This window comes from Gadus chalcogrammus, chromosome 21, assembly GCF_026213295.1.
Source record: "Gadus chalcogrammus isolate NIFS_2021 chromosome 21, NIFS_Gcha_1.0, whole genome shotgun sequence".
NCBI lineage: Eukaryota > Metazoa > Chordata > Actinopteri > Gadiformes > Gadidae > Gadus > Gadus chalcogrammus.
Window position 1 is genome coordinate 10,226,773 of NC_079432.1, and position 71,579 is coordinate 10,298,351.

Here is a 71,579-nt window from a genome sequence, read left to right on the forward strand (position 1 = left end):
CTCAGAGCCCCGCATGATAGAGAAATACAATCTCCAGCTACTAACTCTGTTCTTCCATGATCAGAGGAGGTCGGTTTGTAACATTCGTCATTGATTGAAGTATCTGTGAGAGAGAACAATCAGTTATGTAATGTTTAGAGGACTATACACCTTTTGATTTGAATAAATAACTTTAAGACCATGTAACACAAACACCCACTGATAACTTCACTCGTTTTTATTATCTTGGCTATTTTAAGTTGTCCTTACCTCTGCATGACGGAGAAGGAACCATATCTACTGTCTGTCTGTCGGTCTGTCTGTCTGATAGCTCAAACTACTGCTCACTGTGGAGAGCAAGGCTTCTTATAGCGAGTGTTCCTTCACTTCCTCAAACCTCCAACACTTTACTCTGCTCTTTTTCACATGAAAGATTATCTAGTATAGACATGGACTGTTGAAACAGATCATAAAGTACATTCTGAAGATAAACTCATTGGGCATGTCATAACATTTCCTATTTGCTTGTAATGACATGTCATCCGTGATAGGACAATACGATGGTTATCCTTTCCTAGCACTAAGTAGCATAGGAAGTAGCCCACATGTGAAACACTTTGCCTCTGATCTCAAACCATTGAGTTGTATCTTCTATTATTTTAATATCAGTTCAATTTCATGACCAAATGATAGCATAAAGCAAAATGGTGAGGAGAAGGCCTATTGTATTATGTTCATTGTGTTTGAAATGTCGAAGAGAAAATATAAGTTTCTATTGGTCATCTCAAATAGTCCCACAAAAAACTGTTGATGCAGAAAGCATCTGTATTAAACATAAGTAGGACTGAATATGTTTTGTCTGGAATAAAGGGGAAACACACACGGAAGTATTAAAAATTAAAAGAAGAGTAAAAAAAATTGCAGTAAAATAACAAAACAAATAAGATATAAAAAATACATTAAACAAAGAAACCATAAAAAATAGGTATAAATAAGATATAGTTATATTTAAAACTAAGCTAAAACATGGGAGTACCTTATTAGAGCAATTCAAAAAGATACAGAGAAGATCCACTTAAAAGAAATCATAGTCCACATCAAGTAGGTTGGTTATTATTGTTTTCTATTGGTCCAGTGGAATTGATGTCTCTAGTCTCAGGTTTTATTGTTATCTATTCCTGGATTCTGTAGCACACAATTTAAATCTGTTACTTCTAGTTCTGTATTTTCTAGGTGCATCCAGTCCTAGCCAGCTAGTGACTAAGCCCCTTCTCCACCGACAGTACCAGCTCAACTCGCCTCGACTCGGCCCGCCTTTTACTGCTTGAGTAGAGAACCGTCTTTTGTTGAGGATTGCACTCATTGGATTGATGAGACCTAGAAGTCTCAAACAGAGGAATGGAGGAACGAAGGAAAATGGAGGAATGTTGATTGTAATAATCTTAAACAGATATGGTTTCGTCTCATGCTGTTTCCCCCTCCCTGCCAGAGACCGGTCTCTGACCCCCACTGTTAGTGAGAGAGATCCCCCTCAGACCAACAGGTCTGGGGCCCACTCTGTCCAGGTATCACATCTCGACAATTGTTCAACCTAGAGCGTGTGTAGGCGGTTTGTGATTGGCTTTATTGAATAACGGTAACCCAATAGGAATCAGTGGGTACACCTTTTTGTATTTGGGTAATGATTGGCGTAACGGCTAGCCCCGCCCTTGTCATGTGATTTGATATACTGTTTGTGATGAATTGGGAAAAAGAATCGGAGAATAGTAATAGGAGAGCACAATGGGTTAACAAGCAAAAAGAGAGAAGTTAGGTATCCATGAAGGGTTCTGTGTTTTTTTCGGGTTATCCTGTGTGAGCAGGATACTGGATATTGATTAATAATTTTCAACCAACAATGAAATAAGTGTCCATCCATCTATTTGACGTATTTGGAAGTGTTATATGTGGAGGCACTCAAATCAAATTTAACCCAGGCATTTTCTTACAGATATCTTTAATATAATTCTCACCAAGTAACACTTTCTATAATTCCAAAAGACTACATAATGCCAAAACAGAAGATGGTGTCATGTAGAAGCAGCTCAACAAAAGAATGAAGCATGAGGTAAAACCTCAGATTCAAATCTCGCTTTACATACATTTACACACGGTAGACGTAGCATAACATAACATAACATAACATTATGCAGTCCTTTTGATAAGGTCTCACTGTAGCCATGGATGTTTATTAAGAACAGTTCTAGGCCTACTTTTACACAGTACCCATCAGTTTAGTCTGTGGCGCCCTCTAAAGGCTGTCTAAATGCTAGCCTTTTCATAAGATATTTGGTAGTAAACTACTTCATGATACCAGACGGGAAATTTGTTTAATTTATGTTTAACTTTAATAAACATTTGAAATTATTTATTACCGGTAATTAATTGTGATTTACTTGACAAAAAGCATTCATCAATTATTGATAAAAAAAAGATGCGTCTAGACCTGAAGGTAAATATTGATCGTTGACAACAATAACAGTTTTCTATATTTTTATAGATTCATAATTTCTACTGCTGTTTGCTGCTGCTGGCTTTGCTTCATCACATCCTAATCTGACGACCTTTGGTCATTTTGCCCATCAGGGGTAACGCTGTACCCAGCCTTGACTCCCAACTCTAACCCCTGGGATGGTGGTTCTGTAGCAGCTCAGTTGCAACACAGGAAGAGTTTAGGTTAAGAGTTTCATTCGAGGGCGGCAGCAGCTCAGCAGGTGGAGCAGGTCCTATGGAGACTGGAAGGTTGCTGGTTGGAGCCCCTGCTCCTCCAGGCTCAGTGATGAGGTCTCCCTGAGCAGGACCCCTGACCCAACCCTAACTGCTCCACCACAAGCTGGCTGTTCCCTTGATGGTTGACATGAATGTGTGAATGGCTGAATGTGGTCCACTAATTATTGTCCCCTTGAGCAGCAGTAGGTTAGGAAAGCACCAAATATTTCCATTACAATTTTATATTTTGTGTCCTGAGGAGGAAATGAACACCCACCCATTTACCATCCATTTACCGTTTCAGATTCGATGGAAACCTACTTTAAGAAATCTTAGGGAAAATATGAAAATAACAATTTCTATAGATAACTAATAGGACGCTAGAATACAAGATAGTCTGTGATTATGGAGTCCTAATGACTAGGTTCTGGGCAAAAGGGTCTGGGTTTGACCCCCTATGTCAAACTGCAAGAAGCGTATATCCCTACCTGCTCCTTAATAATGTATCTGAATTCACTCCTCCTCACTTTGGATAAAGGCAGCTGCTAGTATGACTAAACAGTAATATGGTTGAAGCTATGTGGTGTTTAGAAATGATGCAGCAGATCCGGCCTCTCAACACAGCCGTCTGTAGAGGCGCTGCTGTGGTCCGTGGTTCCAGGCTGCACCATGGAACCAACCCTCTCTGTCACGGCATTAGAAGTATACATTTGTGTGCCTAAAAGACTCCTAAAAATACTTTTATACTATTATGAACACACATTCATATGGCCACTATGAACACTACCACGAACACAAACACACATATAAAATATTATATTTTGTGTCATGAGGATGAAATAAACACCCAGGCTCATGTTCCAGCAGTGTCACACTTTACTCAGAGTCACTATTTACTCACTTTTGATTCTAATTGAACTATAATAACTAGAGCTTCTTAACGATGAAGTAATATATGTCTAATAGGTAATACATCTGTGAAACAGATAAGGAGTGTGATGGTTTCATAGCGCTGACTGTGGTTGTAGTTACAACGCATAACTTGATGATTCACATGACCCAAGACCTCAGAGCTACATGGAAACATCGAGACACAATTTTGAAACATAAGCCCACAAGATAGAAATGATGACGGGCCAGTCTGTAGGTGTAAACACCTTCATCTTCCTTTCTCACCTCTTAACCCCCAGAGAACACGTCTCCGTAACATGTAGTCTTCTATGTTTCCTTTCTTACTGAACAGCAGGTAATATTGGAACAGCCCCGTGATATAAATCATCATGCGGAGCTTCGCATTGTGTTGCTTTATTGCTGGGGAACATGCCGAACTTGCGCACAAAACATCACATCCGGTTGGCGCTTATAGTAACGTAATGATGTAAGCAGTACGTGCAAGCTTATGTGAAACATTAACACTTATTCAGTCTACTGGCGTGATCTGAATATTACAAGCCCCATCACATGATAGAGAGAAACTTTCTCCTGGTCTGAAATATGTTTCAACCCTTTTCCCCGATACTCTGAGGAGAGAATGAATTTGTTACTTTTATTTTTGTTTTGAAGTATATCTGTGAGAGAGAACATTAAGTTACGTAGTGGTTAGCAGACTTTTTACTTTTTGAGTTGAATAACTATCATTATCTATCATCATCATCATCATTGCTACATGCCACCTAGGTTAGCTGCTACAATCCACCAAGGAGACTTTTACTAGGCTCCTCCTAACAGAAGGACGCAGGGTGGTGTGTTCTGGTGGTACGTTCAGTACCATTTCACTGAACTGAAGAGGGACATCAGTGCGCCTTTACTCTGTTAACACTTAGACTCTTAGATTATAACAATCCAAGTGTTCGTCAATTTACTTATCAAGTCTTAAAAACAAGATGGCGTTGACAGGTGAACTACTGACGAGATACGTACCCCTGTAACCTTTTTATAATTTCCAAAGAGCATTAATTTTGTCTTGGACAAGTTTAAGGATAATTTATTATCATCAAACCATATTTTTAATTTAATAATTTCCTTCATAATGTCATCCTGCAGTTGCTTTAAATCATTAGGCCTACCTGAGCAAAAAATATTCGTATCATCAGCGAAAAGGACTTATTTCAGTATCTTAGACACTTAAAGGAGACATATTATGGCGTTTTCACAACAAGTTAACATAGTATTAGAGTTCCAGAAAACATGTTTTTGAAGCTGTTGGCTGGAAATAGCTTTTAGGAAAGAAAACTTGCATACCGCTATTCCCCTCCGTTTGAGGCCCTTCAGAATGCGCTGTTTCTGGTGTCTGTAGCTTTAATGCAAATGAGCTGCTGACTATTTTCCAATGAGCTGTCAGACTGAACCACAGCATGGAGGAGAAGGGATTGTTGAGGTTTGAGCACTCCTGGAGCTCTATATCTATGTAATATGATATAATACAATAATATTATATCGAGTATTTATATAACATTATATCTAATATCAAGGCCAAAAGCTATGTGCGCCTCGGATGATATTATGAATCATAAATAACGTCTCTGGCACTTTCACAACAAGTAAAGACTCGCAGTGGGGGATATCTCAGGCATGGTTGAGAAGAATTGGGGGAAAGGAACTTTGGCCTTGACTCTCTGATGTCATGAACCGCGACATGGAGGCGAAAGGGATTGTACTCCGGGAGCGGAGCTGCCGGACAACCGAAGCATCGGCGGCAGTCCGGCCGCTGTCGAAGCCATCTGGCTGCCGCCGAAGGGCAGCTCCGGCGGTGTACTCCGGGAGCTGAACTGCCGCCGAAGCTTTCCAGCTGCTCCGGCGGGTGTCCTCTGGGAGCTGTAAAGTCCGGCGGGGGTAGCTCGGCGGCAGTCCGGCGGCTCAGTTCCGGGAGTACAATCCCTTTCTCCTCCATGTCTCCTCCTCCGGACTGCAGGAAGCTCTGGCGGCAGTCCGGCAGAGGAAGGGATTGTACTCCCGGAGCTGAGCTGCCGCAGAGTTCCCCCCACCGGAGCTGCTCGTCCGCTGGTCCACAAAATCTTAGCTATGCTCTGATTGGAGGGGAGTGGGGAAGTGGGGGGTAATATTCAACCGTGCCCCCTTCCTACGTAGGAGAGGGCGCCGAAACTGACTTGCTCGTTTGGTAACTGTAGGCGGGGTACTTTCAGAGATGCATATCTCACTCAAAAAATCATGTACAGACTATTTTCAAAGTTTGCATGCGTGTGGGAGCACCAAAGACCCAAAACAGCACGCCAAATCCCAGGAAAAGTGTTGTTTTCATAATATGTCCCCTTTAACATGTATCATTGATATATGGAATAAATACTTTAGGCCCCCAAACTGACCCCTGGGGGACACCACAGGCAATTTCCAAACATAAAGAAGAGCAATCCCCAAACCACTCCCCAGATGCCATACCTTTCCAGTTTATGAATTAATATATCATGATTAATAGTATCAAAAGCTTTTGTTAAATCAATAAATAATTTGATGGCATATTGTTTGTTAGCTATGGCATTTTTGATTTCCTCTATTGATTCTATTAATGCCAGTGTTGTTGATCCGTCTGAACGAAAACCATATGAGTAGTAAATAAGACCCCCCCCCCCATATGAGCGAGTTGAGAGGACTTCCGTTTCCGGTCTAGAACCGGAAATTGTGGGGCCTCTGTGAGTGGGAAACAGTGTGAGTGTGTGTGAGTGAGTGTGTGTGTGTGTGTGTGTGTGTGTGTGTGTGTGTGTGTGTGTGTAGTCAGGTGTATGGGTATGTGTAGTCATGAGTGTGTGTGTATGTGTATGTTAGTGTGTATGTGTGTGTGTCTGTGTATGCTTGTTTGTGTATGTAGTGTGTGTGTGTGTGTGTGTGTGTGTGTGTATGTGTATGTGTATGCAGTGTGTGTGTGCAGAGTGTTAAAAAACCCATTTTAACCCACTATTGTATGATAGTGGGCCGAAGTTGTCATGTAGTTGTGTCTTAATGGAACGGCTCCGTCAAGTGTATGTCACTCATTAGCTCCGGTGGGGGCGCTCCTTTGTGTGTGTGGTCCTAGAATAAGGGGTGTGTTCCAGACGTGTAATTTGCAGCATTTCGTGGGGTTCCCTCCGAGTGTGTGTTGTCCTGGAATGAGTGGAAGTGATTCAGCTGTGTCATTTGCAGCATTTCGGAGGGGGTCCCACTGTTTATGGATTTTGGTTTATGGTTTATGGTCGAGCTGTCCAGAGGGTCTATCCTGAGGGAGGTAATCCTAAGAGTGGTGTATTGTTTTAGGCGCATGGCGTGGAACTCCAGTGCCTGCTGTGAGTTGTTGTCAAGAGGGGGGGTGGGTGGGGGGTGTGTGGGCATGCCTAGATGGGAAGGAATGAGCGTTAGAATCTGTGAACGTTAAAGCGTTAAAAAGGCAGTTTTATCTAACACATTTTCCATGAATCCTCTTAAAAACAGTTATTTTATAACGAGTTTTAAAACATACAAGGCCGATTACTATTTTGATAGTAGGCATTATGCATTAACGTTAAAGGCTTTCTCTCACATGTATTTCACCATTTATGAATAAAGTGTTAAATGTGTTTTCAGCAACTGTCCAGAGGGTCTATCCTGAGAGAGCTTAATCCTGAGAGTTGTATAGTGTTTCAGCTGTGTGATGCGGAACACATGTGCCAGCAGTGAGTTGTTGCTTGCAAGACGGGTGTGTGGGCATGCCTAGATGGGAGGGAATGAGCGTTAGAGTCTGTAAATGTTAAAGGGTCAGAAGGCGGCGTTTTATCTAACAAATTTTTCATGAATCCTCTTGAAAACAGTTATTTTATAATGAGAGTATTATTTTGATGTGAAACACTGTAGTTATCCGTATAGTATCACATGTCAAATTAGTTTGTGGGAAAAGTGGGGTGCTGTATACGAGATATGTTCATTCATATATATGTATATTAAAGTATGTAGTCCCGTTTTAAATATAATGGCATTATGCATTAATGCTAAGGTTTTGTCTTACACTGTGGATATATAAACGTCTTATATAAACGTTTGTCAAATGACCTTGTGGATATGGATTGGTATATACGAGAGATGATAATTATCATCTGTATTATTATTATGCCTTTAAATATATCGGCCCATACTGTGTTTTTGTGTGTGTGTGTGTGTGTGTGTGTGTGTGTGTGTGTGTGTGTGTGTGTGTGTGTGTGTGTGTGTGTGTGTGTGTGTGTGTGTGTGTGTGTGTGTGTGTGTGTGTGTGTGTGTGTGTGCCTGTCGTGTGGTCTGTCGTGTGGTCTGTCTGTCTGTCTGTCCTACTGAATGACTGACAGTGAGTAGGTGTGCTTTGCACTTTCTGTAAGGCTTGGTCTTCATGAAGTGTAAACCAACCAACTGAGAATTTGAGAACAAGGAAATAAACAAATACATGAATCAAATATAAAGAAACATCTTGATTCCACCTATTTCCTGTATGGGGACACATCATCAACATATGTCCGTTGATACGGATGGAAAACAAAACTGGCAATGATGGAAAAATGTACCAAATGGGGAACGACTTCACGTGACAAATGAAGAAAGAAGGAACAGAAATTGTTTGCCTTGCAATTATTATCTTACACATGTGGAAACCACCAAAACCCAGTTCTTAAAATTCACATTATTGCATTTGCATGGGCTTTCATCAGTGAGCCATGAGCTAAATCACCATTTTGTTCCCTTATTCAGCAAAAGATAGTAACTTAACTGACATTTATTAATTTAAATGGAGGGCACTCTGGGTTAGATGTTGGTTTGACAACCTGCCTGGAGTTTTGGTTTGGGTGTGGAGATTCACCATGCTCTCAATCATGGTGAGGTTCAATATGGACCATTCTTTCTAGATGGATATGACCCGAGTACACACTAGGGGTGTAATGATACATGTATTCGTATTGAACTGAATCGGTATGGACGTCACGGTTCGGTGCATGGATTTACACGGTATAAAATTAAATAAAAACTGGCGTGCGAATTAATTAATGTAATGCCAAACTAATGTTAGATTTGCGATCTTCAGGGACAACTGTAAGTCGCTTTGGATAAAAGCGTCTGCTAAATGCCCTAAATGTAAATGTAAATGTAAAAAAAAAAAACTGAGACACCTGAAGGGTGCCGGTGTGGGTACCAGATCGACTCGTGGTCCTAGATGCACAATAATGACGCACTTCCTGTAAACTCTGTCTCTTAAATGCGCATGCGTGTTTCAATCATTCCCATGTTATTCCCAAGTATTAACGATCTCCTTTTGTTTTCTAATCTATGAATAATAATCTAATGTACAAAGATTGATCAGATAATATTTGTGGCTTTAGCTTGATGGCTAACGTGAGCTAATAAACGTTAGAAGGGGGGGGGGGCTTTCATCAATATAGGATTAGTTTTGTAGGGGATAATTACTTTAACATGTGAAAACAAAAATATATGTGTAACCAAGCGTTTTTTTGTTGCCTATACTTTGGTAATATATAAGAGAAGAATTGGTAACTCCATCCACTGAACGGGGCGATCCACTTTATTTCCAGCGCTCCCAACACAAACAGCGACCCACCGCAGACACTTCCGTTCTCCTCCTTCAGAATAAGAGTCCCGAACAGGAACTGGATTACATATGCATTCATCAGTGCTTTTAGACGTGTTTCCAATGGCTTTGTTTGGGCGAAAGAACGGGCTGCGTTCAATGAATTCAAAACCAAAACGGATTGAGCCTTCTTTTTATGTCCATGATTGAGCCCCGTTTATAAACAACCCTTCCGGGTTTTGTCCGTTGTCTTGTGTCGATACGTCAAGTGTCGATACGTCATCTGTAAGCCTAGGACCCCGAGTCGATCTGGCAGCCGAGTCAATCTGGTACCCACACCGGTAAATTCGAGCTACACACACCGTTGATTGGTCGAGAATAGCACTTCCGTGAGACAGGGGGATAATCAACACATTAACCACAAGGTATTTCTGGAGAAAGCTTTGTTTATTGAAGATGTCCCACAAAAGTTTGTGCGACATTTTTTCGACCTACATTGTTGATCTATGTTCATTGTCATTGTGCACGTTCAGCAGGCTACACTGTGTCGGGCTGCTATGAGGTCACAATGCTAACGTAGCTGCCGCGGCTATCGAGATCCGGTTTAACCGGTTTAACCGGTTTAAAGTTCCCTAATCGTGCGTGACATGAAATTGGTGCCCTGGTCAGTGAGAATCTCCTTCGGAATTCCCATCCGCGATATAATAATAATAATACATTTAATTACAGAGCATATAGTCATCATACATTTTTTAAAAAAAAACAAGACATTGTGGAAAAAATAAATAAATAAATAAATAAATAAATAAATAAACAAACATAAGCAATAAGAAATAAATAAAACAAAAACAAGACAAAACAAAAAACAAAAAAACAAAAAAAACAAACAATCAAAACAGTGATCAGTTAGACGTTGTGTGCGAGTTCAATGAATACACACGATATGACATGAAACAACCCCTGTGCAACACTCTTCGCGGAGATGTTGCGCAACAGAATTGCTTCCGGGTACAAGGTGGCGTAGTCGATCAGGACTAACACAAATCGATACCCATGTGCGGAACGTTCTAATGGCCCGATAATGTCCATGCCGATGCGATCGAAAGGGGCTTCCACCAGGGGAAGGGGCCGTAAGGGAGCCCTGGGGACGGATTCACTAATTGGCACTCGGGGCAGGATGCGCACCACCTGCGCAACTCCACCCGAATCCCCGGCCAATAGAACCGGGCCAATTTCGGTTAAGTATTTTTTCGTACCCTAAATGGCCCACCATTGGGTTATAATGCGCCGCCTGGAAAACCATTTCCCGGCGGCCTGGGTACCAGCAACTGGGTGACAACCTCCTCACTCTGGGTGTCACGACTCACCCGATAAAGCCTATCCCTAACCACTATAAAGTGTGGGTAAGTCAGCGCTGCGTCTGGCCGGACCTTACTCCCATCAATAGCTCGCACCTGGTCGTAGGCTGAGCTCAGTGTGGCGTCACGAGACTGCTCGAGGGGGAAATCTCCACCGGTCGGAACCTCTGCGCTGGGACCTCGGGTTGGGGATCCCCCGTCTCCCCCGATCCCTGAGCAGCGTCGGCCGCCCCCGCCTCGGCGCAGAACACGGCACACGACTTACATGTCCCTACCGGTCGTGTCCGCACCCCCATAGTCCCCCTAACAGCCTGTGGAAACCCCGCCCAATCCAACCCAAGAATCAGGAGATGCGTGAGGCTCGAACTAACCACCGCCTTAAAGGGGTAGTTCGGAATTTTGGACATAGGGCCTGATTCCCAAGTGAGCATTGGTATTCTATATCACTGGAGACAGTTTTCAACACATTTCATACAGTCCTTCTAGTTGCAGAGTTTGCTCGTGCTAGGCTAGCCCAAGTCAACGGGCAATGCTAGCCTGCTATTAAAAACAGTCTTACCCACTCCAAAGTACACCCGAGGTAAATCAATTATAATGACAGACTATAAATCTAAATGTCTGTTTATAGAATAATGTTAGAAATAAAACCAACCTTGCATTGCATTGCATTTTGAGGGAATTGCGGGGTCTCAGCAGCAGTGTTTATATTCCTGTACGTAGGCTACGGCAGTGGCGGACTGATACCTAGGTTACCTGCCGCTGTCATTGCTACAAACGCAGAGTACAGTGAACGAAGGAATTCTATAAGCGTATTCAATTAACAAGATATGCCCACGTTTGGAGGCGTTAGCGATGCATCTGCTTTTGAAGACGATTATGAGGAATTTGTTGTATCCAACGAACCGTACCTGTACGAGCCGGTGTTTTGATGTCCAAGCCAGCAGCAACAAGCCACAGTTGAGTCCTTTCTGGATCTCGCACTGGAAATTGGTGGAAACTTTGTGGTGCCCATCTGTACCGTTTATTTCTACAATTTCTAAAAGCACACTGAACCATCATGTTGCCTAGTCGTTCAATTGCGCTTCTGTCCCACGCTTCTCTGTTTACGTTCTTCAGTCGTGATTCGGTTACAAACCTAACCAGCGCATAGTAAAATTCCGCTTCTGAGAAAGTAGTCACTCGATGATTCATGCGATGCAAGGTTAGTTTTATTTCTAACATTATTCTATCAACACAGACATTTAAATCTATAGTCTGGCGTTATAATTGATTTACCTCGGGTGTACTGTGGAGTGGGTAAGACTGTTTTTAATAGCAGGCTAGCATTGCCCGTTGACTTGCGCTAGCCTAGCACGAGCAAACTCTGCAACTAGAAGGACTGTATGAAATGTGTTGAAAACTGTCTCCAGTGAAGCTCACTTGGGAATCAGGCCCTATGTCCAAAATTCCGAACTACCCCTTTAACACTATGCTTTTTCCCCCCACAACGAATTTCGATAGGGACCAAAGAATACTCGTGTATACACATCCCTGTGTATACACCTCACCAAAACGCTCGACGCCTCCACCAATGCCTCGGATCGCACCAGACACTGGTGGATCATGGTCTGCATGCAGCCTGAGTCCAACAGCGCCTGGTGCGTACCCCGCTGTATCCTCACCGGGATACGGTATGCCTCTCCGGGACCGTGGGGAGGAGACGGGCACCGGTGACGCGGACGACCTGGCCCACCTCCATTAGAGGGCCAATCTCCCCAGCCGATCCAGTGTTTTCCCAACCGTCCTCTACCTCCCCCTGCAGGCCAGATGTTGCACGTCTCCCCCCCCCAGACCCACATTTCTACATGACCCAGTGAGTTTGAGATTAAATGTATTTGTTTAACCAAATTGCTCACAATTATTTCTAAAAAATAGATCATATAAAACTTATTAGCCCCTTTTTAATTACTGTACATTTAGACAGTCTAATAATACTACGTTTAGCACATTAATCAAAAGTTGTAAAATCATTTAATGAAAATTAAAAGTTTTAGGATAGGAGACAGTAGATACCAATTGGTAATTGAGCACATTTGGAACATTGTTGTCATATTAATAACCTAACCCTTTTGGAATTGGTCTGTTGCCTGTTGAGGTTGTGCCTGTACAGTAACAGGCACATGTAAAACTCCTTCCCCTGGTCAACCCTCACTTGATCCCATATGCCATGGGTGAGGACTGCCTGTCTGAAATAGAATTAGTTTGACATTTGAAAACAGTTCAAAGGCCGAAACAACGTTTTTAAATGAGACGGTCTGGCCTACGGAGCATTTCAAGTTTGCATAACAAGCCATTAACAACACCCTTTACCTTGCGGAAATCACTCTTCCTCACTTTGGTTAAAAGCAGCTGTTAAAATGACTAAAGAGTAATATCGTTGAAGCCTACATACATAAGCATAACAGAATATGGTGTTTTGTAAACAGGAACATTTTAAATGCAAGAGCTTTAAAATAGTTGTATTATATTATTAACCTCACCAATGAGGTTGGCTACAAACTTTTGTGTTCATTGGTCCGTTGATTGTTTTTCATACAATCAGTTTGGTCTCTGGCGAGGACAACATATCAACTCATTTGAAAGCATGTTTAATATTCATTATTTCCGTTAAGTATAAATGTCATGTCATGTATACAGCCAAACCGGTTGTTAAGGACTACCGAGTGTAGACCTACTGCTTGTTGTGTAGGCCTAAATGCTTGTTTAAGGACCAGGGGAATCAACATTTGTTCAGTCGGTTAAAATGCATCTGAATACAACAACAACCAGCTATAGCTCCGACCGCTTCCACCTGCTTCCTCACATGTTGTCCAGACGTTTGTCATTTTGACAGTTGGTGGACGGTGACAAAATGGACGGACATGTCTGCAGTGTCCCCAGCACATCTGGGAGGGGCCCTCAGGTTTACATAGGTAGCCGCATCGCTAAGTTCACCAGGATCCACTTGGTCCTGTAAGAACCAAAACATATATTTTTAATTAAATCTGAATCTCAATGAAATGTCCCTTGCATTATACGTATACAACGTATTTCCTCATTTGTTTAATAAATGTTGGTAAAACTGTGTACCAATAGAGAATTAAACAGACATAAACAGACTATAGTAGGCTATTACCCACACAAGAAAACACAGTCGCTCAAACACTGTCCTCAAAGCTTCTCCCGCTGCTTTCTGCTCCCTCTTTGAGCCATACTTTACGAAAGTTATCTGGTGTTGACTGGTGTGACACAGACTTGTACCCATACAATTTATTCACCAATTTACACATTTCATGATATGGAAAATTATATTTTATTAGAGGAGCCAAGCCAGCAACATTTCATGGAGATTCAGATTGAAATGTAAACCTTTTAAATGTTGCTCTGTTGACTCCCCCCCAACCTTCTCTGTGTCTCAGGTCCATGTGTGACCTGTGAGGTGGGCGTGACTGAGTCTATAATGTTTACCTGTGCTGAGCCTACTGCCCTCTGCCCACCACGCTGGACCACAGAGGGGCCCCTGGGAGCCCAGTCCAGGTCCATCTCCACAGTGTGCTGCTGCTACACATTCACATGAGAGAAGATGAACCCCTTTAATCCCACAGGGGAAGAACTAGAGACAAAAACCTTTAAATAAGAATTATAAAACTGAAAAATACACTGAAAGTATATCTTATACACACAATAACATTAGGGTAATTAATGTGTGTTGCTGGTACACATTAACATAAGAAAAGATAAAGTGTACTTCATTAATCCAAGGTGGGAAATAAGGGAGACTCAGCAGAAAGTACAGAAATTAGAATTAAAAACTCAACAATAAAAACTATGAAAAAATAGACAGAGGGTATATCTTTTATATATATATGTATATATATATATATATATATATATATATATATATATATATATATATATATATAAACATTTATATTAAAATATAAATGTTTATATATATATATATATATATATATATATATATATATATATATATATATATATATATAAACATTTATATTTGAATTTGGATACGATGAACTATAATTGCATTAATTTAAAAAAATTGAATAATTAATTCAAAGAAACCAGACATTAAGATGTGCATGTGAGATGTATTAAATGTGACAATTACACGACGGAATAAATGATGAGTGAATGATTATATATTGCGTGTGTGTGTGTGTGTGTGTGTGTGTGTGTGTGTGTGTGTGTGTGTGTGTGTGTGTGTGTGTGTGTGTGTGTGTGTGTGTGTGTGTGTGTGTGTGTGTGTGTGTGTGTGTGTGTGTGAGATGAATGGGTGAAGGAGTCTCACCTGGTCACTGGCCCCTGGGCCGAGGCGTTCTCTGGCTGGCGGGGCGTCGCTGGCAGAGTTCAGACCCTGCACCAACACAGTCATCAGTTACTGCTGCTCACATCCCTCTAGCAGCCACCGCCCTCCAAAGGGACTGACACTCTACAACTATCACTGCAACGCATCAACATTAGAGCAGCTACAGGAAACTGTGCTATGGCACCTACAGCTTAAAAATAGACTAGACAGAGTTCAGAGTAGCCAATCAGATGGAGATCATTCTTAAGTGGTAGTTTAAAGAGTAATATATCACATTTCAAAGGGTTTTCTAAATCCCTAAACAACAACTCAACTAAGTGCATTGTAGACTTCTAGATCTGCTCGATAATCACAAATCAGCAGTAGTCTCTTCCTTTTATATTGCTAAGCCTCATTAAACACCCCACCCTCCTTTACTGCAACATTTTAAATGTTATTATTACTAATATGTATTTAAAATGGTAGCAGCCTCTGCTAACATTGACCTGCTTAGTGTGGATCGTTGTAATATTCTCCACTTGTTGAGCAACACAGTAAATAGAGAACAAGTCAACCTGGCCACGAACACAACCCGTTACTGTAATTCATCCTCTTTGGTCTTTAACTCACAATGCACTCGTCAGTTGCCGCCTTGTTACCTGGTGGAGAGAAAGCCACAGTCAGTTTCTCCATGGCGATAAAAACAGGTGTGTAGATGGAGACGTGACCACAAGTCAAGTTTATTAAAGGCTATTAGTAAAGGCCTTAACTCAGTTACAGTCCTAAAGGCCTTCACAGACCCACACTATATAAGACATCCCCTCACCCCAAGGACTAGACTTTAAGCCTTCTGGAGGACAAGGAAAACGGCACAACACAGAAATAGGTGCTGCTGTTTTGTTTAATGTTGTTCACTAAATAAAAACTCTTTGTGGCAGGCAACCCGTCTCTGGCACAGCGCCCCTGGAGGCCAAGGGGGCAGGTTGTGGAGGTGGTGTACCACAGATTCTCAACAGATGGCGCCAGTAAGAACATTGGTGCCAATCATTGAAATGCGGAGCACCTGAGGAGCGCGTGGGGAAGCATGCTTTAAAAAGCATGCTTCCACACTCATTCAGGGCTCTCCTGGTTCGCGTGTGCGGAGAGACCAGTCTCGTGAGGGACGTGATTCCACCCGGAGGAAGAAGACTGTGAATTCCTCCAAAGCTGAGTTTTGTTTGCTTTGATAGATAAATAATTAATGTTTGAATAAAAGTGCCATTTTGGCTTTAAGTAAGCTCCAGTTCGTGTGCTGATTGGAAGGAGGCTGCTCACTCACCAAGCCGGGTTGCCACATCTTCAAGACAAATTTAGCCTTGAGTTAGTCTCTCTCTCTCTCTCTCTCTCTCTCTCTCTCTCTCTCTCTCTCTCTCTCTCTCTCTCTCTCTCTCTCTCTCTCTCTCTCTCTCTCTCTCTCTCTCTCTCTCTCTCTCTCTCTCTCTCTCTCTCTCTCTCTCTCTCTCCACACCTCTGGTTCTCTCTCTCTCTCTCCACACCTCTGGTTCTCCACCAGCCAATGAGGCGGAGCAGAACCACCAGGGTCAGGACGGAGAAGCCCAGCAGCACCAGGACCCGCAGCAGGACCCCCGCTGTAGGAGCTGCAAGAGATCACACCGACCTCCATGAGCTGATGGTACAACGCCTTGAGTGGTTACAGAGGGTGATGGAGGCCATATACCATTATAACAACCAACATGGGGTTGAGTCTGAAACCATAGAGAATTAAACAGGCTTTATACATAAATATTAGGATGAAAGAGGGTTGGATGGTCTACCTAAGGTGTACATATCTGGCCATGGTCTGCTATTCAAAATGACTAAAGGTTAAAACCGACACACTATAGAAACGATTTGATGATAGAATACAGAATATTATCCTAGTTTTAGAGGTTGACTCAAGCCAAAAGGTTCTGGGTTTGAACCCCAGTTTGTCGAACAGATTTTCAGTTCTGAACACATTTTAACTTTTGAGAAAATGTGTTCAGAACTGAAAATGTGTATGTTCATGTCCTTTAGAAAAGATGCAGATTCGATATCTCACAGCCATTTCATTTGCAGACGTGTTGCTGTGGCCATCGGTTCACATGCGGCCAGATATTCATCTCTGTCACAGCGTATGGGGAAGTATTTTGTGTGCTGATGAGTTTGTGAAAACGTTGTGTTAGATTATCAGATCATTAACACACATCCTATGGCCACTATGAGTCCATAGATGTAAATATATACAGCTCACTTTGGTTTCTAATTGAACTATAGCCTAATAACTAAAAACCTCCTTACTATAGGAAAAAAAAAATAACAGCAAAATAATAGCCTACCTCAAGACAAATATCAGCACTAACTGGCAGTGACCCAATTGACTGACCTCCACTACCAAGTCCTCAGAGTTACATGATGGATAAAGACACCATTTTGAAACATGGCTCCAGAGAGATAGGAGATGAAACACCTTTCACTGTGGTTGAGGTTGGTTGGGATGTGCTTGTGGTTTTCGCTAATGCAAATTGTGCATATGATTGGCAAATAAAACATGAGCCCAGATCCGTCTTGTTCCCAGGCTACATCCCACCCAAACTAGTTTGCAGGCATGCTGCAATGGTTGTGGTTAATGAAGCAGCCCTACGTCACTGGCCAGCTCTGTGTTCCGGTGAACCTGAAGTAGGAAGTGTGATGGTTTCATTGGGTTGGCTTTGGTGGTGGTTGGACCGTTATAACACATATGTTGATGATTTCCGTGACCTAAATCCACAGATTAAGAAAGAACACCATTTTGAAACACAACACAAGATAGAGATGAAATACCGTTGGGTGTATGTGGTGGTGGTGTTGATGGGGGCCTTGATGTTGTGCTGCTGCTGGCTGCTCCTTGTGGATTAAAAATCAATGACGGAACAAAGAGAAACATGGAACAAGTCGTCAGCTACTTGTTGAGGTGTTTGACTCTCAGATAAATTGGTTGTGGGTTATTGAGGAAAAACAATTTTGATCCTTTGTGGTATGGTCGCCTCGTGCTAGGTATGACTCGGAGAGTGGTAAATGTTCAACACTTGGTTTATTCTAACAGAGACACGAGGTAAACGGGCTTGTGTTCTGGAGGTGGTTCATGAAGCATCTCCTGAACACAGGTAAATAAACCGTTATATTGGGAGTGGGCGGAGCAGTAAATAGGCCACGCCTACATGTTCTAACTGACCCAGGTATACCTTTGGTCTGTCTCGGCTTAAACGGAAATGGCAAAGTGGCCATGTTTGTAGCCTTTAACTTATCTATAAAATCATTAAAACCTTATATGGTGTTGTCCATTATGTGGTGAAGAAACCATTCATAACTGTTGTTAGCTTGACATATGTCATCAGAAATAACATAGACTAAAATAATTTACATCCGGGTTCCAACCCCAATGTCCACACTCCACAGCCTGACTGTCATGGTGTCCTTGAGCGAGCTGCCCCTAACCCCTACCTGCTCCTTAATGACATGTGTCTGAACTCACTGTTTACCTTGACTAAAGCATCTGCTAAAGTGACTCAATAGAGATTTAGTTAACTTTCATTTAGAAATTATGCAGATTCTGTTGCAACACTTGCTCATATGCTTTCCTGTGGTGAGTGGCTCTAAGTCAGGTCACACACGGACAGAAATTCAATTTGGTTTTGTGCAAGGGAAAGTATTTTTGCATGCAGAAGAACGTGGCAAAGCTTTTGTTGGTGATGCAGTGAGAGATTATTAGAACACATACCCAGAACTGTGGTGTCACATGTTAATGAATTTGGTTTTGTTTCTGGCTTAACTATGATAACTCAAAACCTCTTAACTATATCAAAACACTTATCAACTCAGACATCGCTTGATGCAGAGTGTGTATCCAGCCTGACTCAGGCCCCTGCAGACATGTTGTTGTGGTTAATAAAGTACATCTCTGGCCAGCTCTGTGTTTCTGTGAAACAGAAGTAGGAAGTGCGATGGTCCACTAGTGTTGGTTGTGGTGAAGTTAGATAGTTATAATACATAACTTGATGCTCCAAGTCCACAAAGTAACAGGGATAGATAGAAACACACCATTTTAAACCATGACAGTGATGGAATACCGTTCAGTGTGTGTGTGGTTGGTGTTGATGTTGAGGGCCTTGCTGCTGGGCTGCTGCTGGCTGCTCCTTGTGGATTAAAATCAATGGAAAAGAGGAACATTACTCACTCCTTATAACAAATATGCTTTAAAATATCATTTTAGACAAGCGTTGAGTTTTATCAAGGTTTAAAGTTATAACAGAAGAGTGTGCGATTGCTTCATCATACTTTAGTGGAGATGTCAGAGGTTTAACAGGTTCCTCACGGTAGGCCACTCGTACCTCCACTACCAAGTACTCAGAGTTACATGATGGATAAAGACACCATTTTGAAACATGGCTCCTCATGATAGAGAATTACCTTTCACTGGTGTAGTGGTTGGTTTGGATGTGCTTGTGCAAGCTGTGTTTGCTACTCCATGTGGCAAAAACAATGACAAGACAAAGAGAAACGAAATGTCTTCAGTTATAATTTATGATTTTGGGATGTTCTCATCATATTAGGTGGTGATAATGTCAGAGATTATAATGTTCCTAATGCTGGCATGCATTCATTGATTCATCCACAACCAAGTCATCAGAGTTACATGATAGATAAAGACACCATTCTGAAACATGGCTCCACAAGATCAGAGATGAAATACCTTTCACTGTGGTTTTGGTTGGTCTGTGTGTGCTTGCTGCTCCATGTGGATTAAAAGCAAAGAGAACAAAGACCAACATGGAATTATTAAACATACATATGTGAGAATTTAAGGAATAAAATAATGTAAGAAAATGTCTACAGTCATATCTGATATATTCAATGGGAAAGAAAAGAGAAATACAGTGTTAGAAACTATCTTAATCACTCTTTACAACAACACCAGCTTCAAATATATCATTTTACAACAGGGTGGAGGGTTTTGTTCTGGTGGTGTGTCTGTGGGACAGATATTATACTGATGAATAACTGAAGACCATGAGGCTTGAAGACTATAAAAATATAACAAATAAATAATGTAAGATAATGTCTACAGTAATAAAGACATCTATTTAAACTGTGAAAAGTTAATCTCGTTGTCACAAAGGATTTTCAAATCTCAATAAGAGGATCCATGACACTATATTCAAATATGAATAATTGAAACACTACACACGTCATATTTTTTGCAGAGTGTTTTAACCCAAAAGTGTTCATTTAGGAGAGTACTTAAAAATATAAATACTCACTTATTAGTTTTACTTCATGCCGTGTATGATCAACGCCTCCTGTTGATGGGAACTCTCTGCAGTTGTAAACACCTTCATCTACCTTTCTCATCTTCTTTACCTCCAGAGAACACTCCTTTGTAACACATAGTCTTTCTTTCTTGTCTCCAGACTTAACCTTCCCTCCTACAACCAATTCCACAGCCGGTCCATTGTTGTAACTGAACAGCCAGGTAATATTGGAACAGTCACTCTGAGCCCCGCATGATAGAGAGACACTATCTCCAGCTTTGAACTCTGTTCTTCCATGATCTGAGGAGAAAGTTACTTTGTTACATTTGTCATTGATTGGAAAGATATCTGTGAGAGAGAACATTCAGTTATGTAATGTTGAGCAAACTATACACCTTTTGATTTGAATAAATAACTTTAAGGCCATCAAACACAAACACCCACTGATAACTTTGCTAGTTTTTATTATCTTGTTTATTTAAAGTCCTTACCTTTGTATGACGTTGAAGCAACCATATCTGTCTGTCTGTCTGTCTTTCTGCCTGTCTAATAGCTCAAACTACTGCTCACTGTGGAGAGCAAGGCTTCTTATAGTGAGTGTTCTCTCACTTCCTCAAACCTCCAACACTTTACTCTCCTCTTTTTTCACATGAGAGATTACCTGGTACAGACATGGACTGTAAAAATAGTAAATTGTGAAGATGGACTTATTTGGGTAGATAATAACATTTCCTATTTGTTTGTAATAACGTGTAATCAGTGATAGAAAAATACGATGGTTTACCTTTGCTAGCGCTTAATGGCATAAGAAGTAGCCTACATGTGAAACACTTTTCCTCTGATCTCAAACTATTGGGTTGCATTTATCGTCTATTTTTATTGAATGAACAGTTCAATATCATCACCAAATGATTGTACAACATGAACATTATGCAAAATGGTGAGGAGCAGGCCTATTATATTATTTTCATTTTGTTAAAATGTGGAAGTGGTAAACAACAGGAAATTATGTATTTTTAATCGCTCATCTAAAACCTAAGCAGAAATCAGGTTTCTCAAGTCAACGTTAACACAGGCGTTACCTTACAGAGATATTTAATATAAAGCCACCACAAATACACTCATATATACTCACTCGACATAATGCCAAAACAGAAAAAGGTGTCAAGCAACTTAAATATAAAAAAGCATGAGCTAAAACATCAGATTCGCACCCCTCACTTTAAACACATTTACACATAAACTTAACATTCCTTAATGCGGTCTCACTGTAGCCAGGGATTTTTAATAAGAACAGTTCTAGGCCGACTTTTTCACATTCCCCATCAGTTTAGTCTATGGCGCCCTCTAAAGGCTGTCTAAATACTAGCATTTTCATAAGATATGAGCTAGTAGCCTCCTTCATGGAAACCAGACGGGAAATATTTGCAATTTATGAATAACTTTAATAAACTTTGGTAATTTGTAGTTACCGGTAATTAATTGTGAATCACTGTTTCCTCTGATAACCCTCATGTGAAAGAGCATTCAGCAATTATTGATCAAAAATTGTGTTTACACCTGAAGGTAAATATGGATTATTGACAATAACAGTTTTTTATCTTTTTATATATTCATCATTTCTACTGCTGGCTGCTGCTGCTGGCTCTGTTTCATCACGTACTCATCTAAAGACGTTTTGTTATTATGCCCGTTTGTTGACGGTGGCGTAGTGTACGTCCACATCACCAGCCTTCTCTCCACATCTGGGAGAGGCCCTCACTGAGGCGTAGGTTACTGCATCGCTGGAATCGTCCTCAACCTATAGCGTGACGGACGTGAAACAGAATGTCGTGACACAGTATACCTCATCCTCATCATCCTCATCATCCTCATCGTCATCCGCTTATCCGGGGTCGGGTCGCGGGGGGAGCAGCTCAAGCAGGGGATATACCATGACATGGAATAACTGTGATATGGAATGTTGTGATATGATGCATTCCATGGTGTGGACATGATGCTCTGTGCTTTGATGCTGCTGTGACGAGGTACGAGAGCCAGGTGGTGCAAGAGCCTCGGCATGATATATCCCGACAACATGTACGCTGCGACATTCAATACTGTTATTATTATTGACTTCTTGTGGTATTCTTCTTTCACCAGGAGACAGTTTACCTGTGCTGTAGCCACGCTCCTCTGTCCCTCAGGCAGGACAATAGAGGCGTATGTTGGACCTCCGCCCTGATCTCCGTCCACGCTGAGATGCTGTGACACGGTCAGGGGTTGCGGAGTCAGACGCATTAGATTCATATTCCTTAGATTTTGTATTATGCTCAATTCAATTACTGGAAATGGATAAATTGAGGCAGGACGTGTGCGTGCGTGCGTGCCTGCGTGGGTGCGTGTGTGTGTGTGTGATGAAAGGATGAATAAGTCTCACCTGGTCATGAAGGCCTCCTATGACTGGTGGGGTGTCCCTGATAGAGTTCAGACCCTGCACCCAGTACAGGAACCCAGTTACTCATCAGCTGGTGTCACCAGTGGTGGTGTCCATTTTGTGACCCCAACATATTATGTGCATCTGCTAATTGTTTATCCCAATCTTCATCTGTTCATGATATTGAAGACCCAGGGAACTTTCCCAAGTTCAACCTTGTAGTAGTTGGATCATGGTTAGGTATGGTGTGTACCTTTAAGATTTTATTCAAAGAAATGTATTAAATATAAGTCATCTCCCACAAACCTAAGTGGGGACCCAGAGGCTGAAAACCCTGGTTTACACAACCTACTGGTTATAACTGACGCTATAATGCAGTAATGATGCTGTTGTAAACTATATTTCTGTAATGACGCTACTTTTTAGAATTATTATTTTGTTATAACAGACTTTGTATATAAATAGGATGATAGAGTAGGCCTGCAAGATAGTCTATTGATTATAGTGACTCAAGCCAAAAGCTTCTGGATTTTAACCCCAATGTCTAACTACAAGATGCCAATATCCCTACCTACCCCTTAATTATCTTAGTCGATTTGGATTGAAACAGCTGTTTAAATTACTGAAAAGTATGTTCATGTCCATTATCAGATTCTTCATCTCAAAATAACTGTTGCATCTGCAGATATTGTTGTTTGGTCAGCGTTTCCTACGCTGCAGACCTTCATATGTCAAAGAGTTAGGGGAAGTCATTTTTATTTTCGTATCTCGCTGTCAGCGATAGTCAGATTATTAACACTCATGCCTGTGGCCGCCTTGAGTTATAATGCTACGTTGTGTAGCATAACCACGGAACGTCCACCTACAAACATTGAGCTAGATGGCTTTAATGCTATTTCTTATTCAACCAAATAGTTTAAGTTTTGTCTTTTAAACTCACAATGGTTGTGGGGTCCTTTGGCCTCTTGTTTCCTGTGAAGAGAAAGCCACAGTGAACGTTTCCATGGTGATATAAACGGTGTGTAGACAGATGTAGACGTGACAACACGATGGTGTCAATGGTCTCCTCTCACCTCTCCTTCTGTGCCAGCGAATGAGGAGAACCAGGCCCACGATCAACAGGACCGCGGTACCCAGCGCTACCCCTGCTATTAACCCAGGTCCACCTGCAACCCAGATCCAAAGAGTTTACGTTCCTCTCGTTCGTAGTCGGCAGGATCTCAGATGAATTAAGGACCTACAAGGGTGGATATGGACTTATGTTGGAAACCATAGAAAATGACAAAAGGTTAAACGGACATACTATGCACAATATTTGATAATAGAATACAGAATATTATCCTACTTTTTAGAGGTTGACTCCAAGGCAAAAAGTTCTGGGTTTGAACCCAAATTTGAACCCCACATTTTCACTTTTGTGAAAACATGTCCTTTTCGTAATGCAAATTGTGCATATGTAAATAGCAGATAAAACATGAGCTCAGATCCGTCTTGTTCCCAGGCTACATCCCACCCAAACTAGTTTCATATGGCAAGCCGAATTGTCATTTATTAACTAAGTTTGACTATCCAGAATTTACATTGCAGATATCTGCAATTCAGTTTCGCCTAGTCAAAACTAACATTTCGGATATCCGCAACTACATTCCTCCTATCCGCAATTGTCATTTCAGATATCCACAAAGACATTCCTCCTAGGCGAAATTACGTCATTTTCGCCATTCATGTCTATGGGGTTTCTCATTGCGGATATCTACAATTCAGTTGCGGATATCCACTTTGTGAATTACGGATATCTGCAACTGAATTGTAGATATCTGTAATTCCAGTTTGAGATATCTACAATTTGATTCTGACTAGTCATAATTCCAGTTCAAGATATCTTTAATTCACCTCAATTCAAGATATCTACATGTCCCTTTTCAGATATCTTAAATTAAGTTTTGACTAGGCGAAATGAAGTTGTAGATATCTCTAACTGGAGTTACGACTAGTCAAAATGACGTTGTAGATATCTCTAACTGGAGTTACGACTAGTCAAAATGACGTTGTAGATATCTATTATCAAGTTATAGATATCTTGAAAGGAATTTTGATTAGAGATATCTACAATTGTAGATATCTTTAACTTTCCTTCTGCCTAGGCGAAACTGAATTATAGATATCTTGAATTCGAGTTTTGACTAGGCGAAATGACGTTTCAGATATCTGTAATGACGTTTCAGATATCTGTAATGACGTTTCAGATATCTGTCATGACAAATTATAGGACCGTTTACTTTAAGCGGGAGCGGAGCAGCTCCTCGTTCAATCATCATTCACACAATTCACTGATTACATCGCTCCATATTTTCTCGTGATCTTTTCGATCACAGCCAACGCCATGACTGCTCCTTTCTTATTCCATTCGGAAATGAACCCACTTCTTCTTTGATTATGGCGGCAAGGGGAAATTACGTATTTCTGGATATCTAAAACGTAATGCCCAACACTTAAATGACGTTTGAGATATCTTTAACTTTCATTCTGCCTAGGCGAAACTGAATTACAGATATCTGCAATTGTCATTTAAGATGTGTGACGAGTTGAATGTCGTTTTCCGTGAAGTCATTGCAGATATCTGTAATTCAGTTTCGCCTAGTCAAAACTGAATTACAGATATCTCTAACTATCGTTTCGACTAGTCAAAACTACGTCACAGATATCTCTAACTGTCGTTTCGACTAGTCACAACTACGTAACAGATATCTTGAATGAAGTTGTTGATATCTACAATGTAAATTCTGGATAGTCAAACTTAGTTAATAAATGTCAATTCGGCTTGCCATAGTTTCAGGCATGCTGGAATGGGTGTGGTTAATGAAGCAAGCCTACGTCACTGGCCAGCACTGTGTTCCTGTGAACCTGAAGTAGGAAGTGTGATAGTTTCAGAGGGTTGGCTGTGGTGATTGTCGGACCGTTACAACACATGTTGATGATTCACATGACCTAAACCACAGTTTAAGAATGAACACCATATTGAAATGGTGTTCTTCTCACCATTGGTTGGTGTTGGTGTTGAGGGCCTTGCTGCTGGGCTGGTGCTGGCTGACTCCACAGCCTGCCCTAACCCCTACCTGCTCCTTAATGACATGTGACTGAACTCACTGTTTGTACACCTTGACTAAAGCAGGGGTGCCCAACCAGTCGATCGCGGTCTACCAGTAGATCGCCGACAGATCCCAAGTCGATCGCGAGGGGTGAAGAAAAAAAAAAAAAAAATTTTTTTTTTTTTTTTTTTTTTTAATAAAATTAAATTTGCGCGGGACATATACGTGCGGTAGCGCATGTGCTGTTAACAGCAGTTGAAAGCCGTCAACAGTAGTTACACACTCCTAAACGTTGGCATGGCTGAGGGGAAACAAGCTAAGACCTACCATTTTCACCCTGAGTGGGAGGAAGATTATTGATTATCGTTGAGAAGGTGCCGTGCGCAGACGGAATGAAACCCCCACTGAAGTCCGTAGGTTCACGATACGACCCCCCCCCCCCTCCCCCCCGTCAACAATTGTTCTCTACCCCCCCCCCCCCCCCCCCCCCCCCCCGTCAACAATTGTTCTCTACCCCCCCCCCCCCCCCCCCCCCGCTTGAAGGTAGGTTTGCTGGTAGATCTCGGGAGGTTGGCTACTTGAAAAGTAGATCTTGGGTCAAAAAAGGTTGGGCACCCCTGTGCTAAAGTGACTCAAAAGAGATGTAGTTATCTCTTATTTAGAAATTATGCAGATTATGTTGCAACACTTGCTCATATGCTTTGTTGTGGTTAGAGGCTCTAAGTTGTGTCACACACTGACAGAATTTCAATTTGGTTTTGTGCAAGGGCAAGTATTTTTCCATGTGGAAGAATGTGGGAAAACTTAGTTGGTGATGCAGTGAGAGATTGTCAGATTGTTAGAACAAATACCCTGGTCAGTAGTGTCACATGTTACTGATAATAAACTTGGTTTTGTCTCTGGCGTATGATAACTCAAAACCTCTTAACTATAAGAAAACACATCATATAAACTCAGCCATCACTTGATGCAGAGCTTTTATCCAGCCTGACTCATGCCCCTGCAGACATGTTGTTGTGGTTAATAAAATACATCTCTGACCAGCTCTGTGTTTCTGTGAAACAGATGTAGGAAATGTGATGGTTTAATAGTCTTGGTTGTGGTGAAGCTAGATAGTTAGAATACATAACTTGATGCTACAAGTCCACAGAGTTACATGATAGATTAAGACATCATTTTTAAACATGGCTCCACACGATAGAGATTAAATACCTTTCACTGCTGGAGTTGTTGGTTTGGATGTGCTTGTGCAAGTTGTGTTTGCTACTCCATGTGCCAAAAGCAATGACAAAACAAAGAGAAACATGGAATTAGTAAACCATCACAATAACTCTTTCCAACAAATATGATTAAAAAAAACATTTTAGGCAAGGGATGAGAGTTTTGTCCTGCTGGGGGGGGGGGGGGGGTGTGGGCCAGATATTTTTCTCATTTATAACTGAAGTTCATGTCTAAAACTAACTAAACAAAAAACAAAACAACAAAAAATAAGAAATCTCTCCAGTTATAAGTGCAGATTTTGGGGTGTTCTCATCATACTTTGGTGGTGATAATGTCAGAGATTCTCATATACCTAATGCTGGCATGCATTCATTGATTCGTTGAATACATAACTTGATGCTACAAGTACTCTGAGTTACATGATAGATAAAGACACCATTTTGAAACATGCTCCACAAGATAAGAGATAAAATACCTTTCACTGTGGTTGTGGTTGGTCTGTTTGTGCTGGCTGATCCATGTGGATTAAAAGCAAAGACAGAACAAAGACCAACATACATATATTAGAATTAAAGGAATAAAATAATTTAAGAAAATGTTCACAGTCATATCTGATATATTCAATGGGAAAGAAAAGAGAAATATGGAATTAGAATCTATCCTAATCACTATTTTTTAACAACTAAACCAGCTTAAAATGTATCCTTTTATAACAGGGTGGAGAGTGTCCTGGTAGTGTGTCTGTAGGCCAAATATGCGACTGATGAATAACTGAAGACCATGAGGCTTGAAGACTATAAAAACTTTAGAAATAAAACAATGCAAGAAAATGTCGAAAGTAAAAAAGACAGCTATTTAAACTGATAAAAGTTAATCTCATAGTCACACAGGATTCTCAAAACTCAATCAGAGGACCCTATATTCAAATATTAATAATGGAAACAGTTCATATCATTCGCATTGGAAGAGTTTTAACCCAAAAGTGTTAATTACGGTTAGTGCATAAGAATATAAATACTCACTCATTAGCTCTAGTTGATGCCTTGCATGATCAAACTCTACTCCTGTTGATTGAAAGGATCTGCAGGTGTAGCGACCTTCATCTTCCTCTCTCAGAGGCTTCACCTCCAGAGAACACTCCTTTGTAACACGTAGTCTTTCTTTTTTGCCTTCAGACTTAACCTTCCCTCCTTCAAACAATGCAACAGTCGTACCACTCTTGTAACTGAACAGCCAGGTAATACTGGAACAGTTACTCGGAGCCCCATCACATGATAGAGAGACACAATCCCCAGTTCTCAACTCTGTTCTTCCATGATCTGAGGAGAAAATTGATAACTCTTCATCACATGTGTCATTGATTGGAAGGATATCTGTGAGAGAGAACAATCAGTTATGTAATGATAAGCGGACTATGCACCTTTTCATTTGAATACATATCTTCAAGGCCATCAAACACAAACACTCACTTATTACTTCACTAGTTTTTACTATCTTGTATATTCAATATTTTTGTCCTTACCTTTGTGTGACTGATGAGTGACCATATCTGCCCTCCTTTCTGTCCGTCTATCTCTCTGTATTTTTGTCTGTCTGATAACTCAAACTACTGCTCACTGTGGAGAGCAAGGCTTCTTATAGCGAGTGTTGTCTCACTTCCTCAAACCTCTTTACTCTTCTCTTTTTTCACACAAGAGATTATTTGGTACAGTCATGGAGTGTCAAAACATATTGTAAAGTAAATTGTGTAGATGGCAAATAATAGTATTTCCTATTTGTTTGCAAGGGCATCTCATCAGTGACACAAAAATATGATGGTTTACCTTTGCTAGCGCTTAATAGCATAGCATAGGAAGTAGCCCACATGTGAAATGCTTTGCCTCTGATCTCAGACCATTAAGTTGTTTTGTCTATTTTTGTTGAATATATTTAATGAATATAAGTTCAATGTCATTACCGAATGATAACATAATGAACAATGGTGATGAGCAGGCCTGTTGTATTATTTTCACTGTGTTTAAAATGTGGAAGTGGTAAACAGGTAAACAACAGGAAATTACACATTTTTAATTGCTAATCTCAAACCTAAGTAGAAAGCAGGTTTCTCAAGTCAACGTTAACACAGAAATTTCCTTAGAGATCTTTAATATAAAGCCACCACACACAGTATAATCACTCAACATAATGCCAAAACAGAAGGTGTCATGTAGAACAAAGCAACTCAAAAATCAAAAAGCATGAGCTAAAACCTTAGATTCGTACCCCTCACTTTAATCATATTTACACTGTTCTAAGCCTACTATTTCTCGTTCCCCATCAGTTTAGTCTATGGCGCCATCTAAAGGCTGTCTAAATACTAGCCTTTTCATAAGATATGCATTAGTAAACTACTTCATCGATACCAGACGTAGAATTTGTTTCATTTTGATTAACTTTAATAAACTTTGGAAACGTGTAATTACCATTAATTAATGATGATTAACTTTTCCCTCTTATTCCCTCATGTCAAAAAGTATTCATCATTTATTGACCAAAGAAATCTGTTTAGACCTGAAGGTAAATGTTGAGAAGTGTTTATGATATTTCTATATATTCTTAATTTCTACTGCTGGCTGCTGCTGCTAGCTATGTTTCATCACATACTCATCTGCCCTTCTGAAGACCTTTACTCCCAACTTTAACCCCTGGGACGGTGGTTCTGTAGCAGCTCAGCTGCAACACAGGAAGAGTTCAGGTTAAGAGTTTCATTCGAGGGCGGCAGCAGCTCAGGAGGTGAAGCAGGTCCTATGGAGACTGGAGGGTTGCTGGTTCGAGCCCCTGCTCCTCCAGGCTCAGTGATGAGGTCTCCCTGAGCAAGACCCCTGACCCAACCCTAACTGCTCCACCACAAGCTGGCTGTTCCCTTGAGGGTTGACATGAATGTATGAATGGCTGAATGTGGTCCACTAATTATGAATTCTCTTGAGCAGCCCTAGGTTGGGAAAGCACCTAAGAAATATGTCCATTTACAGTTTCAGATTCGTTAAAAACCTACTTTATGAAATCTTAGGGAAAAAATGAAAATAACAATTTCTATAGATAACTAATAGAACGCTTGAATATAAGAGTCCGTGATTAGTCTGTGGAGTCCTAACCACTAGACTAGGTTCTGGGCAAAAGGGTCTGGGTTTGATCCCCAATGTCAAAATGCACGAAGCGTATATATCCCTACCTGCTCCTTAATAATGTATCTGAATTCACTCTTCCTCACTTTGGATAAAGGCAGCTGCTAGAATGACTCAACAGTAATATGGTTGAAGCTATGTGGTGTTTAGAAATGATGCAGCAGATCCGGCCTCTCAACACAGCCGTCTGGAGAGGCGCTGCTGTGGTCCGTGGTTCACAGGCTGCACCATGGAGCCAATCCTCTCTGTCACGGCATTAGAGGAAGTATAGATATGTATGTATATAAATATATATATTTGTGTGCTGAAAACGCTCTTGCAAATACTTTGGTAATTGCAAGACATTGTCCGATTATGAACACACATTCATGTGGCCACTATGAACACTACAAAAGTTCATAGAGTAACACAAATAGACATAAATATAGAGGATTAAATGAACACCCAGGCACCCAGGCTCACGTTCCTACAGTGTCACACTTCACTCAGAGTCACTGATTGTCCATGGTGCAGATGGACTTATTTGGTTACATAATAACATTACTGAGTAGTTTTTAGTGACATGTGATCAATGAAATAAAGATGCATAATGTTGTCAATGCTTTGTTTGTTGGGTGCATAATCGACAACGTTTTAAAAGTCAAATTTTATTGAACTGAAGAGGAAACATCAATTGGCCTATACTCTGTTAGCATTTTATCTTAGATTATAACAATCCAAGAGTTATGGTTCGCCTATGATAGTGCTTAATAGCATAAGAAATAGCTTGAAACACTTTATCTTTGATCTGAAAGCAATGGTTTGTCTCTTTTTGTCAATTATATTTGGCTATCCTCATCAATGTGTAGCCATGTGTAAGATCACAAGCCTTTATATTTCTGTTAAATCTCATCATGAACTTATGACATAATGCAAAATGGAGAAATCAGAATGTTTTTATTGCACAATTGAAAGTACATCTCAGTTACATTTGTAGCCTACATATCTAAAGCATAACAGAATGAGGCGTTTGGTAGAACAAGAAATTTTTTTAATGCAAGAGCTTTAAAATAGTCGTATTATTATATAATTAACCTCATTTAGTTAGTTTGTCATTTTGACAGTTGGTGGACGGTGACAAAATGGACGCCCGTGTCCGCAGTGTCCCCAACACATCTGGGAGGGGCCCTCAGGTTTTCATAGGTAGCCGCATCGCTAAGTTCACCAGGATCCTCTTGGTCCTGTAAGAACCAAAATATATATTTTTAATTAATCAATGAAATGTCCCTTGCATTATACGAATACGTTTACAACGTATTTCCTAATTTGTTTAATAAATGTCGGTAAAACTGTGTACCAACAGAGAATTAACAGGAAAATTATATTTTATTAGAGAAGCCGTGCCAGGAACATTTCCTGGAGATTCAGATTGAAACGTAAACCTTTTAAATGTTGCTCTGTTGACTCCCCCCAACCTTCTCTGTGTCTCAGGTCCATGAGTGACCTGTGAGGTGGGCGTGGCTGAGTCTATAATGTTTACCTGTGCTGAGCCTACTGCCCTCTGCCCACCACGCTGGACCACAGAGGGGCCCCTGGGAGCCCAGTCCAGGTCCATCTCCACAGTGTGCTGCTGCTACACATTCACATGAGATAAGATGAACTCCTTTAATCCCACAGGGGAGGAACTAGAGACAAAACCTTTAAATAAGAATAATAAAACAGAAAGATATACAGAAAATAGATCTTATACACAATAACATTAGGGTACTTAATGTTTGTTGCTGGTACACATTAACATAAGAAAAGATAAAGTGTACTTCATTAATCCAAGGTGGGAAATAAGGGTGACAGAAATTAGAATAAAAAACTCAACAATAAAAACTATGGAAAAATAGACAAAGGGTAAATCTTTTATGTATGTATATATATATATATATATAAATAAACTTATATTTCAATTTGGATGCAATAAATTATAATTGCATTAATTAAAAAAAAATTAATAATTCATTCAAGGAAACCAGACATTAAGATGTGCATGTGAGATGTATTCAATTTGACGATTACACGACAGAATGGATGGGGTGTGTGTGTGTGTGTGTGTGTGTGTGTGTGTGTGTGTGTGTGTGTGTGTGTGTGTGTGTGTGTGTGTGTGTGTGTGTGTGTGTGTGTGTGTGTGTGTGTGATGAATGGGTGAAGGAGTCTCACCTGGTCACTGGCCCCTGAGCCGAGGCGTTCTCTGGCTGGCGGGGCGTCGCTGGCAGAGTTCAGACCCTGCACCAACACAGTCATCAGTTACTGCTGCTCACATCCCTCTAGCAGCCACCGCCCTCCAAAGGGACCGACCCTCTACAACTATCACTGCAACGCATCGACATTAGAGCCGCTACAGGAAACTGGGCTACGGCACCTACAGCTTAAAAATAGACTAGACAGAGTTCAGAGTAGCCAATCAGATGGAGATCATTCATAAGTGGTAGTTTAAAGAGTAATATATCACATTTCAAAGGGTTTTCTAAATCCCAAAACAACTCAACAAAGTGCATTGTAGACTGCTAGAGCTGCTCGATAATCACAAATCAGCAGTAGTCTCTTCCTTTTATATTGCTAAGCCTCATTAAACACCCCACCCTCCTTTACTGCAACATTTTAAATGTTATTATTACTAACATGTAGTTAAAATGGTAGCAGCCTGTGCTAACATTGACCTGCTTAGTGTGGATCGTTGTCATATTCTCCACTTGTTGAGCAACACAGTAAATAGAGAACAAGTCAACCTGGCCACGAACACAACATGTTACTGTAATTCATCCTCTTTGGTCTTTAACTCACAATGCACTCTTCTGTTTCCGCCTTGGTACCTGGTGGAGAGAAAGCCACAGTCAGTGTTTCCATGGCAATATAAACAGGTGTGAAGATGGAGACGTGACCACAAGTCAAGTAAAGACAATTAGTAAAGCCCTCAACTCAGTTAAAGTCCCGAAGGCCTTCACAGACCCACACTATATAAGACACACCCTCACCCCAAGGACTAGACTTTAAGCCTTCTGGAGGACAAGGAAAACGGCACAACACAGAAATAGGTGCTGCCTTTTTGATGCAAAGCTCTTTAAGATATTTAAAATATCCAAGATCTATTTAGCCTTGAGATGGAACACACATGAGGTTTTAAACCCTCTCTCTCTCTCTCTCTCTCTCTCTCCCCCCCCCTCTCTCTCTCTCTCTCCCCCCCGCTCTCGGTCTCGCTCTCTCTCTCTCTCTCCCCCCCCCCCCCTCTCTCTCTCTCCTCACCTCTGGTTCTCCACCAGCCAATGAGGCTGAGCAGAACCACCAGGGTCAGGACGGAGAAGCCCAGCAGCACCAGGACCCGCAGCAGGACCCCCGCTGTAGGAGCTGGAAGAGATCACACCGACCTCCATGAGCTGATGGTACAACGCCTTGAGTGGTTACAGAGGGTGATGGAGGCCATTTACCATTATAACAACACACATGGGGTTATGTCTGCAACCACAGAGAATTAAACAGGCTTTATCTGTAAATAATAGGATGAAAGAGAGTAGGATGGTCTAACTAAGTGTACATATCTGGCCATGGTCTGCTATTCAAAATGATTAAAGGTTAAAACCGACACACAATAGAAAAGATTTGATGATAGAATACAGAATATTATCCTAGTTTTAGAGGTTGACTCCCAGCCAAAAGGTTCTGGGTTTGAACCCCACTTTGACCCAACATTTTCAGTTCTGAGCACATTTTCACTTTTGTGAAAATGGCTACGTTCATGTCCTTTAGAAAAGATGCAGATTCGATATCTCACAGCCATTTCATTTGCAGACGTGTTGCTGTGGCCATCGGTTCACATGCGGCCAGACATTCATCTCTGTCACAGCGTACGGGGAAGTATTTTGTGTGCTGATGAAGTTGTGAAAACGTTGTGTTCGATTATCAGATCATTAACACACATCCTATGGCCACTATGAGTCAATAGATGTAAATATATACAGCTCACTTTGGTTTCTAATTGAACTATAGCCTAATAACTAAAAACCTCCTTACTATAGGAAAATATTCATAGCCATTGAAGCGATAATCATGTATTTTAGTGCAGATTCTGCCTCACTGATTTTTAACGGCAAAATAATAGCCTACCACAAGACAAATAGCAGCACTAATTGGAAGTGACCCAATTGACTGACCTCCACTACCAAGTCCTCAGAGTTACATGATGGATAAAGACACCATTTTGAAACATGGCTCCTCATGATAGAGATGAATTACCTTTCACTGTAGTTGAGGTTGGTGGGGATGTGCTTGTGGTTTTCGCAAATGAAGATTGTGCATATGTCAATTGCAAATAAAACATGAGCTCAGATCCGTATTGTTCCCAGGCTACATCCCACCCAAACTAGTTTGCAGACATGCTGCAATGGTTGTGGTTAATGAAGCAGGCCTACGTCACTGCCAGCACTGTGTTCCTGTGAACTTGAAGTAGGGAGTGTGATGGTTTCATAGGGTTGGCTGTGGTGATGGTCGGACCGTTATAACACATATGTTGATGATATACGTGACCTAAATCCACAGATTAAGAAAGAACACCATTTTGAAACACAACACAAGATAGAGATGAAATACCGTTGGGTGTATGTGGTGTTGGTGTTGTTGGGGGCCATGATGTTGTGCTGCTGCCGGCTGCTCCTTGTGGATTAAACATCAATGACAGAACAAAGAGAAACATGGAACAAGTCATCAGCTACTAGTTAAGGTGTTTGATTCCCAGATAAATTGGTTGTGGGTTATTGAGGAAAAACAGTTTTGATCCTTTGTGGTATGGTCGTCTCGTGTCGTGCTAGGTATAACTAGGAGAGTGGTAAACGTTCAACACGTGGTTTATTCTAACAGAGACACAAGGTAAACAGGCTTGTGTTCTGGAGGTGGTTCATGAAGCATCTCCCGAACACAGGTAAATAAACCGTTATATTGGGAGTGGGCGGAGCGGTAAATAGGCCACGCCTACATGTTCTAACTGACCCAGGTAAACCTTTGGTCTGTCTTGGCGGGAATGGCCAACGGAAATGGCAAAGTGGCCATGTTTGTAGTCTTTAACTTATCTATAAAATCATTAAAACCTTATGTGGTGAAGAAACCATTCATAACTGTTGTTAGCTTGACATATGTCATCAGAAATAGCATAGACTAAAATAATTTACTTCAGGGTTCCATCCCCAATGTCCACACTACACAGCCTGACTGTCATGGCGTCCTTGAGCGAGCTGCCCCTAACCCCTACCTGCTCCTTAATGACATGTGTCTGAACTCACTGTTTATACACCTTGACTAAAGCATCTGCTAAAGTGACTCAATAGAGATTTATATAGTTAACTCTCATTTAGAAATTATGCAGTTTCTGTTGCAACACTTGCTCATATGCTTTGCTGTTGTGAGTGGCTCTAAGTCAGGTCACACACGGACAGAATTTCAATTTGGTTATGTGCAAGGGCAAGTATTTTTGCATGCAGAAGAACGTGGGAAAACTTTTGTTGGTGATGCAGTGAGAGATTGTTAGAACACATACCCAGGTCTGTAGTGTCACATGTTAATGAATTTGGTTTTGTCTCTGGCTTAACTATGATAACTCAAAACCTCTTAACTATATCAAAGCACTTATCAACTCAGCCATCACTTGATGCAGAGTGTGTATCCAGCCTGACTCATGCCCCTGCAGACATGTTGTTGTGGTTAATAAAGTACATCTCTGGCCAGCTCTGTGTTTCTGTGAAACAGAAGTAGGAAGTGTGATGGGTTACTAGTGTTGGTTGTGGTGAAGTTAGATAGTTAGAAGACATAACTTGATGCTCCAAGTCCACAGAGTAACAGGGATAGATAGAAACACACCATTTTAAACCATGACAGTGATAGAATACCGTTCAGTGTGTGTGTGGTTGGTGTTGATGTTGAGGGCCTTGCTGCTGGGCTGCTGCTGGCTGCTCCTACTGGATTAAAATCAATGGAAAAGAGGAACATTAATCACACCTTATAACAAATATGCTTTAAGATATCATTTTAGACAAGCGTTGAGTTTTATCAAGGCTTACAGTTATAACAGAAGAATGTGTGATTGTTTCATCATACTTTAGTGGAGATGTCAGAGATTCTACAGGTTCCTCACGGTAGGCCACTCGTACCTCCAGTACCAAGTACTCAGAGTTACATGCTGGATAAAGACACCATTTTGAAACATGGCTCCTCATGATGGTGAATTACCTTTCACTGGTGTAGTGGTTGGTTTGGATGTGCTGTGTTTGCTACTCCATGTGGCAAAAACAATGCCAAGACAAAGAGAAACATGGAATAAGTAAACCATCACAATAACTCTTTCCAACAAATATGCTTAACATTTGAGGTTAGGGATGAGAGTTTTTTCCTGCTGATTGTGTGTGGGGGCCAGATTTCTTTCTGATTTGTAAATTAAGTTCATGTCTAAAATGTAACTAAACAAACGATTTTGGGATGTTCTCATCATATTAGGTGGTGATAATGTCAGAGATTATCATGTTCCTAATGCTGGCATGCATTCATTGATTCATCCACTACCAAGTCCACAGAGTTACATGACAGATAAAGACACCATTTAGAAACATGGCTCCTCAAGATAGAGAAGAAATACCTTTCACTGTGGTTGGGGTTGGTCTTTGTGTGCTTGCTGCTCCATGTGGATTAAAAGCAACGACAGAACAAAGACCAACATGGAATTACTAAACATAAATACTGTATGTGAGAATTTAAGGAATAAAATAATGCAAGAAAATGTCTAGAGTCATATCTGATATATTCAATGGGAAAGAAAAGAGAAATACGGTGTTAGAATGAATGAATGAATACTTTATTCCGGACTCGAAGTTCCATTTACAAGACAAGAATACAAATTACATGACAATACAAATACGAGGTCACACAGATTAAAAACGGTGTGACCTCGTAGTGGGGTAGTTTCTAACAGATTAGAAACTACCCTAATCACTCTTTTGCAACAACTACACCAGCTTCAAATCTATCCTTTTACAACAGGGTGGAGTGTTTTGTTCTGGTGGTGTGTCTGTGGGCCAGATATTTTACGGATGAATAACTGAAGACCATGAGGCTTGAAGACTATAAAAATGTAACAAATGAATGAATGTAAGAAAATGTCTACAGTAATGAAGACATCTATTTAAACTGTTAAAAGTTAATCTCGTTGTCACACAGGATTTTCAAATCTCAATAAGAGGATCCATGACACTATATTCAAATATGAATAATTGAAACACTACACGCGTCATAATTTTCCCAAAGTGTTTTAACCTGAAATTGTTAATTTAGGAGAGTACATAAAAATATAAATACTCACTCTTTAGTTTTACTTCATGCCATGTATGATAAACGGGTCCTCCTGATGATGGGTACTCTCTGCAGGCGTAAACACCTTCATCTTCCTTTCTTAACTTCTTTACCTCCAGAGAACACTCCTTTGTAACATGTAGTCTTTCTTTCTTGTATTCAGACTTAACCTTCCGTCCTACAACCAATTCTACAGCCGCTCCATTGTTGTAACTGAACAGCCAGGCAATATTGGAACAGTCACTCAGAGCCCTGCATGATAGAGAGACACTATCTCCAGCTTCTAACTCTGTTCTTCCATGATCTGAGGAGAAAGTTACTTTGTTACATTTGTCATTGATTGGAAAGATATCTGTGAGAGAGAACATTCTGTTATGTAATGTTTAGCAAACTATACACCTTTTAATTTGAATAAATAACTTTAAGGCCATAAACACAAACACCCACTGATAACTTTGCTAGTTTTTATTATCTTGTTTATTTAAAGTCATTACCTTTGTATGACGTTGAAGCAACCATATCTGTCTGTCTGTCTGTCTGTCTGTCTGTCTTTCTGCCTGTCTGATAGCTCAAACTACTGCTCACTGTGGAGAGCAAGGCTTCTTATAGTGAGTGTTCTCTCACTTCCTCAAACCTCCAACACTTTACTCTCCTCTTTTTTCACATGAGAGATTACCTGGTACAGACATGGACTGTAAAAACGTATCAGTATATTGTGAAGATGGACTTATTTGGCTATATAATAACATTTCCTATTTGTTTGTAATAACGTGTAATCAGTGATAGAAAAATACGATGGTTTACCCTTTGCTAGCGCTTAATGGCATAAGAAGTAGCCTACATGTGAAACACTTTTCCTCTGATCTCAAACTATTGGGTGGTAATTATCGTCTATTTTTATTGAATGAACAGTTCAATATCATCACCAAATGATTGTACAACATGAACATTATGCAAAATGGTGAGGAGCAGGCCTATTATATTATTTTCATTTTGTTAAAATGTGGAAGTGGTAAACAGGTAAACAACAGAAAATTATGTATTTTTAATCGCTCATCTCAAACCTAAGCAGAAATCAGGTTTCTCAAGTCAACGTTAACACAGGCGTTAACTTACAGAGATATTTAATATAAAGCTCACCAAATACACTCATATATAGTCACTCGACATAATGCCAAAACAGAAAAAGGTGTCAAGCAACTTAAATATAAAAAAGCATGAGCTAAAACATCAGATTCGCACCCCACTCACTTTAAACACATTTACAAATAAACTTAACATTCCCTTTAAATAGGGTCTCACTGTAGCCAGGGATGTTTAAGAACAGTTCTAGGCCGACTTTTTTACATTCCCCATCAGTTTAGTCTATGGCGCCCTCTAAAGGCTGTCTAAATACTAGCAATTTCATAAGATATGAGCTAGTAGCCTCTTTCATGGAAACCATACGGGAAATATTTGCAATTTATGAATAACTTTAATAAACTTTGGTAATTTGTAGTTACCGGTAATTAATTGTGAATCACTTTTCCTCTGATAACCCTCATGTGAAGAGCATTCAGCAATTATTGATCAAAAAATGTGTTTACACCTGAAGGTAAACATGGATTATTGACAATAACAGTTTTTTATCTTTTTATGTATTCATCATTTCTACTGCTGGCTGCTGCTGCTGGCTTTGTTTCATCCCGTACTCATCTAAAGACGTTTTGATATTATGCCCGTTTGTTGACGGTGGCGTAGTGTACGTCCACATCACCAGCCTTCTCTCCCCAATCTGGGAGAGGCCCTCACTGAGGCGTAGGTCACTGCATCGCTGGAATCGTCCTCAACCTATAGCGTGACGGACGTGAAACAGAATGTCGTGACACAGTATACCTCATCCTCATCATCCTCATCGTCATCCGCTTATCCGGGGTCGGGTCGCGGGGGGAGCAGCTCAAGCAGGGGATATACCATGACATGGAATAACTGTGATATGGAATGTTGTGATATGATTCATTCCATGGTGTGGACATGATGCTCTGTGCTTTGATGGCTGCTGTGACGAGGTACGAGAGCCAGGTGGTGCAAGAGCCTTGGCATGATATATCACGACAACATGTACGCTGCGACTTCAATACTATTATTATTGACCTCTGTTGTGTGCTTCCACCAGGAGACAGTTTACCTGTGCTGTAGCCACGCTCCTCTGTCCCTCATACAGGACAATGGAGGCGTATGTTGGACCTCCGCCCTTATCTCCGTCCACGCTGAGATGCTGTGTGACACGGCAGGAGTTGCGGAGTCCAGACGCATTCGATTCATGGTTCCATAGATTTTGTATTATGCTCAATTCAATTACTTGAAGTGGATAAATTGAGGCAGGATGTGCGTGTGCGTGGTTGCGTGCGTGCGTGCGTGCGTGCGTTGCCTGTGTGTGTGATGAATGGATGAATAAGTCTCAACCTGGTCATGAAGGCCTCCTATGACTGGTGGGGTGTCCCTGATAGAGTTCAGACCCTGCACCCAGGTCAGGAACCCAATTACCTCATCAGCTGGTCTCACCAGTGGTGGGGTTCCATTTTGTGACCCCAACATATTTTGTGGCATCTGCTATAAACAGACAGGGACGATAGGTAGTCTATGAGTCTATTGATTATCGTGACTCAAACACAAAAGCTTTCTGGATTTTAACCCCAATAGTCTAACTACAAGATGCCAATATCCCTACCTACCCCTGCATTATATTAGTCGATTGGATTGAAACAGCTGTTTAAATTACTGAAAAGTATTTCATGTCCATTATTCAGATTCTTCATCTCAACATAGCGGTTGCATGCATCTGCAGATATGTTGTTTTGGTCAGCGTTTCCTACGCTGCAGACCTTCATATGTCAAAGAGTTAGGGGAAGTCATTTTTATTTTTGTATCTCGCTGTCAGCGATAGTCAGAATTAACACATCATGCCTGTGGCCACCTTGAGTTTATAATGCTACGTTGTGTAGCATTATAACCACGGAACGTCCACCTACACATTGAGCTAGATGGCTTTATGCTATTTCTTATTCAACCAAATAGTTAAGTTCTCTTCTTTAAACTCACAATGGTTGGGGGCCTTTGGCCTCTTGTTTCCTGTGAAGAGAAAGCCACAGTGGAACGTTTCATTGGACTCATACAACCGGTTGTGTAGGACAGATGTAACGTGACAACATGATGGTGTTAATGTTCTCCTCGTCACCTCCTGTGCAGCGAATGAGGAGAACCAGGCCCACTATCCAACAGGACCGCTGTACCCAGCGCTACCCCTGCTGCTAACCCTGAGTCTATAGGTCCACCTGCAACACAGGAAGAGGTTACCTTCCTCTCGTTCAGTCGGCAGTATCTCAGATGAATTAAGAACCTACATGGGTGGACATGGACTTATGTTGGAAACCATAGAAAATGACTAAAGGTTAAACAGACAGTAAAATATTTGATGATAGAATACAGAATAATATCCTAGTTTTTATAGAGGTTGACTCCAAGGCAAAAGGTTCTTGGTTTGAACCCCATATTTTCACTTTTGTGAAAACATGTCCTTTAGAAAAGATGCAGATGCGATATCTCACAGCCGTTGCATTTGCAGACGTGTTGCTGTGGCCATCGGTTCACAAGCGGCCAGACATTCATCTCTGTCATAGCGTATGGGGAAGTATTTTGTGTGCTGATGAAGTTGTGAAAAAGTTGTGTCAGATTATCGGATCATTAACAAACATCCTACGGCCACTATGAGTCAATAGATTGAAATATATACAGCTCACTTTTGCTTCTAATTTAAACATAACGTTATAACTAAAAACCTCTCGACAATATAAAAATATCTCAAAACCATTCAAACAGTAATCATGTATTTTAATGCAGACTCTGCTTCACTTATTTTTAACAGCAAAATAACAGCCTACCACAAGACAAAAAGCACCAACTGTAAGTAAATATAGTTATAGACACCATTTTGAAACATGGCTCCTCAGATGAAATACCTTTCACTGTAGTTGAGGTTGGTTGGGATGTGCTTGTGGTTTTCGTAATGCAAATGGTGCGTGCGTATGTAAATAGCAGATAAAACATGAGTTCCAATTTGTCTTATTCCCAGGCTACATCCCACCCAAACTAGTTTGCAGACATGCTGCAATGTGTGTGGTTAATGAAGCAGGCCTACATCACTGGCTAGCTCTGTGTTCCTGTGAACATGAAGTAGGAAGTGTGATGGTTCCAGAGGGTTGGCTGTGGTGGTGGTCGGACCGTTATAACACATGTTGATGATTCACATGACCTAAACCACAGATTAAGGATGAACACAATTTTGAAATGGTGTTCTTCTCACCATTGGTGAGAAGGTGTTGGTGTTGAGGGCCTTGCTGCTGGGCTGGTGCTTGCCGACTCCACAGCCTGCCCTAACCCCTACCTGCTCCTTAATGACATGTGTCTGAACTCACTGTTTATACATCTTGACTAAAGCATCTGCTAAAGTGACTCAATAGAGATGTAGTTATCTCTCATTTAGAAATTATACAGATTATGTTGCAACAATTTCAAATATGCTTTGCTGTGGTTAGTGGCTCTAAATTGGGTCACACACAAAAGCAAAAAAAGCAAAGACAGAACAAAGACCAACATCGAATTACTAAACATACATATATTAGAATATAAGGAATAATGTAAGAAAATGTCCACAGTAATATATCTGATACATACAATGGGAAAGAAAAGAGAAATATGGTATTAGAAACTATCCTAATCACTCTTTTTCAACAACTAAACCAGCTTAAAATATATCCTTTTATAAAAGGGTGGAGGGTTTTGTCTGTGGGCCAGACATTATACTGATGAATAACTGAAGACCATGAGGCTTGACGTCTATAAAAACGTAAGAAATAAAATAATGTAAGAAAATTACGAAAGTAAAAAAGACATCTATTGAAACTGATAAAAGTTAATCTCATAGTCACACATGATTCCCAAAACTTAATCAGAGGACCCTATATTCAAATATTAATAATTGAACACCACACAGGTCATATCGTTTGCATGGAAGAGTTTAAAACCAAAAGTGTTAATTAAGGTTAGTGCATGAGAATATAAATACTCACTCATTATCTTTAGTTGATGCGTTGCATGATCAAACTCTAGTCCTGCTGATGGAAAGGATCTGCAGGTGTAGCGACCTTCATCTTCCTCTCTCAGAGTCTTCACCTCCAGAGAACACTCCTTTGTAACACGTAGTCTTCCTTTGTTGCCTCCAGTCTTAACCTTCCCTTCTAGAACCAATTCTACAGTCGTTAAATTGTTTTTACTGAACAGCCAGGTAATACTGGAACAGTCACTCTGAGCCCCGCACGATAGAGAGACACAATCTCCAGCTCTGAACTCTTCTTCCATGATCTGAGGAGAAAGTTGATAACACTTAATCCCATGTGTCATTGATTGGAAGGATATCTGTGAGGGGGAACAATCAGTTATGTAATGATAAGCGGACTATGCACCTTTTCATTTGAATAAATAACTTCAAGGCCATATAACACAAAGACCCACTGATTACTTCACTGGTTTTTACTATCTTGTATAGTCAATTTTTTTGTCCTTACCTTTGTGTGGCAGAGGAGTGACCATATCTGTCTGTCTGTCTGTCTGTCTGTCTGTCTGTCGGTCGGTCGGTCGGTCGGTCTGTCGGTCTGTCGGTCTGTCGGTCTGTCTGTCTGTCTGTCTGTCTGTCTGTCTGTCTGTCTGTCTGTCTGTCTGTCTGTCTGTCTGTCTGTCTGTCTGTCTGTCTGTCTGTCTGTCTGTCTGTCTGTCTGTCTGGCTGTCTGGCTGTCTGGCTGTGTCTCTGTGTTTTTGTCTGTCTGATAGCTCAAACTACTGCTCACTGTGGAGAGCAAGGCTTCTTATAGCGAGGGTTCTCTCACTTCCTCAAACCTCAAACCTCTTTACTCTTCTCTTTTTTCACGCAAGCGATTATTTGGTACAGTCATGGAGTGTTAAAACATATTGTAAAGTAAATTTTGTAGAAGGCAAATAATAGTATTTCCTGTTTGTTTGCAATGGTCAGTTATACAATAATACGATGCCATACCTTTGCTAGTGCTTACAGTAATAAGTAGCCCACATGTGAAATGCTTTGCCTCTGATCTCAAATCTGAGTTGTATTGTCTATTTTTGTTGAACATATTTATTGAATATCAGTTCAATGTAATTACCAAATGATAACATATAATGCACAATAGTGATGAGCAGGCCTGTTGTATTATATTAACTTTGTTTAAAATGTGGAAGTGGAAGGAAATTATACATTTTTAATTGCTCATCTCAAACCTAAGTAGAAAGCAGGTTTCTCAAGTCATCGTTAACACAGGCATTTCCCTACAGCGATCGTTAATATAAAGCTACCACACACAAATACTCTTTACTCACTCTACATAATGCCAAAACAGAAGAAGGGGTCTTGTAGAACTAAGAAACTCAAAAAAAACAAGCATGAGCTAAAACCTCAGATTTGTACCCCTCACTTTAACCACATTTACACACTGTAAACTTGACATTCATTTGATAAGGTGTAGCTCACTTTAGCCATGGATGTTTAATAAAAACAGTTCTAGGCCTACCTTTTCACATTCCCCATCAGTTTAGTCTATGACGCCCTCTAAGGGCTGTCTAAATAATAGCATTTTCATAAGATACGCTAGCCTGGCTATTGCCAGACCAAGCTCAATCGTAGTTTGCACGTTGTTCATCAAATAAATTGTAATCTATTTGATGAAAAAACATATCAATTATTGATTAAAAAAAAGTGTTTGGACCTGAAGGTAAATATTGATAATTGACAGTTTTCTATATTTTTATAGATTCATAATTTCTACTGCTGTTTGCTGCTGCTGGATTTGCTTCATCACATACTAATCTGAAGACCTTTGGTCATTTTGCCCATCAGGGGTAACGCTGTACCCAGCCCTGACCCAACTCCCAACTCTAACCCCTGGGACGGTGGTTCTGTAGCAGCCCAGCACAGGAAGAGTTTAGGTTAAGAGTTCCATTCAAGGGCGCCAGCAGCTCAGGAGGTAGAGCAGGGCCTATGGAGACTGGAAGGTTGCTGGTTTGATCCTCCAGGCTAAGTGATGAGTTCACCCTGAACAAGACACCTGACCCAACCCTAACTGCTCCACGACAAGCTGGCTGTTCCCTTGTATGGTTGACATGAATGTATTAAGGAGCAGGTAGTGTATGTAGTAGTGTATTGTATGAATGGCTGAATGAGGTCCACTAATTGTTAAGCATCTTGAGCAGCTGTAGGTTAGGAAAGGACAATAAAAATGTGTCCATTTACAGTTTCAGATTAATTGAAAACCTATATTGCTATATGTCTGAAATTATAGAGAAAAAATGAAAATAACAATTTCTGTAGACATATAATAGGACACTAGAATACAAGATAGTCTGTGATTATGGAGTCCTAATTACTAGACTACTAGGTTCGGGGCAAAAGGGTCTGGGTTTGACCCCCAATGTCAAACTGCAAGAAGCGTATATCCCTACCTGCTCCTTAATAATGTATCTGAATTCACTCTTCCTCACTTTGGATAAAGGCAGCTGCTAGAATGACTAAAGAGTAATATTGTTGAAGCTATGTGGCGTTTAGAAATGGTGAAGCAGATCCGGCCTCTCAACCAAACCGTTTGTAGAGGCGCTGCTGTGGTCCGTGGTTCCCAGGCTGCACCATGGAGCCAATCCTCTCTGTCAGGGCATTAGAGGAAGTATGGACATGTATGTGTATAAATATATATATTTGTGTGCTGAAAAATCTCTTACAAGTACTTTGGTGTAAAACATTGTCAGACTTTGAACACACATTCATGTTGCCACTTTGAACAGAGTAACATAAATATATATAAATATTAAATATAGCATTTTGTATGAGGATGAAATGAACACCCAGGCTCACGTTCCAACAGTGTAACACTTTACTCAGTCATTATTTATTCACTTTTGAACTATTATAACCCAAAACCTCTTAACGCTGAGGTAATATTACCGTTAAATATAACCATTAAAACTACATTCCTACTTAGATGTTTCAGGTCTTGTGGTTAATAAAGTACACCGCTGGCCAGCTCTGTGTCTGTGAAACAGATAAGGAGTGTGATGGTTTCATAGCGCTGACTGTTGTAACAACACATAACTTGATGAACTTGATGATAACCAAAGACCTCAGAGATACATGGATCATCAAGAGACAATTTTGAAACATTAGCCCACAAGATAGAAATGATGACGGACCAGACTGTAGGTGTAAACACCTTCATCTTTCTTTCTCACCTCTTAACCCGCAGAGAACACATCTCTATAACATTTAGTCTTCCATGTTTCCATTCTTACTGAGCAGCAGGTGATATTGGAACAGCCCAATCACATGATAGAGAGAAACATTCTCCATGTCTGAAATACTTTTCAACCCTTTTCCCCAATACTCTGAGGGGAGATTGAATATGTTACTTTATTAGTAATATAAAGATAAGTATATCTGTGAGAGAGAACATTAAGTTACGTAATGTTTAGCAGACTATTTAATTTTGAGTTGAATAATTATCATTATCTATCATCATCATCATCATTGCTACATGCCACCTAGGTTAGCTGCTACAATCCACCAAGATGACTTTTACTAGGCTCCTCCTAACAGAAGGACGCAGGGTGGTGTGTTCTGGTGGTACGTTGAAGAGGAGACATCAGTGGGCCTTTACCTTTTTAACACTTAGTCTTAGATTATAACAATACAAGATCAACGGTTTGCCTATGCCAGTGCTTAATAGGATAAGAAGTGGCCTAAATGCAGTCTACTTATTGTAGGCTACATGTAGGCTAGAGACAACCACCATAAAATAAATAATAGTTATAAATTATACTTGGCTTACGTCAGTTCTTACAAAAATGTAAGAACTCAAGTTAACAAGTCTGATGCGAACACATTGAAGTCTTAATATTTCTGATACATTTAATTTGAAATGTTAATTTAATGGAAAATGGAGAAATACAAATATGTTTTATTGCACAATTAACATCTTGATAACATTTGTAGCCTACATATTTAGATACATACTTAATCTGTTTATATAAGATGGTGTTTTTTTCAAACAAGAAACTTTTAAACAGAAAAGCTTTAATATATAGTGGTTATTATTGATTATTATTTAACCTGCAAACTTTTGTGTTCATCTATTCACCCACATTTACACACGGTGAATGTAATGCTTTATGTCCTATTAGGGCTCGCTGTCGCCATTAGTGTTTAATAAAATAGAACAGAGAAATGAAAGAAAGGAACAATAAACCTGCTTTTAACATTTACCCATCAGTTTACTCTTTGGCGCCCTATAAAGGCCATCTATATACAAGCAGTTTCATAAGACAAGTGATACTCGACGACTGTAATTATCCAAGTCGTGAAATTCAAGTAAATTGTAGTTCACCTTAATTAACTTTGGTGATTGGTAATTACCGGTATGCCTACGTTATGGTAATTACTAGCACTGCTGTGAGCAGGGCAAGAAATTTTCTCTTGCTACTTGCAAACCTGCAGGCAAGGCAAGTACTGTTTTTCGCACACTTCTTCCCCTTCCGGTGCTACACCGGTCTCTATCTACTCGCACAAACGGAAAAAAAAACGAAAAAAATAGGAAGAAAAAATATATTTGTAGTAATAGTGTTCTAAGAATTTTCTAAGCAGTAGTTCATATTGCTCTTAAGATAATTCAAGTTACATTTTATTACAAATCCCATGTGTTCAATAAAAAAATATGGAAACCAAGGAATGTGTATAAACTGCATTTACTCCCTCAATATTTACACAAAATACACATATTGTACATCAAAATGATGAACATAATGAGCTAATAAGATATTATACTTTTGAATTTTCCAATGCACACAACCTTCAAAGGGACATCTGTGTAAACAACAGACTCGCGGTGTTGGGAAGTTTACTATTAAATTGTATCCAGTTACAGAACACAGAATACATTCCCAAAAATGTAATATGTAAGGTATTCCGTTTCATCACTCCATCTGAGTATTGTACTCTGAACACTTGGATTACTTCCACATTGAATTGCATTTTATAAGTGTAGGAATGCGGCATCAAATCCTGATTACTAAACAGGCCTATTCTGGTGTGTTCTTCTGTTCAAACTGGCTGAATGTGTTAGGCCTGTCCTAAGGTCCTATGTTCCCCGCTCGGGGAACATAGGACCCTTTTTTCTTAAAGTCCTATGTTCCCCGTTTTTCCCAAAAAGGGTCCTATGTTCCCCTGTAGCAATACATACCGGGGAGCATTGGACCCTTTTTGGGAGAAACGGGAAACATAGGACTTAAAAAAAAAAAAAAGGGTCGGGGAACATAGGACCCGGGGAACATAGGCCCTGGGGAACATAGGCCCTGGGGAACATAGGACCCGGGGAACATAGGACCCGGGGAACATAGGACCCGGGGAACATAGGCCCCGGGGAACATAGGACCCGGGGAACATAGGACCCGGGGAACATAGGACCCGGGGAACATAGGCCCCGGGGAACATAGGAGCCGGGGAACATAGGACCCGGGGAACATAGGACCCGGGGAACATAGGGCCCGGGGAACATAGGACCCGGGGAACATAGGGATGACCCCTGCCGGTATATGTATTCCGTTACTCCCCAACACTGCAGACATGACAAGCTGAGCTCGCAAAGTGGTCGGAAATTAACTGCTGGTACCATAGAACTAGTTCATACATTCATCGCATAACATCACAAACATACGTACACATAAGTATACATACGTACAAATACAGGAACGTAATGTACACATAGATAAACACACAAATATACACACATATAAGCATGTAATGGAAGTGAACTACAATTTCTTCAGCAATTGTAGGTTTTCCAGTTTACATTTCCCTCTTATCTTCTCTCATATGAAAATTCAGCAATTCATTCAGAAGACTATTGATCCAATTTATTTTATTTTTACTATTAATATATTAAACTTGAATACAACCTTAATTGCTACTGCCGGTTGCTGCTGCTGCTGGCTCTGTTTCATCCCGTAGTCATCTACAGATGTTTTGTTATTATGCCCGTTTGTTGACGGTGGCGTAGTGTGCGTCCCCACCAGCCTTCTCTCCACATCTGGGAGAGGCTCTCACTGAGGCATAGGTCACTGCATCGCTGGAACCGTCCTCATCCTATAGCGTGAGAGGGAATGCGGTTACATGAAATTTTGTGACATGTTATATCGTGACATGGAACAAATTGATATGGCATGTTGCGCTATGATGTTATGGAATTCCGTGATATCCCACACTATGTCTCGCTGTGCTGTGCTGTGACATGGTACTATGTGGTGACCTGTCACCACATAGTACCATGTCACATGTCGTGAGAGTCGTGATACAATGACACCATGCACTGTGATATGTCGTGACGTTATGCGATGTGCGGACCCATCACACAGTTATGCACAACATGATATGCTGCAACATACATGTGAGTACTGAGTAGTGACATGATGTGGCAAAAAGATAATGCATACTTTAAACTAATGACATTAATTCAGCTGCTAATATTATAGACTTCTTGTGGTATGCTTCCACTAGGAGACAGTTTACCTGGGCTGTAGCCATGCTCCTCTGTCCCTCAAGCAGGACAATAGAGGCGTATGTTGGACCTCCGCCCTGATCTCCGTCCACACTGAGATGCTGTGACACGGTCAGGAGTTGTGGAGTTAGACTCATTCGATTCATGTTCCATCGATTTTGTCTTATGCTCAATTGAATTACTTTCACCCAATTCTTGTTAATATATTCCGCTTCTTTATGTCATGTGATAATTACATGGATAAATTGCGTCAGGACATGTGTTTGTTTGTTTGTGCGTGTGTGTGTGTGTGTGTGTGTGTGTGTGTGTGTGTGTGTGTGTGTGTGTGTGTGTGTGTGTGTGTGTGTGTGGTGTGTGTGTGTGTGTGTGTGTGAAGAAAGGTTGAAGTCTCACCTGGTCATGAAGGGTGAGATAACATCAATAACATTGAGCTAGTTTTGTTTTTTAAACTCACAGTGGTTGTGGGGTCCTTTGGCCTCTTGTTTCCTGTAAAGAGAAAGCCACAGTGAACGTTTCCATGGTGATATAAACGGTGTGTAGACAGATGTAGACGTGACAACACGATGGTGTCACTGGTCTCCTCTCACCTCTCCTTCTGAGCCAGCGAATGAGGAGAACCAGGCCCACGATCAACAGGACCGCTGTACCCAGCGCTACCCCTGCTGCTAACCCTGGGTCTATAGGTCCACCTGCAACACAGGAAGAGGTTACCTTCCTCTCGTTCAGTCGCAGGATCTCAGATGAATTAAGAAGCTACATGGGTGGACCCATGTTGGAAACCATAGAAAAGACTAAAGGTTAAAGGTTAAAGGTTTTACTATGTAAAATATTTGATGATAGAATACTGAACATTTTTTTAGTTTTTATAGTGGTTTGGACCCAGTTTGGACCCCACATTTTCACTTTTATGAAATGGTGTATGTTCATGTCCTTCAGAAATTATGCAGATTCAATATTTCACAGCCGTTGCATTTGCAGACGTGTTGCTGTGGCCATCGGTTCACAAGCGGCCAGACATTCATCTCTGTCACATGTACGGGGAAACATTTTGTGTGCTGATGAAGTTGTGAAAACGTATGTTTTCATGAGGTATACGTCATGTATTTTAAAGCAGGTTTTGCCTCACTTCTTTTTAACAGCAAAATAATAGCCTACGACAAAATAAATAGCAGCACTAACTGGAAGTGACCCAATTGACTGACTTCCACCACCAAGTCCTCAGAGTTACATGATGGATAAAGAAACCATTTTGAAACATGGCTCCTCAAGATAGAGATGAATTACCTTTCACTGTAGTTGAGGTTGGTTGGGATGTTTTTCGCAAATGCAAATTGTGCATAGAAATAGCAATAAAACATGAGCTCAGATCCGTCCTGTTCCCAGGCTACATCCCACCCAAACTAGTTTGCAGATGCTGCAATGGTTGTGTTTAATGAAGCAAGCCAACATCACTGGCCAGCACTGTGTTCCTGTGAACCTGAAGTAGGAAGTGTGACGGTTACATAGAGTTGGCTGTGGTGATTGTCAGACCAACACGTATGTTGATGATTGATTTTACGTGACCTAATTCCACAGATTAAGTAAGAACACCCTTTTTAAATGGTGTTCTTCTCACCATTGGTTGGTGTTGGTGTTGGAGTCCTTACTGCTGGGATGCTGCTGGCTGCTCCATGTTGTTTAAAATCAATGACAGAACGAAGAGAAACATGGGATTTGTCGTCAACTACTTGTTCAGGGGTTTGACTCCCAGATAAAGAGGTTCTGGGATCCAACCCCAATGTCCACAATCACAGCCAGACTTTAATGGCGTCCTTGAGCAAGCTGCCCCTAACCCCTACCTGCTCCTTAGTGACGTCATTAAGGAGCTGAACTCACTGTTTGTATACCTTGACAGAAGCATCGGCTTAGTGACTATATGGAGATGGATATAGTAATCTCTCATTTAGAAATTATGCAGGTTCTGTTGCACGCATGCTTAGCTGTGTTTAGTGGCTCTAAACCTGGTCACACACGGACATCATTTCAATTTGGTTTGTTAAAGGGGAAGTATTTTTGCAAGCGGAAGAACGTGGGTAAACCTTTATTGGTGATGTAGTGAGAGATTGTCAGATTGTTAGAACACATTCCCGGGTCAGCAGTGTCACATGTTGCTCATAATGAACTTAGTTTTGTCTCTTTGTCGCTCATCTATGATAACTCAAAACCTCTTAACTATATCAAAATACTTATCAACTCAGCCATCACTTGATGCAGAGTGTGTATCCAGCCTGACTCATGCCCCTGCAGACATGTTGTTGTGGTTAATAAAGTACATCTCTGGCCAGCTCTGTGTTTTTGTGAAACAGAAGTAGGAAGTGTGATGATTTATTAGCGTTGGTTGTGGTGATTGTTAGATAGTTAGAATACATATTAACCTGATGCTACAAGGGCCACAGAGTAACAGGGATAGATAGAAACACACCATTTTAAAACACCACACACACCTTTCAGTGTGTGCGTGGTTGGTGTTGATGTTGAGGTCCTTGCTGCTGTGCTGGTGCTGGCTGCTCCGTGTGGATTAAATCAATGGAAAGAGAAACATGGAATTAGTAGTCAAAGACCTTTATATAACTCACTCATTTTAGCAAAGCTTTAAAAATATAATCTTAGACAAGTGTGGAGTTTTCTCCAGGTAGTGATTAATTACTGAAGCTGCTATAATTGAACACAAAACATATCTTGAACATATCAGACACAGTCGTTATTCAAAGTGCTTTAAAAGAGAATAAAATAGAATGAAATATATCTATCCAAAAACAAATAAAAATTATGTTTATATAATTATTCAAGTAACAAAAGAATAAAACAAAACAAAAATATTAATTGAAAGCAATAGAAAACATGGCTAAATGCCGTTTCACCCTGCCTAGACCTGACCCTAGGCACCACCAGCTGACCAGTGTCAGGAGATCTAAGTGACCTGTTGTTAGGTTTGTAATAGACTAGAAGATCTGAGATGTATTTTGGCCCCGGGCCATTGAGTGTCTTAAAGATGATAAGGAGGACTTTAAACTCAATTCTGAATTGTACTGGAAGCCAAAACTGAAGCTGATGTCTAAATGTAGTTAAACGCAGAACAAAACTAAAAAGAAATACGTTTAGTTATAACTGCAGAATGTTTTCTTTTCATTATACTTTTGCGGTAATGCTGTTAAATATTGTCAGGTTCCTAATGCTATCATTCATTCATTGACCACTAGTACCTCCACCACCAAGTCCTCAGGGGTACATGATAAAGACAGCATTTTGAAACATGGCTCCACAATATAGAGATGAAATACCTTTCACTGTGGTTGTGATTGGTCTGCTTGTGCTTGCTGCTCCATGTGGATTAAAAGCAAAGAGAACAAAGACCAACATGGAATTACTGAACATAAATGCACAGCCAGATAATACTATATATAATCTTGTATATTAAAGGTATGCTTACCTTCACGTGACGTAGAAGTACCCATATCTATCTATCCTGTGTCTGTCTGTCTGTGTGTCGTGTGTCTCAAACTACTGCTCACTGTGGAGAGCAAGGCTTCTTATAGCGAGTGTTCTCTAACTTCCTCATTACTGATATAACATTCCTATTTGTTAATGACAGTGATAGAAAAATACGATGGTTTTCCTTTGCTAGCACTTAATATCATTAGAAGTAGCTTACATGTGAAATGCTTTGCCTCTGATCTCAATCCAATTAGTAACGTACATTTTTGTTGAACATATTTTCTTAGTAACTGTTCAATTTCATGACCAAATTTAGAACAAAATGCAAAATGGTGAGGAGCAGGCCTATGTTCATTGTGTTAAAATGTGTAAGTGGTAAACAGGTAAACAACAGGGAATTATATTTTTAATTGCTCATCTCAAACCAAAGCAGAAAGCAGGTTTCTCAAGTCAACGTTAACACAGGCATTTCCTTACAGAGATCTTTGATATAAAGCCACCACACACACTTTACTCACTCTACATAATGCCAAAACAGAAGAAGGTGTCATGTAGAACAAAGCAAAAAAAAAAAAAAAAAGCATGAGCTAAAACCTCAGATTCACACCCCTCACTTTAAACACATTAACACACTGTAAACTTCCTTTTAATACGGTGTGGTAACCCGCTCCCCAATGTGCCGGGTTCCAGGTAGGAATCACACGTTAAGCGAGGGGTTAAGCCGCGCTCGGCATTTATTGCATACATCTTAGACAAATAATATGCTTGCGGTCTCTAGGGCCTCCGTGAGCCTCTAGTCGCTCGCGGACCCGAGCGCTTCCTTCTCCCTCGCTCCCGTTCCTCCCAAATGTCCGTCCTCGTGCTCCTTTTAAAGTGTCTTCCTGGCTGTCCAGCCAGGTGTCTCCCATCTCGCCGATTGGGGTTCAACGGTGCTCTCCCGTCGCCGGCTGGTGGATGACGGTAGTATTTGCCGTCCAGGATGAAACCTCGGGTCCGTCCGGACCGAGGTTTAAGGGGCGGGACGCCACACTCCACCGCTTGATTAGGCCCCCTGGTAGTAGGGGAACCCGCCCAGGCAGGTATCGCGTCGGGACAAGGCATCGGCGTTGGTCTGCTCGCGGTGGTCCTGTTTGCCCGTTAGGTCCTGCAGCTCGCGGTTCCTCTCCTTGTCCGCCGCCTTTAGCTTCTCGTCCCACAGGCTGCTGATCTGCTTCTTGTGGGCCTCCCGTGAGGCATGACCTGCTTCTGGCGGGCCTCCCTGTGAGGCATGACCTGCTTCTTGTGGGCGTGGGCCTCCCTGTGAGGCATGATCTGCTTCTGGTGGGCCTCCCGGTGAGGCCTGATCTGCTTCTGGTGGGCCTCCCTGTGAGGCATGACCTGCTTCTGGTGGGCCTCCCTGTGAGGCATGACCTGCTTCTTGTGGGCCTCCCTGTGAGGCATGATCTGCTTCTGGTGGGCCTCCCGGTGAGGCCTGATCTGCTTCTGGTGGGCCTCCCGGTGAGGCCTGATCTGCTTCTGGTGGGCTATCGGACAATCCCTCCCGATCAGGAGCGGCACCGGGAGGTGTGGTACGATCCCCGCCCTAGCCGTGAACACCCCCTGTGGTGTGTCCCCGTGTACACATGTCACCTCCATGGGTGACCCTTCCCTTCCCTCCGCCAGGTCGGGGCGGAGGAGGGTGACCACGCTGCCGGTGTCCAATATGGCCCGTGTCTCTTTGTTCATTACCCTCGCAGGTACGGTTGGGCACCCGGACGCTTCCTGTGCCCAACAGGTCGCCAGCATGCAGGGCCGGCCCATCCCCTCGTCCGCGTAGGCCGACTGCACCGTCACGTCCCGGTCTCGTGCTGCCAGAGGTTGGGAAACACTGGTTTACACAACCTACTTGTTGTAACATCCGCTATATTGTCGTAATAATGCTACTTGTTGTAGCACTGTTAATATGAAGCGCTCCGCTACTAACATTGAACCAGGTGGTTTTCAGCCTTTTGTCTAGCTACCTATCTTATTACACAGGAAATAAAAACCCTTACTCATTTATTGTAAGACACACTAATAGTTTAGTATTGTGTTTTAAACTCACGATTGTCATGTCCTTTGGCGTCTTGTTTCCTGTGAAGAGAAAGCCACAGTGACCATGGTGATATAAACGGTGTGTAGACAGATATAGACGTGACTTCATGATAGTGTCAATGGGCGCGATTGATTATTGACCTTCACAAGGACGGGTAGTTTAATCTGACGGTGGGAGGAGGAGACGCGGAAAGTTTGAACGCCGACTGTAAAAGAAAATGGGGTTTAGTCCTTAATCAGGTCGGGGAAAGAAGGAGCTGTTCGGGCTTTGGAGACGTTGGGAGCGAGGGGTTGAGGTGTTATAAAGTCTGATAGCATGAGGTGTGGTTACTGGCAGCAAGCACAATGTAATGCAAAGATCAGAGAGTGAAGGGGTCCGTAGAGTCACTGGTTGTGGCGAAAAGAGCAAAACGGACGGTAACAGGTCTTTGAGGCCTCAGGAAGATGTTTGGAAAGGGATGTTGGTGTTTGAGCTAAAGGGTGGGCCAGATCTGCATCCAATCCACATTACGAAGGCAATAGAGAAAGAGATAGGTCAGAGTAATCATGGGGGACGGGAGGATTCTGATTTTTGCAACATCCAAGGAACAACAAAACAACATACTCAAGAAAAACACACTTAATAACCTCAAGGTAACGCCACACATTCCCGGTGCAGCATCAAAGGCTCAGGGGAGAAATATCTGGGATCCCAACATCAGTAACAAGGAGATCATGGAGAATTTTAAAAGAGCATGATGTCATTGAAGCTAATAAGCGCCTGACAAGGTAAAGAAAAAACAGATAGTTTATCTATTCTACTATGCTTTAAGGAAGAACTACCCTCTGGGGTTCAACTGGGATACATGTCATATTCAGTGCGAGAGTATACAACCGCCAATAAGATGTTTTAAGTGCCAACGGTTTGGTCATGTTGCTAGCCAATGTAGAGGTAAAATTAGTTCTGCGATGCAGTATTAAGATTTTGTAATTGTGGAGGCAATCATAGTGCAGCATATTGAAGTTGTGGAAAGCACAAGGAGGCAAGAGAAGTTCAGAAAGTAAAAATTATTAACAAAGTGTCCTATGCAGAGGCGAGTAAGAAAATCATATTGGAGAAGAAAGGTGCCAGCCTTAATGTCCCCTTCTGTAGGCCTACATCAGAGAAGGATTGGGAAACAAATGCCCCATATTACATATTAGGCCACTTTCTTTCTTAAAGGCGTATGAACCCCCGAGTTTATTATAGCTTTCATCTGTTTCTCATCTATTGTATTTACAGTATAGCTTTAGAAATACAAGCCTATTCGTTAGGACTTAAACAATTTATTATTAAAAATGCTACAGTAAAAGCACTTGACATTCAGCACAGCAGTACCTGGGCATATGTTGAACCAGAATATGGTTGAGTTTGTAGAAAAAAAATGGATTCGATTATTTTATGAATTTTCTATATCTGCCTTCATATAGCAATGCATGCATATTGAGTAAGACATACATATGTATTCCAAAAAAGGAAATAAGAAAATATATCCCGTTTTAAACCACTTTGCTGGCCATTCGAGGACATATTTCTGAGTTTACGAGGTGCAGCAATAGATGCGCAACGATTTGACGCCAGAATAGAAAATAGCTGAGTTTTAGAGAACCGGGGGATTTTAATCCCTGATACTGTATATAATTTTTTAACGTTCGCATTTTAGCACTCAAAGATTTCGACTTCATATGTTTTGGTCAAATATGTATGTAACATTATTTATGATTCACCGTATGGATATGGCCTGTGTGTGCGTGGTCAAAGAGGAAGTCGCTTCACCGTATCCTAGATACGGTTGCTATGACACTCACGTTTGTTTTTATTCTCCTCTCGGCCATGTTTTCAAGCATCTACTTTACCGATCAATTATTTTTCTTAAATATCGCTCTTATCTAACATTATTTCAGCTTGGATGAATAGTTTCTAGTTTGAACAATGAGCTCCGTTTTGCCGACTCAGAAAGAGTCTTTAAACGGCACCTACACCTTCTCAAGTCGCCCGAGACCAGCCCAGAACCGCTCGAAATACAGAGAAAACCCAGCAGAGACGTAAGCGGGACATGTTCTTTCTAAAAGTGCAAATTTATTATTGATATTTATATGATTGTTACATGGCCTCAGACGGGAAACCAACTATTTTATAAAGGAAACAATAACACAAGATAAAAGAGCTAACGTTAATGTAGACTACACTTGGGTTTTTACATTTGGCTTAGAGAAATTCGACTGATTCAATGTGTTGTTAATTAAATGCATTTCCACTTCTGCTGTCGTGACAATACAGCAATGAAAGACACACAAATTATGGAAACATCATGTATGACCGTCGTGTTGTCAGAGGAAACACGTATGCACAACAGATTATACCAATTGTGAGTACAAGCAAATTATATTACAATACAATACAATTATGCCAAACACAGGACTTTCAAAGGCAGCCTATTCGGTTGTTCTTAACTACTAACACAGACACACATACTAATAAGTGTCTATACAATAGCCTGCCCCTGCAGATCGCGCTGAGATAGAGCAACGGGAGGCCCACAAGAGCCATGGCTCGTAAACGTGCCAGAGCGCAGCTGAGATCCAAGACCCCGGACGCCATCCCAGGCAGAAGCCACGTTGTACAAACGGGTAAAGACCTTTTTTTTGCAATGCACAAACGCCCATTCAGGATACAACCATGAAAAAACGAAAGTCGCCATATGGATACGTTTTTTTTTCCCAGAACTTTATCTGGAGGAACTGAGCGATCACATAGAGGCCACCAACGTGGACTGTCAGACAGACGCATTCCTTGACAAGCCACCTACACCGCTCTTTACCTGCAAAGACGGGCAAAGATGTAGCCACGCAGATCAAGGATGGAGAGGTCGGTGAATCTGGTCATCCAGGTCAACTTTCGTGGCCGGTTGATGTGTCAGTGTTCAGCTCTTATTACATTGTGTGTTTACCAATAATTTCCTCTCAAGTATAGTCATACTAAATATGTTTAATGGAATCTATTTTATACTTTTTTTTATTCAATCCTTTAAACATTTCCAAAACAATCATTCTAAACTCTGTGGGTCAATCTATCATCTAAGCATGATTATTGAGCCCTGCACTTACTCTCCCCTGCAAACACTCTCTCCTTAGTGGTTGGTCTTTCGGGGATTGTATAGCAATTTCTGCTTTCGCACAGCCGAGGTGCTTCTGCTTCTGGAATATTCCCCAATGAACTCCTAATGCTTGCTTAGGCAAGGACAAGTCTGATTTACACGATAGGAACCCTTTAAATGAATAACAGTAGCGGTAGTGCTTCTTAAAAGCCTGAGTTTGTTGCTTTGGATAAAAAGCCCAACGTCCTCTGTGACTAGGATTTCAAATGTTAAAATGCAACAACATTTCAACAATGTAATTGCTTTTGAGAGTAACACGTTATTATTTTTTATTCTTTCCCTCCACCCTTCCCAGCTGTTTGACTTTGACGTGGAGGTGAGGCCAGTGTTGGAGGTGCTGGTGGGGAAGACCATGGAGCAGTCCCTGCTGGAGGTGATGGAGGAGGAGGAGATGGCGAGCCTGCGGGCGCAGCAGCGGTCCTTCCAGGAGCTCCGCGACGCCGAGCTGGCCGAGGTGCAGCGGCTGGAGGAGCAGGAGCGCCGCCGCCGCGAGGAGAAGGTACGTCTGGACCAAACGGAACACACCTCCAGTGGGTATCATAGAAGGGAATCAGTCCCTTTTTATTGATCTTCTGGGTTTTTAATCGGGCTTCAGCATCGTTTCAGCTTTGTCTGTAAGGGTTTTGGTTTCGATTTCGAATTTTGAAAGATACTATTTATTCAGTTTCAGTTTCAGTTTTTATTTTTTGCTCTCCATTCTCGCCATCTTCTCGCTACCATCCACAGAGATCAGTACAAAGACCGGTTTATTAGCAGGGAAAAATATTTCCCATCAGGAAATGTAATTTGCTTTGTAACATCCTCTGCAGGATATGAGTAAAAGTCCAGTGAAGTCATCTTTGAACTGAACTCGGAAACACTTTGAGCGTATCACCGGTTCATGCGTGTGTGTGTGTGTGTGTGTGTGTGTGTGTGTGTGTGCATACGTGAACTTTTGCCTTGCATCCATCTGTAAATAAATAAACCAACAAACAAATGTCTATGCCACAAGGGGCGTAGGATTGCTCAGCAGCGCGAGGTGCTGGAGAAAGAAAGGGAAACGGCGGAGAAGGTTGCGGCATGGGCGTTCACCCAGCACTACCTGGCTGACCTCCTGGCGTCCGTGTACACCGCGTTGGGGGACCACGGCTACTTCTACGACCCTGTGGAGAAAGGTGTTGCTGCCCTTTACTACTGGCAGGAGCTCCAACTTGCTCACTTGCTTTTACAATGGGTCACTCCACTGTTAATTATGTCTCCTCCCCTGAAGATGCATGTAGTGCTCCTGGTATGCCGTGTGTATGTATTCACCGGCTCCCGGATGGGTCAAAAGCAGAGAAAGAATTTCCCCAAAAAAAGGGGCAATAAAGGATAACTTAACTTAACTTATACCAACAACCCTTTGTTTGGATAAGCCACCGCAGAGACTCACAGTAGGCCTAAAGGCTCAGTTATGGTTCCGCATCGACGAAACGCAATGACCAATCAGACGCTTCCATGCAAGGTTACAATTTTTAGGAGGCGCATGTTGCGGGGAGATGCAAGGATCGTCCCCAAGGTCGTAAGGGGTCCGTAAACCCCCTTGCGTTGTGTCAACTTACATCCCCTTACATATGCTTTTGAATGGCGATGATAGCGTTGCCAGATCTCTGAAGGTAATCAAGCAAAATCAGCCCAGAATAATGATTATTAAAGTTTTTCGAAATCCAGCTGTGTGGGGAAAAGCAGTGGTATCTTGATTGGTCATGTTTTTTTCCCCACATGCAATTCAGATAAAAAAAAATGCTTTCATGTTGACTTCATTATTATACTTTACATGTATAACTTTGTATTTATTCTAGATATTGAGACCAGTTTTTTCCCGTGGTTGATGGATGAAGTGAGCCACAACCTGGAAAAGAGTTATGTAGCAAGAGACCTCCTCGACAGTAAGAAAATACATGTTTGACACGTTACAGATATAGATTTTACCCAGGACAGCTAAAGTGCATTCAGAAACGCTCGCCCAAAGATTATACGCCATAGAGGCTTACAGCTCTATCTAGTGGTTATGTTACAACATTACAACCTTGTAGTGTATACGGCCATGACTCTTTCTTGCGTTTCCTTGTGTTTCTTTTTACAGCGCTCATCCTTGAAGTTACGCAGAAGAGAGTGGATGGCTTCCAAGAGCTAGACTCGTGAAGAATTACATTTTAACTTGAAGAATATATCTTGAATAACGTGATAAACTCGTTTGGTATCGACATCAATACTTGACTTTGTTCATTTCCTGAAATTATTACTCTCAGTGTAGGTTATACAATGAGTCAAATTAGTTCATTGTTAGAAAGATGACTATAAAAAGCCAAATCAAACCAATCCATGAAAGCAGATAAGAATCCTAAAAAGTTATATCAACTTATTTATATTCAGCCTAGTAGCCTATAACTGTAACCTAAGCAATCAACTATTTTTTAGCTAAACATTGTTCAACGCAAACGCCCTCGGGTATCTGAATGCGTCAGTGGCCACCCGTGAATTTGACTTGCACGGTCTGTATTTGCGTGCGTCCTCCTGATACATCGCCGGGCAGTAGGCTACGTTTGTTATTTGGTTTTCAGTCGTGCATCATTAATTTCTCTTTGACAGAGAGGCTAACAGTAATGTCAAATGGTAACTTTTTGAACTATTTTCTATAGGCTAAGCTTATCATAAACGTTTCAAATGCAGACGGATTACCATTTAAACAGTCCTAAATAAACTTGACGTGACCAGTAGGTAGGGCTTCAAGTTCGTGACTCAGAACGAGACAAAAGTATGATAAGAGTAGCCTACAGTGGTAGGCCTACTGTTCACGCCACGTCCTCTCGTTTGGTTTAGACGCAAATCTTTGCGCGGAACTAGGTCTCATCTCTGATATATACGGCTCTATTTTAATCCTGTCAAACCATTGGCCAGTAGAAACACCTCCCATTTAATCGGCACTTCCTTGGTTCTCAGTGTTTGTAGATACAATGTTTGTGTGACGCAGCCGCCCGTACGGAATTGTAATTGATGTTAGTATAGGCAACAACAGTACCCTATTGTTCATTATAGTGTTTCTTGCTCACTGCCTATTTTATTATTAGGATAGATAAAGCTATTCTATAAGTTAAGAATGCAATTAGAAACAGCCTTTTTTATTATTATTTTCACACATTACTCTTGATAAATGAACATCTAGCACATGATGCGTAGACAATCATCACTTTATAAATAATAATAATAATAATAATAATAATATAGGCTAATAATATATAATATTTTTATTTTTATTCTAATAAAAAAGTAAGTAGGCCTATTGCACCTGGCTCAAACAGAGAGACCGCGCAATTACAAAGATTGTTAAGATTGGAATTTTAATTATTCACCAGATATACCTGTAGGATGGTCTATTGATGCACTACATTCATTTATCCTATAGGTGAATATCTCCTTAGTGAATTGAGACGCTGTCCCATTACGAGTGTCGTTAATACGTTCACAGAAGCGTTAATCCCCTTGCTTACATGCCACCGTGAGCCAGCCCCAGTACATCCCAGACCCTCCACTGCTGACCGTGTGTCGAGCCCGGCGGTGACCACAGGTCGGCCCTCTCTGGCACAGCAGCGCACTCGACCACTTGTCAGCCATATCGCCGCGCGTTACAAATTACAGGAGAAGGAGGGGGAATCAACGGCTACGAAACCGCCGACAAATCGTCGATTTGGCAAATCCCACAATTCGGTAAGACTTTCGATACGCATCTGTGTGCGTTTCAACAAACGGAAACACTTGTCGCACTTTTTCGCCTTGTTTACCAGCCCGCTCGACCCAAAGGAGCAGATCTCTCAACAGGTGTCCGCAGGATTACAGTGAGGATGTTCGCCTCTAACGCCTACATGACGGCTCCACCAACATAACAAGCCGAACAAATGCATTTGAAATAGCTGTAGGCCTACGGAAGCTTATTTTAATTGGGGGCAAAGTTTTCCACCTTCATTAAGTGCCTTTGTTTTAGTGTTTTAAACGAGCTGAGATCTATTGGGTCGCGTCTATGCGCGTCAAAGCTAAACATGGGATTTGCTTTAACCTGGACCGGACTTTTCCTGTTACACTGGGTTTGTTATCTACTCGGGAGAGCATATGAAAGGTGTTTTCACACCTAGTTTATCACGTTTCTGGTAATATCTCTTCCCGAGATTCCATGCTCAGACTCGTTCCAATGCCCCGCGTCCTATTAAATATGTTCAATTCAAAGCAGTTTTATTCCAATAATAGTTTTTTTTTCTTTATAAACTAGGCTAGTTCTAGCCTCCGGTATCGATACGCCAGGGTTTCCCCATCCTCCTGAGTAAGGTAACCAGGAGAAAAGGGTGGAGACTTAGGTGATCATAGCTGTTGGGAAGGGCTTCCATATTTGATCTGGATTATTGCGTGATTCATCATGAAGCTGTGCGTCAACTAGTCGTGCACAGCAATTTAAAGGCCAGGCTATTCCGTCCCATCCAGTATCGCCGAGGTGGGTATACTCGTTTCTCCTCTTCTGTCCTCCAGGAAGGCAAGACGAGAGCGTGCCTCTCACACACGGAGCAGGCTCTTTCCAGGGAACGCTTTCGTTTTTGTGTATCACGTCTCATACAAGTAAGGAAAACCGACCAACGATGCCTAAAAGCGGTAGTATTTTATTCTTTACACTTGCCGCTGTTTCACATTAATCAATCATTACGTTGAATATTTCTACGATTCTATGATTTGTGATGGGGTTTGCTCTAGCAGCCAAACTAACATACATTTGACAATATGTGGGCTCTTCCAATTTAAATAACAGACATTTCTTTTTCTGCTGTTTGTTACATTAAGACAATTAACTCTTATTAAAGTAAAATCGGATTGCCAGCAATGATTGTACCTAATCAGGATCAGAGCACCAATTGGACAGCACAATTAACACAATATACTATTTTCTTCCATTGTCCATATTAAAATTAAACAGAAACTTATGTTTTTTCTTGATTAATAATTTTCTTGGATACAGACAACGGATCTAGACCACAGCTTTCTGTGTGTCCTGTAGGGCTGTATAATCACTGTTCAACCACACTGGGACCAATTATTTGTCTTCTATTTGTCTGTAGTCTTCATTTGTATTGGGCTGATGTAGATATTCTCCTGTTATTTTTATTCAGATGTCATTGTTAATTTGTTCAAATAAGAAACTATATTATTGTCTGTGTGTGGTGACTGATAAACTCCCTGAACTGAGAGTGGGTTCATGTTAACAAGTCCACATTGTTAAGTTCAACTTTAATTAAGAAGTGGTTTGAACAATACAACTAAATGGTTAAATGTGCTGCCACGGTGACGTGTACTGTCAAACAGTACATGGTATTGTGCTCACTCTTGGTACACGTTGAACATCTGAAGGAGGTCACTGTCGGGCGTCACAGTTTGTTGATGGCTTGTTTAGAACTGCCTCAGGGTTGTCAGGAGTGTCACCGTGGAAATTACATCATCATGGGCTGATAGCACAACCCCTGTTGTAGGTACAGAAATACGTCTGGCTCCTTTATTTTTTTTATTGGGGGGAGGGGGTTATAATGGCAAAATGTTTCCTTTCCATGATGTCAAGCACACAGAAGCCCTGATTTTTTTTGTTGCTTGCTGAGACTTGAGTGTTCACTTTGTGAGTTCAAGAGGGGAGGCTACACAGCATCACATGAACCAATAGCAGGAGCATACACTAAGTATGTTTTAATGAGTTTGTTCCCCTGTTCTTATTTGCCCACCGTCTATAATTGTAATCTAAAATGAATCCCCTGAATGCTGAGGTCTATTATTGGCACCCAGTGGGTGTCTAGTTTCAGGTGTTATGCTCTGTTAGCTTCAGGTTAACTTAAGTCAGCCTGATAGCAGGAGTGAAAGGACTTACTAACGTTAAAGTTAGTCCTTGAAACGTTGTTAAACAATCTTTTCTAAGTTACAATGTAAGCGCTGAAAGCCCTTACCGTAAATACACATCAATTACACCCATATGTGTCCTAAAGACTCTGTGAAAATCTCTTCGTAGGGAACGGGTATAGAATATCTTTGAAATATCGAGTACAGATATGATTTGCAGTGAAAATAAAATGTAAACACTATAAGAGCTGTTGAGAATATCTTTTGAAATCAATCAATCAAGCAATCAATCAATCAATCAATCAATAAGTCATGAGCAGCTGACATGCTGTCAAAGGCCTCTCTCACCTCCAACATCGTCTGGTGGGGGTGTTGAGTGAGACGACGAGCCATCCAATGGGAGAAAGTGGGACGGGATTGGAGGTTCCTGTGACTCACGTTTCCCTCATCTGAATGACACTTGTGGCGAGGTAAACGATAGTGCTCCTCGCTCTCCCAGAATCCTGTTTCCCTTGCGGTCACAGAGCCATGATAGAAACCTCTCAGGCGTGGCCGTGACCAACATGTATGGGTGTTTCCTTTTCGTGTCCAGCTTCCATTGTTAATGTTGTGTTCCTTGAAATAATTGATAACGCGCCGATGGCCGGAACGCCCTCGGGGTCATTGCACAGTGCAAAAAATAGATGCTGCTCATTTGGCCAAATGTCTGCCCGCATTGTGTTTGTAGGGGGTGCATTATCCTCATAAGGCTGGGACAGAGGAATGCGGAAGGAACCCCGAACCAACATTGTTCAACGCCATCAGACCCCCACCCATCGCACCTTCCCCCTCCCCTCCGCTGAAAAGAAGCACCACTGCTGGGCATATAAGTTTCTCTATTGCTCTGGTTCACAGACACCAAGATGAATGATTATATCCCATGAGGACGCAGTGTAATAAAAAAAGTGTTAACGTCTTACAAAACCATACTAGGCAGCTTACAGAAGCTTGTTCGTCTGTTCGTTTATTGCTATATTACCTGTGTCTATTCCTGGTTGTCCTACAAGGCCTTGCAAACGTTTTCAGAGAAGGCTTATGTTTTGGATGGCTTTCAGTGAGGAATTCAATTCAACCCCACTCAGAGTTTAACCACAGCAATGATCATGGCCCAATCTCCTTAATGTGACCAAAAAGCAAGTCTTAAACCCAGGCCACACAAGGACGACAATGTCTTGGCAGTTAAGATGCAAGACTAACCAAGAGCCACGTCTCTTCAGTGTAGTAACTCCGTTGCCTCTTTTTTTCCCAATGGCCAAGTTTATTATGTAGCGTTTTAGTTTTTCCCCCCCTCAGCATTGGCATGGTTACCGTAGAAACCAGTGTTTGCAACACTAACTGTCAACCTATTTATCCTTCAGCGAAAGTAAGTCTAGCATTTATCCTGGGACTGCTCTGTGTCTTGGCGGTTACCTTTATGGGTCTGTCTGGTACCTTTGGCTTTCTAGTTTTCTAACTTATTAATAAAGGACAGAGATCTTGTGAAGTGAGCCTTCATAATGCTTAATACAACCTTTTTTTTTGTTGCCCTGACTGAAGTCCTGTCTGTGGAACATTGGGCCTTTGCCTGGTATATTTCGAGTATATGTGTCATGTTTTTCTTTTTCATGGCCTCGGTTTATTGTGAGTTACCGTTGAAGGGATTAGCTTGGAGATCACATATCACTCACGCGGTGGTTTCTGCTGGCCCTTCGGTCCGCGCGCCCACTCACATGTTCCATTCCCTCCGCTGCCTCGGACGCAGCCCACCGCCAACTGTAATCGCAGCGTATGTGGACGCTGGCGGTGAGAGGGACAGCCTGAGCGGCCTTAACTGCTGTTGCAGACGTAAAGAAATTCAAAAGCATCCAGCGTTGCGATACCCAAGCCCAGTGCAGTGCCAACTGGTACAGCTCTTCGGTTTTTCGCTGTAAATCTCTGAAAGCGTGCGTTCACTCCGGCATAAGCATACTGATGCGGGAGAGGACACCAACTGCTTGGGGACCTGCTGCTGAATGGGCACCTTTGTTCAGCTGTGTAAATGGAGGTTTCTATCCTCTTTTCCTTTTTTTCCCCTTTTTCTTTTTAAACCGTGCCCCCTCGCAACCCAAGCTCCTCACCTTATGCACGGAGGAAGCTGTAGCAAGGTCGGCACGGGCCTTCCTCTCCCCTTTCTTTATGAACCACACGCTAGGGAAACTCAAATGACCATATTTCCCTATGCACCGAGCTAACTTTCTCCCAAATGAGAACCACTGATCAATAGATTTGACCTGTGTATACTTCACCTTTTTCCACAAAGGCCGGATAGCCACACAATCGTGAGCTTTTCCATCGGTTTTCTGCCATTGGTGTGTGAGCCTGAGCGGTCTCAGCCGGGTCACCCAGGCCTCGTGCATGTTTGCAGGAAGCTGTGAATCTGCAACTCAGTCAGCACCAAACCCCTCCCGCTGAGGCCCATTTTCCAGTGGGCGTCATTGAGCTTGTGTCTACCATCGCTGGGGCTGACTGCCGTTCACAATGGCCTGGAGATGAAAGATATCAGTCAAGGCTGCTGCAGCTAGCTCTCGCTCTCGCTCTCGCTCTCGCTCTCTCTCTCGTGCTCTCTCTCTCTCTCTCTCGTGCTCTCTACCTCGCGCTCTCCCTCTCCCTCTCACCTTCACTCTCGTTCTCGTCCCCCTCTCGGCCCGTTATTAAGAACTCCCAGGGGAGAAGATAGTAAAATCATACTCTAGACATATGACTAAATGTCTCCTGGAAACCGCTGGTGATTGGCAAGAACCTTGGGCATTGTAATCGAATAATTGGTGCAGAAAATGTGTCAATAACTCTAAATACGTCTTGGTAAATATCAGTGCTTTGTTGTGTGTTTCACGTCAGCGAACATCGAATACAACAGTGTTTTTCTGTGTTGTGGCATCAAAACCGACGTCATCTGTTATTGTTCTGCGCTTCGTATTAGCTCAAGCTATTTGTTGAGGTTTATGCATCGCATAATAATCGCTTGGCCGGACTCTGTGAGTTGACATTAAAATCTCCTCTCATTAGGCCGGTTTCCACGAGATGGATCGCCGTTTTGTACACATAGGTATGGCTGGTAAATCATTAACCAACGGGGAAACAGACCGGCTCCCAGTAGGGGGAGATAAAATGAAAAAGGATTCACCAGCTTCTTTCTGTAACATCCAAACGGATGGTCTTAAAAAGGGGGCAGAGCTGGGGAGAGGCTGATAACCAGCCAACTGGCATGAAGTGCCAGTTGGCCTTCTTAAAGCCAAAGCTTTAAGAGGGTGTGGAAGGCCAGCATTTGGCTGATGGCTGCTATTAATTCTCCATTGTTAATGTCTGGTGGGTTATCAGCACAGGGACCCACTCTCAAACCGTCCCATCCTGCTTGTATTTAATATTTAACGGCTAGTACTGCACATTTAACATATTAAGGTTCAGGCTATGGCTGTGCTAATTTCCCAGGGTCCTCATGAAGTAGATGAATGCTCAAAGAAATGAATTATTCTGTGCTCCTTGCTTAATATTTTCCACTGAAACCCCCTATACATTTAGCAGCTGAATGCCTTTCAAACAGCCCATTCTGCAAAGCAGAGAGAGTGGCGATTAACACAGGGTCCTGTGTGTGTGTTTACTGTGTAAACACAACCCCCCCCCCCCCCTCTAACCTTCCTCCAAAAGGCCTCAGCCCCTCTTTCGTTTGGCTAGTTGGGTTGGCTCTCCTTTTTACTGGGATCGAGGACTATTTGCTTCATCAGATGGCCTCTCCCCCACTCTTTACTAGTCTGTGGTTGTTTTTGTTTTGTGTTTTCGTTGATGCTTATGAACTTGACTCACTGTGGCCTTGCACCTTGTGTTTTTTGTCAGCAGGTCAATGTTCGCGTCACCACCATGGATGCGGAGCTGGAGTTTGCAGTCCTGCCCAGCACCACGGGCAAGCAGCTCTTCGACCAGGTCTGTGTGTGTGTGTGTGTGTGTGTGTGTGTGTGTGTGTGTGTGTGTGTGTGTGTGTGTGTGTGTGTGTGTGTGTGTGTGTGTGTGTGTGTGTGTGTGTGTGTGTGTGTGTGTGTGTGTGGTTGTGTGTATGTCTGTGTGTATTTGTGTCTGTTCGGGGTTGTAGTTGGCGCTGAGGCAACACACATGTCTGCTTCATTGTTCTTCGTCTCCTGTAGACAAAATCCATCCACTCTCACTCTCTTTTCTAGAATGAAGTGAATAAAGAAAATGAAGACTACACTCATTCATCATATAAATCTATAAGGGATTTCTTCTTCAGAATGTTAAATTATAAAGCTGGAGCTGGCTGTTGGCTTTCTGCAAAGGGAAAAGGGATTTGAAGCTCCGGTTGTACCAGCTGTCCTCCGGCTTGCTCAGTGGAATGACATCACTGAGAGAGTGTGTGGAGAAAGCAGCTCTCTCTTTTATCACTGTGGCCTCAGTCTAGTCGCCGTCGTTGACAGTGTTATCTTATGGAGGACTGGAGGGCCACTTATCTCTCCCTTCATCCCCCTCTCGCCTCCCCCTGAGCCATATACAATCAGGGAGTAATTCCTGGTTATTCTTTATTTTGATTTGACCAAACCTTTGCAGTGTCCCTGACAAGATAACACAGCACAGCAAGGCCCACACAGTTTTCCTTGAAGTCCAATAACAAATAACAGTATAAAACAAATCAAGGGAAAGAATAACATTGAGATTCAACGAGCTGCATGAAGAAAGTCAAATATTATTTTGAGGTCATTCTGAAGCAAATTTCAAGTAGATGGGGAGAGATCAAGATAGATAAAGGCTTTATCCCTAGGTCTACTCAAGTTCATGCATGAGCACAAAGAATCAACAAACATATTTAGATGACGACGATGCTGAACCTTTCATTGGACTTTTTACATTGAACTGGTTCCAAATATTATCCAGTTAGGGACTTTTCTAGTGTGGAAACAGACTTCATTGGAAGTTATGAAATGTTGAATGACGCAGAATAGCAAACCAGCCTGTTCCCTTAGTGTGTGCGTGTTTGGTGTGTTTGGTGTGAGATGCATGAGGAGTTGAAATGTTCAAGGTGAGGTCATAATAAAGGCAGCTCCCGCCTGAAGATGGCCTCTGTCAGGGACGGCTCTTGCCAGTCAGTGTCACGAGCCTAGATGGGCAGGATGATTGTGACGTGACTCAGCCTTATCATTTTGTCAGGGGCCTGGCCCTGGGGCTGATTTTAACATATTAGGTGCCTCTGAACTTTAGTTACGGTTTCCTTATTTTAATTCTTACAATTCAGATTTAAGATTAGTGTCTCAAGATTGCTGGCAGATGCCCCTAAACCTGGGTGAACGGGTTTTTTCAATGTCTTCGGTTTCATTCTTGATTCAACCCAATCACGATGCTCTGTCCATTATGTGGTTAAGTAACCTGTCCTGGTGACTCTTGGGCTTTTCTATTTTTCTATAGATTTGTTCCTCATTATTGAGTGTACCTGGGTTTCTTTTCTTTCATTTATTTAAATCCATCCTTGCACTCGTTGTTTCCCGTGGAGAGGCTTAACGTCTCAATAGTATATTGCCTGTTAACCCGAGCCTGTTTGGGACTCGATTCCAGCACTGGGAGAGGAAACGCATTGTTTTTGCCACTTCCTGTCTAACCCGTTTTTCAATAGCTTGTTTGTGCCTAGCCTACTGTACCGGTGACTATGTCTCTGAGGCTCGGCTGTTTCTATTCCCCAGCAGTGCTGTTGAGAGAAAGGAGTTAAAAGGACAAGTCCCATGTAATTCTATATTTTTCTTATTACAGACGCCCCCCAACAAAGAAGAAAATGACTGTGGCTCTGTCTAGCAAATTATGTATAATCCCTTGCATTTGGTGCCGTGGACGTGCACAGCCCCTCTGTGTAGAATCACAGAGCTGTCCTGTTATTTTGGTCAGCGGGATCGCTCTATCCCTTCCATTCATGTGTACGATTTTCTTCGCTTAAACCTCCTTTGCTAAGCGACAGAGAGACAGAGAGAGCAAATAAACATAGTGTGGTGCATGGTCAGTTCTTAAATGTGAGCCGCTGTCACTTACTCACTTAACTTAACACATGTTGAGGGAAAAACTTCCATGAGTGACTTTATCGTAGATAGATTCTGCATCCCAAAGTAAAGGGGAACATCCATCTGTAATATCATATTGTGCTTTTGGTGCCCATTGTTTTACCAAAAGCACGGTATAATATTACAGATGGGTTTTCTTCCGGCATTAAAGGTGAGCAGGGAAGTGGCTTCATTCCCTGGAGGATTGTTTGAGCTTGATCCCCTGTTCCACTTCATGTACAACCAAATAATGTCTGGGTGAGCTTTATCTTATACAAGGGCTACTGCTCGTGGAAAGATAGGTAACCCATGGAAATGAGACTGTGCAACTTCAAATAAACTGGAAAAAAAAAACGTGGGATTGCTCTATGTTTAGATGGCAGATTCTCTCGCCCACATGTCAAAATCTCTTGGTGGGGTGGGTGTAGCACGACTGAATCACCTTCACACTCCCTCATAGTGCAACAGTTCAGCTTACAGTTCAGTGCCCCATTTCCAAGCAAGTCCCCCCCCCCCCCCCACCCCCCTTCCAGATAAAAAATAACAGTTTGTAGAGGTTCGGCCAGCCGGGGTTGCTATTAGAAACAGGCCCAAGTTTATGTTTAACGGCTGTGATCAGCACAACATCACACTGTCTCAACTAGTCTGTTATGGAGTGGCGTGTTGGCATTTCAGTGGACACCAGGGATGGAAATTAACTTTTTTGCCCACCAGCCACTGTGGCAGGTAGATTTCAAAATCAACCAGCCACTCATCTTTTTTACCAGCCACTTTTTATACGCTATATATTTTTTTAATAAATGCGTACATTATGAACAATATAATAGTAACAATAGATAAGAAAAGTGTTTTTCATACACATCTTTTTTTCAATCAGAAGTGATTTTTACTGTAGGTAGGTTCTACCGAAGGAACTGAGTTGAATATGTTACACTCTTACCGATAAACAATACACAGGTATCTGCCATGTTAAGTCATGTTTATTTCAAAGGTGTTACGAAGTTTGGGGATAATTCATCTATACAAAGTACTTTCAATAAAAAACAAATTGACATATTAACAATAAAACAACATGCATGGCTACACCATCATAAGTCAATTTGTTTTTTTATATTTACATGTGACTAAATACAAATGTGTCCACAGTCATGGTAACTAACGTATGATAGTAAGCATTATTGGCCCTTAACACTAATATTCAGAAAAAACACTTTCTTTCTGTTCAATAGTCTAGATGGAACTTTATCAATCACCTGTATGAGAAATTTTTAATGTTAGTCCCTATAAAACAATAATGGTAAAAAAATAAATACAAAATATGACGGTAATTGAGTAAGTCAAACCGTCCAATCTGAAGGCTCTACTTAACCATTCCCCCTACTCACTTCCACCAATGCAAAGCGAACAGAACAGAGTAGGGGAGGGCGTAGCCTAACTAGTTTGTGAACGACCCAGAGAAACGCAACGCAAATTCAATGTGAACATGTATGAGGCTTTAATAAAATACCGGACGATTTTGAAATTCCGCAAAACATTGTCTCAAAAAGAGGGCATGTCAAGGCAAAAGAGGACGTATGGTTAGGCCTACCCTACGTACGGGAAACGCATTGGATTCCTACCTGTAGCACTGTTAAATAGCGGTCCAAATTGGTTGGCGCTATCCTGGTAATTTCTCTGCGTGAGAAATACGAAGTGTGGCGTGTGAGTGTGTGCATGGGTTGAATTCATGGGGCAAGCCCCAGGAATCTCCCACTTCCGGCTTCCATGAAAGAGAAC

The 71,579-nt window shown here is 41.5% G+C and overlaps 5 protein-coding genes and 1 pseudogene across 7 annotated transcripts in view; 2 read left to right on the forward strand and 4 right to left on the reverse strand.

Annotated features, from left to right (window-relative positions):
• Positions 1-374, reverse strand: part of LOC130374599 (uncharacterized) — a 5,650-nt gene extending 5,276 nt beyond the window's left edge. Inside the window, exons 1-2 of the mRNA XM_056581465.1 lie at positions 250-374; positions 1-103 (exon numbers count right to left, since the gene is read on the reverse strand). The exon at positions 1-103 is cut by the window's left edge and continues 233 nt beyond it. Of these exons, the coding sequence (XP_056437440.1) occupies positions 1-103; positions 250-274 (128 nt within the window). The 5' untranslated portion in view covers positions 275-374. The remainder of the gene's footprint in view (positions 104-249) is intronic.
• Positions 375-17,706: 17,332 nt separating this feature from the next.
• LOC130374601 (adipocyte plasma membrane-associated protein Hemomucin-like) lies at positions 17,707-28,548 on the reverse strand. 3 transcript variants are annotated; one of them, XM_056581467.1, is made up of 9 exons: positions 28,481-28,540; positions 27,981-28,331; positions 27,434-27,469; positions 26,950-27,000; positions 23,722-23,814; positions 23,589-23,620; positions 22,652-22,705; positions 22,387-22,476; positions 20,957-22,033 (listed from the first exon to the last, which is right to left on the reverse strand). In XM_056581467.1, the coding sequence occupies exons 1-9, from the start codon at positions 28,503-28,505 to the stop codon at positions 21,917-21,919; spliced, it is 849 nt and encodes a 282-aa protein (XP_056437442.1). In that variant the 5' UTR covers positions 28,506-28,540; the 3' UTR covers positions 20,957-21,916. The 3 variants fall into 3 exon arrangements, with proteins under 3 accessions (XP_056437444.1, XP_056437442.1, XP_056437443.1); XM_056581468.1 differs by having other exon boundaries at positions 20,958-22,033; positions 27,981-28,277; positions 28,481-28,548; XM_056581469.1 differs by lacking the exons at positions 20,957-22,033; positions 22,387-22,476; positions 22,652-22,705; ... (1 more) ...; positions 23,722-23,814; positions 26,950-27,000 and adding exons at positions 17,707-17,827; positions 19,051-19,116; positions 19,391-19,441.
• A 2,665-nt stretch (positions 28,549-31,213) lies between these two features.
• LOC130374950 (uncharacterized) lies at positions 31,214-36,462 on the reverse strand. The gene is made up of 8 exons (XM_056581931.1): positions 36,363-36,462; positions 36,023-36,088; positions 34,734-34,796; positions 33,393-33,494; positions 32,934-32,962; positions 32,310-32,375; positions 31,642-31,734; positions 31,214-31,342 (listed from the first exon to the last, which is right to left on the reverse strand). Exons 1-8 carry the CDS (start codon positions 36,460-36,462, stop codon positions 31,214-31,216), a joined length of 648 nt encoding a protein of 215 aa, XP_056437906.1.
• Positions 36,463-39,032: 2,570 nt separating this feature from the next.
• On the reverse strand, positions 39,033-52,616 carry LOC130374604 (paired immunoglobulin-like type 2 receptor alpha). The gene is made up of 8 exons (XM_056581477.1): positions 52,587-52,616; positions 52,438-52,473; positions 51,601-51,660; positions 49,705-49,806; positions 49,572-49,603; positions 39,921-39,974; positions 39,643-39,732; positions 39,033-39,305 (listed from the first exon to the last, which is right to left on the reverse strand). The coding sequence occupies exons 1-8, from the start codon at positions 52,609-52,611 to the stop codon at positions 39,228-39,230; spliced, it is 477 nt and encodes a 158-aa protein (XP_056437452.1). The 5' UTR covers positions 52,612-52,616; the 3' UTR covers positions 39,033-39,227.
• Positions 52,617-56,445: 3,829 nt separating this feature from the next.
• Positions 56,446-60,263, forward strand: LOC130374598 (radial spoke head protein 3 homolog; annotated as a pseudogene).
• A 7,325-nt stretch (positions 60,264-67,588) lies between these two features.
• LOC130374595 (ezrin-like) overlaps positions 67,589-71,579 on the forward strand; it is a 21,892-nt gene continuing 17,901 nt past the window's right edge. The window contains exon 1 of the mRNA XM_056581456.1: positions 67,589-67,695. Within this exon, the coding sequence (XP_056437431.1) occupies positions 67,633-67,695 (63 nt within the window). The 5' untranslated portion in view covers positions 67,589-67,632. The remainder of the gene's footprint in view (positions 67,696-71,579) is intronic.

What these genes read in the sequence shown, in the direction of transcription:
- LOC130374601 (XM_056581467.1), bottom strand. Translation starts at nt 28,505, where the DNA reads ATGGTCACTCATCAGTCACACAAAG. An exon ending in AACAACTCCAGCAGTGAAAG is followed by an intron (nt 23,815 to 26,949) that starts GTATTTAATCTC and finishes TCTGGGTTGCAG; the next exon opens with GTGGACCTGGGTTAATAGCA. An exon ending in TAGGAGGCCTTCATGACCAG is followed by an intron (nt 22,477 to 22,651) that starts GTGAGACTTATT and finishes ACCGTGTCACAG; the next exon opens with CATCTCAGCGTGGACGGAGA.
- LOC130374950 (XM_056581931.1), bottom strand. Translation starts at nt 36,462, where the DNA reads ATGGTTTACTTATTCCATGTTTCTCTTTGTCTTGGCATTGTTTTTGCC. An exon ending in AACCACTACACCAGTGAAAG is followed by an intron (nt 36,089 to 36,362) that starts GTAATTCACCAT and finishes TTAATCCAGTAG; the next exon opens with GAGCAGCCAGCAGCAGCCCA. An exon ending in GCTCAGGGGCCAGTGACCAG is followed by an intron (nt 31,735 to 32,309) that starts GTGAGACTCCTT and finishes GTGAATGTGTAG; the next exon opens with CAGCAGCACACTGTGGAGAT.
- LOC130374604 (XM_056581477.1), bottom strand. Translation starts at nt 52,611, where the DNA reads ATGGGTACTTCTACGTCACGTGAAG. An exon ending in AACCACGCACACACTGAAAG is followed by an intron (nt 49,807 to 51,600) that starts GTGTGTGTGGTG and finishes CCTGTGTTGCAG; the next exon opens with GTGGACCTATAGACCCAGGG. An exon ending in GGAGCGTGGCTACAGCACAG is followed by an intron (nt 39,306 to 39,642) that starts GTAAACTGTCTC and finishes GTCACGCTATAG; the next exon opens with GTTGAGGACGATTCCAGCGA.